A 72,089-nucleotide genomic window follows, 5' to 3' on the forward strand; every position below is an offset into this window, starting at 1 on the left:
TTACATTCTAATTGGAGTTTCAAAAAAAATTCCCTTCCTTTTCTAGTTCAATAAAATGGAAATATGTAAAAATAGTGAAAATGATTTTTAATTTTTTTTAAATTAAATTTATATCATCCACATATTTTAGAACGATTTATATCCTTTTTAAGTACAATAATTGAATTTTTAACCAAATTTTAAAAATAAAAATATCTTTTTGAAAATTATTTTTTAATTTTCAAATTTTGGTTTGACTTTTTTAAATCATTGGTGAAAAGTAGATAATAAAAGAAAAATTTGAAGATAAAAATAATATTCATAGACTTAATTTTTAAAAATAAAATAGTTACGAACAACCCTAGCTAATGAATTTGAATAGATTGTGTTATAGTAATCAAGTAAGATGAGGCAACAAGTGGGAAATAAAAGACATAAGAAAAAATCATGTGAGAAAAATGTATTTTTGAAGAAAGTTAATTTATGGCTTGGTCTGTTTTTCAACCCATAAATTTTATCAACTTTGATTCAATAGTTGCAAATTTTTGATAGCTTTCTAAATTTAATTTATAAATATTACTTTCAACTTGTTTTATCATAATATTTGAGGCTTCATATTTTGAAGTTTTTTCAATTTTAGTTTATATATATTTTTAGATATCTAATTTTAGTCCATTTATTTTTATTAAATTTAAAATTTAGTCCGTATCGCTAGTTTATTGTCAATTCTTTTTTTAAAAAAATTGTTATTTATTAATATTTTTATTATAAATTTTGAAAATATATTCACACATTGTATCTTTTACTTGAAAAGTATTATTATTATTATGATATAGCTAATTTCAATAAAAAAAATTAATTTGAAAGATTAATTTAAGATTTATTAAAAATGTTGCGACTAAAATTGAATCAACTTCAAATTATCAAAATAATATTTTAATAAAAAACCAGACAATCACATACTCTTAAAAAAAAAGAGAGAAAAAACTACTCTTGTTTCCCACATCCAGTCCAAACCATCCCATTGAAACAAAACAATAATAAAATGCCCTAAAAATTGTGGGTAGTAAAAGATTTTGAAATCATTCCCTATGGCTTTTTTTTTTTTTATTAAAAAAAATGGTTATCTATTAACATTTTCACCATAAATTTTGAAAACCATATTCATATATGGTACATTTTTGCATGAAAATATTATAACTATTTAGTCAAATTGAATAAAAAAAAATTTCAAAAGACTAAATTTAAGATTTATTAAAAAGAACATTAAACTTGAACCAACTCAAAATTATAGAGATCAAAATAAAATTTAAAATAGACAATCATATCCAAAAATAAAAGAGCAATGAATGTTGCACCTAATCTCATGCTTCCATTTTCCTTACATATAAAATATATAAAAATATATATATATGACATATGACGATTTTTTATTGGATAATTATTTAGATTGTACAAAGATAGATGTAATTCAATCGCTGTCTAATATAGGTTTTTTCTAAAAATAAAAAATAAAAACTTTTATTTCCCCCAATCAGTCCCTCTTAAGGCGAAACTATCCCATAAACATAAAAACAAAACAAAAATAAAAACCTCAAAAAAGTAGAGCTAAGACAAAGCATGAAGTTAGTATATAAAGAAGGTTATGTGGTTTGGTGTAGTATTTTCCAAACCCCAAAAAACCACTCTCTCCTCCTCCTCCTTTTCCTTCTTTGTTGCTTCCATTACCATACGACTGAAAAGAACAAAGAACAAAGAACAAAACCCCAAACTCCCCATTGAACTTGCCTTGTTCAAATACCCTCAAAACCTTGTGTTTGTATAGTAATATAGAACATTGGGGGGTTGGGTTGGGTTGGGTTTTAAGGCAAGTGATGCGATCAGGAACTTGTGTTTCTTCTCAGCAGACCCTCACCCCGGAGGCTGCTTCGGTTCTGAAGCATTCCCTTTCGCTAGCCGCTCGCCGTGGCCATTCCCATGTTACTCCGCTCCATGTAGCTTCAACTCTTTTATCCTCCAAACCCTCTACTCTCAGCCTCTTTCGTCGCGCTTGCCTTAAATCCCATCCTCCTCATCCTCTCCAATCTCGCGCTCTTGAACTTTGTTTCAATGTCGCTCTCAACCGTCTCCCTACTTCCTCCCCTCCTCTCCTCCATTCCCCCTCTCTCTCCAACGCTCTCATCGCCGCTCTCAAACGCGCTCAAGCTCATCAACGACGCGGTACCTCCCTCGACCACCACCACCACCACCAACAACAACAACTACAACACCCTCTTCTCGCTATCAAAGTTGAGCTACAACATCTCGTTATCTCGATTCTCGATGACCCCAGTGTTAGTCGTGTCATGAGAGAAGCTGGTTTCTCAAGTACTGCTGTTAAAAACAACATTGAAGAGTATAATAACAATGGTAGTATTATTACTAATACTCAAACAACAACCCCACTTTTTTTCTTTCCTGGTTCTGCCTCTGCCTCTGCCTCTGGGAACGCCAGTAAGTTCGTGTTCGAGGTTTTCTTGGGAATGAGGAAGAGGAAGAATGTTGTTTTGGTTGGGGATTCTAATGAAAGACTTGTGTTGGAGGTTATGAACAAGTTCAAAATGGGGGAAGTGCCTCAAGAAATGAAAGGAGTTAAGTTTGTGGAATTTGTTCCATATAATAATAATAATAATACTAATGTGTCTGAGTTTTTGAGGAGGAAGTTAGGGGAAATTTATGATAGTGGGAATTTGGGAGGAGTTGTGCTTTATGTTGGGGATTTGAAATGGATTGTGGAGAGGGGTAGTAGTAGTAGTAATTATGAAGTTGATAGCTTAATTGGGGAAATTGAAAGATTATTGGTGGAGGGTTTTCATTATAATGATCATAATAATATTAATAACAAGATTAAGATTTGGGTTATGGGTGTGGCTACTTATCAAATTTACATGAGATGTCAAATGAGATTGCCTTCTCTTGAAACTCAATGGGATCTTCATGCTCTTCCTCTTCCTTCTTCTGGACTTGCCTTAACTCTCCATTCTTCAAGGTATCAAATTTTCTCTCTTTTAACTTCCTTGAATTTCTTATATTTTCCTTGACAATTTTGTACCGTTAGATGTACGAGAAAACAACTACAAAAGTATATTTAATTTAGTTCCTTCTAGCTACATTATTTCGATAATGATATTTCATCAAGATCAAATAAAAAGAGAACTGTTATTTAATGAATCTATCACAACATCACTCGATTTTGAATTTGAAAATTGTCTGTCTCATACCGAACAATTTAGTCTCTTCCTTCTTTTTTTCAAAATTCACACAAAAGGTACTACTTGGTTTGGAATTTTGCATGGAGGACCTCAATCATTTTTTTTTTTTTTTTTTTTTTTGAAGTTTAGGGGTTTTTGTACTTATGTTGTGGTGTAAGCTAAAGACATAATCTGAGAATAAGGACAGAAACATAAAAGAAAGGGGAAAAAAAAAAAAAGCATTGTTGGGAAAGGTCAGATGGGGTATTGTCCTTTGTGTTTCCTCCTTTTTTATGTCATGATTCAACCACGCATGTCTTCGTTTTTACAGAGTTTTACTCAGAAATTAAACACAAAATCATAACTCTCTCTCTCTTTAATTTGTTTTTTGGTTTTTCTTTCATGGCAGTGTTTATGATTCTTCAAGGCTAAGCTTCTTCTCTCAATCTATGGAAACAAAGCCATTCATTACCAAAGAAGAACATGAAAACCTCAATTGTTGTGAAGAATGCACTTCAAATTTCCATAATGAACTACATCATTTGAAATCTTTCCACTCCAAACAAGTTCCCTCTTGGCTTCAATCACATACAAAGGTATTGTTATATATAAATTATTTGTCCAGACACTGATACCATGTTAGAAGTAAAGGCTAAAAACCGTGTTTAACTCATTGTAAATGTAATCCATCCATTGTAATTTGAAAAGGTGGACCTATTTGATTACGTTGGTTTGTTTCTAAGACCAACCCTTTCGTTTTTTGTTACTAACTTTAATTTTTTCATAAAGTAAATAAGAACGATGAATTTTTTAGATTTCCTTTGCATGGAAGCTTATTACTATGTAAACTCATTTAGAAATGAATTTTTTACACAGGAGGAGTTGGTGGAACTGAAGAGAAAATGGAACAAATTATGCAGTAGTCTACACAGAGATGGCGCTGTTCAGACTCAGAGCTTAATGGGGAAAAGCTTTTCATATTCTCCATCGTATCCATGGTGGCCTAAGTCAAATATTTCCTTCACAGATCATCATCATCATCATCAAACATCAAAGCCATTACACAATTTTGTTCCTAGATTCAGAAGACAACAATCTTGCACAACGATTGAATTTGATTTTGGGAACACAAAAACAGAAGAAGAACAGAGTAGAGAATTGAGTTTGAATTCTCTCAAAAACATGGTGGGGAAAGAAGTGAAAATCACTCTGGCTTTAGGGAATTCTCTGTTTTGTGATTCATCAGCAGAATCCATGGAAATGGAAAGTGAAAGAAAGATTGAAAGAGGAGAGATTTTGAAGGTTTTGGAAGAGAATGTACCATGGCAATCAGAATTGATCCCTTGTATAGCAGAGGCAGTGATTTCAATGAAGAAAGATGAGAAATTGATTCAATGGGTTTTGATGGAAGGGAATGATTTCATTGGAAAAAGAAAAATGGGTCTTGTAATTGCAGAATTATTATTTGGATCTGTGGATTTTTTGTTGGATTTGAATGTTAAAAGTGAAGAAATGGGGATTTCTAAATGTGAAATGCTGGAAAAGGCATTGAAATTGAACAGAGAGCTTGTGGTTTTTGTTGAAGATGTGGAAATGGTGGATTCCCAGTTGATGAAATTTCTTGAAAATGGATTTCAGAGTGGGAAATTTGAAGAAATGAAAGAAGAAAGCATTAAAAAAGTGATATTCATTTTAACAAAAGACGATTCTTCTGGTAAAATGATGAACAGAGGTTCTTCTTCTTCGTCGTCGTCTGTGATCGAAATGACACTAAAAATCGAAGAACCCAAATCTGATCACAAGCGAAAAGCCGAATGGGAATTCGAAAACAAATCGAAAAACCGAAGAATCAACAGCAGCCTGGATCTAAACATGGAAGCAGAGGATGAGGAAGAAGAAGAAGAAGATGAATCAGGAAATGGGCAAATTATAAGTCCAATAACAAGTGATCTAACAGGGGAAACAAAAATTCCAAATGGGTTTGTCGAATCGATTTCGAAGCGATTCGTTATGAATAAAAAACCAAAGCAAGAATCAGAAATAAGAGAAGAATTGAAGGGGAAAATGAGAGAGGCATACAAGGAGAAATGTAAATGGGATAGTAGATTTAGAGTGGAAGAGGGGGTTATAGAGGGAATTTTAGAAGGATTTGGTTCATTTTCTAAGAGAATGTTTGAAAAATGGGTGAAAGAGATTTTTCAAACAAGCTTAGAAAATGGTAGATATGGTGGGAAAGGGGAAGGGGGTATAGATATAAAATTGTGTTTGGATCATAAACACATTTTGGAAGAAGAAGAAGAAGAAGAAGAAGATGGGTATATGGGTTCTTGTCTCCCTAAAAAAATTAAACTTTCTATGGATTGAAAGTGGTCTTTTTGTAAAATCCTTTGTTTAAAAAAAAAAAAAAAAAAAAAAAGCCCACAATGTCCTTAACTCTTGTATTTCCTCACTTTTCTTAATAGGATTGCCACTTTCTTCCTTTCATATATTGCTTCTTTCTTTTCTTTTACTATATTATATCGGAAACGTCTTCGATAGTTTGAACATATAATTTCATTAATATGCTCGTATGATACAAGAAATGAGAATATATTTACTTGAAGGATAGAAAAAAGCGATTGGAATTAGAATATGTGAACGTATGAAATTGAAATGACATGTAAAGAGTGGGAAGATCCAAACATTTTACTTCTTGATCAATATTAAATCCCTTAACTCAATGAGTTATGTAAAAATTGAAATATTTGTTTGAGATAATGTTTTTATAATACTTGGTTATGTATGCCTTCCTAAGGATATTTTGCAGCCAATATTGGCATATGTTGAAATTATTGATTTGTGGTTGCCTTTTTCCAAAGTAATAACAAAAAAAGATACTCCTTTGATTTATAATTTATTGGTGGACCCACGACGATTTTGTAGTTTTTTTCTTTTGACTTTTTGGGTTTGTTGAGGCATATACTAACTACCCATTATAGTGAGAGTAAATATAGCCTAACTTACATATAATATGAATAAATTACCAAGAGATTTATGGTTCTAATTTTTCTATCCCTATAGTTAAATTACTGTTTTAGTCATTCTCCTCCAACTTTAATTTCAATGCTTTTGGAAATTTGAACTCGACTTTTATCTATTAGTTAAAACTTACTGATATGACTTTTCAAATATTTACATCATTACAAAAAATGACATGTATAGTACAAAATTTTTTATACTTTCCACACACACAGTGAAGTTAACAAGTATATATGGTTAACAAAGAAAACCACTGTTAAGGCTATATTAAAATATAGACACTAACTCACAAAAAAATAAAAATATTGTTTAAATAACAACTTTTTTTTTTTTTTTTTTGAGAAAGAGGGAAAGGGTAATTGGGTAAAATAGCCAATAGCAACAATGTATGGGGCATTGTAAGACTTAGCCATGATTCCCCTATGATCATAGACCAAAGCAAATCTTGTACACATGAAATGAATTTTATTGAGAGAATTGCTAGTGTCATATCTCTATCAAATGTTTTAATTAATTAATAATAATAGTAATAATAAATATTAAAAATACACAAAGTGTGAAGGCCCCACATCCGCCGTTGGATGCAATCATTTGGTCTCTTATCATTAACCCTTTTTTGAAAATGGAATTGGAAGAAAAAGAATTTAATTTTTAAAAAAAGTAAAAAAATAAAAAGGTGTGCTATAATTGAATTTGAGTGGGATAGAATTTTAATTATCTTATTTATTGTGATAAAGAGAAGCCCAATGAAACATTCATCATTGTTCTTTTTTTTTTTAATTTTTTTTTGTTATTTTCATTTATAAGAATTGTGACCTAACAATATTTATGATATGATATGAATGAATGTAAACTGATTGTTGTAGTCAAACGTGCGTATAAAAGTGGAATCTCATAATCATCCTTTCATAATCATTCTATGCCGTTTTGTTTTTGTAATTTTCGTAATTTTTATATACTCAAAATGTTTATTTTAATTTTACTTAATTATAAAAGAAACTTCCATATATTGAAAAATATTAAACTATTTATAGAAATAGTACATTGATATACACTGATAAATTTCTATCAACTTCTATCAATAACAGACTTCTATTAGTTTCTATTACTAATAGACACTAATAGACTTCTATCATCGTCTATCAATGATAAACTTGTATCAATTTCTATCACTAATAGATACTAATATACTTCTATCAACATTTATCTGTTCACAACTATAATTAAATTTCGCTATTTGTATACATATTTTTCCTTATTTTTTATTTTTTGAAAATTCCCTTAATTAAAACTTTGGTTTCTTTATCGATTCGAGCTTAACTTAGTTGATAATTTGTAGTTAGAAGAAAAAAATCAGACGTCATATGGTTGCAACAAGCGGAATGAAGAAGCCATCTATTACCTGGGGAGATTGCAAGTGCTGAGGAATTGGATGAAATCACCTATTTAAGCAAGTCTTGTACGTCACTCATTTGAAAAGTAGACGAGGAAGGTTCAAAGGCAGTAGTAACAGCAAAAGCAGAGCTAGGATTAGGTGTAAAAGATCGAGGCTTGTATGTATGTCCAGGTGGTCGCGGTGGTCTTGTAGGACCGTTGTCTATAATATGACCTCTTTTGTGACAGTATTTGCACTCGACTTTTGGACAGTCAGCAAACTTATGGCTAGTAAGGTTACAGTTTTTACGAAAGGAAGCTCCAGAAGTACCAGGCATATGAGTGTTGGTGAGTACAACCTCCGATTGTTGGGAAGAAATGATGCCATGACGTTTTTCTTCAAACAGAATTTCCTGAATTGTTGCATCTAGAGACGGAAGAAGACTACAGTAGAACAAAGCAGCATGGATCGACTCATATTTTGGAAGAAGCCTCATAAGAACCTTAATAAGGCTAAGGTGATCAATACTAATTTTAGCTTGACCCAATTGTGTCTAGACTAGCTGAAGTGTTCCTGTCTATCTGGTTTCAGTTTGTTAGCTTAGCTCACTACTATCAACTGCACAATACCCTGACTAATCTTACTCAAGAGACGGGGCAATCTGTTAATGACTACTTGGCTCCCACAAACTCTTAGCATCATCAAACACATCAAACTGAATGTGAATGGTCGGTATATATGTATTTCCGAACCAAGTGATGATTTGATGGTTTTTGTTGTCTCAATCCTCTAATCATTCAACAAATTTAGTATCGTCCTCAGTGGATATCTTGACTGGTTGGGGAATATCACCAGTGACAATTTGCCATAATTTACGCTCGATTAGGAAATTCTTCATTTGATGGGCCCAAGTAATGTAATTTGTCCCATCAAGAATAATACTAATGGGATGAAATACATGATCTTTTTTCCATGTGGCTTGGCGACTTGGAAGGAGAAGAAACTGTCTCAAATGCTTGCATGGACGCACGAACCGGCTACACAGAGTTGATTTGAGTGCGAATCAGGTTGTATTTGTTAGGATTGGTGTCCTAATTCTCCCGGTGGTCTCGTAGTTTGTAAACATTTTGTACACATTGTTATTAATAAAATAAATGTTATTTTATTTGCATTTACTCATATCCAATAAACTTAGATCCGTGGTTATTTTACATAACTTAAGAATGTATGTGAGATATACAAGTGGATCGTGCCTTAAGTAATAACCTAAATGGTCTGTAGTATAAGGATAAAAGAGGGATACCTTATCCTTGCAACACTACGGATACGGCCCGCTTTGTAGATGTTTACATTTATCAGGTATCTCGACATGAGCAATTGATATTCATTTTGTCTATGAAAGATATGATATTTTAGTTGCATTAACCACAAACCAAGAAACTAACATCCAAGGTTATCGTTGTAACTTAAACATTTACGTGGAGACATAAAGGTGGGTCATGTTTAAATGATAACTTAAATGGTCTGTAGTATATGGATAAGGCTAGATATCTTATCCTAGTGACACTTCAAGTATGGCCCACTTTGTAGATGTTACAAATGTTGTAAAATACTACAAATGATCTAATCCTGATCATTCATGTATTAGACATACAAGCGAGGATATTCTATACAAAGGAGTTTGTATACGACTGGAGCACAAAATGTTTAGTCTCATTATATAAAATCGTTCATAATAGAGACTTTCATTTCACTAGGGTGACCATAGATAACATGACCTTTATCCTGAATGAGTTGTAACTCCTGCCCATAAGGGCGGTCATTTGATTTGTATGGGTAAGAGTGGCCAAATCGCCGATAAAACCTACCATTTTGGGGATTTGTCTTATTGGGAAGCTGGGAACTCAGCTACACAAGATGAAATTTATTCCTTCCCCGAAGCAAAGGTAAGTAGATAAATTGCTCCCTTAAAGGCTGATTCCAGGTCTTGAACAATGTGGCGCCACACTCTCTCCTGGTTCGAGAAGGGTTTAGTCATAGCGGAACTATGATCTATTGTTCATTAGAGGAATTAGTTGTACTTAAGGAGTTAGATGTAATTACAGGGGTAAAATGGTAATTTAGCCCAGCTGTACTTACTAGCAATTTATAAAAGGTCATCGTACTGTTGATTGGTTATATCCAATGGACACAGAAATATATCTATTGCGAAGAGTGTAGCTGTCGGTCTTTAGTGAAGTGCTCGACAATTAACGGATGGTGGATAATGTAATTAAATAGTTTAATTAATTATTCATGTATCGTTGGAGCTTCAAGCTACAAGTCCATAAGGTCCCCTAGGTAGCTCAAAAGAATTTAATTGAGAATCAGTTTTTGGGTTAATTTGAATTGTTTAAATTAATAAGAGAAAAATTAATTATATATGAAATAATTAAATTGATTCAATTATATATGATATAATTGTTATAATGTATTTGATATATTATAGTTTATTTGGAGGAATCATATTTGAATATGATTCAAATATATTTTCAATGAATAAGATTCATAGTTGTTAAATTTAATATAAATAAAAGAACTATAGTTTATATTGTATATGATGCAATATTAAAAATATAGGTTATAAATATAATATGATAAGTTGGTTACCATATTTATTTATATTATTAATTATTTGGATAGTTAATCCCTTTTCTCTCTAACCACCTTAGTGAGAGGTTGGTTAGTTGGTTTTTTATGGCAAAGTGGAATAAATAAAATAAGAATTTATTTTTCCATTACAAGATTACACGTTTTCAACAGAGCCTATACGATAGACTTTGAGATCTACACGATTGAAGCAATACCTATATGATAGTGTGTTCTTCTTCAATCTTCTTCCTCCTCCAAACTCTAGAACTCCCTCCTAACCAAAATAGTCAGAGTCCACCACTTTTGGGTTCTCACCCTGAGAATACTAAGGAAACCAAATGGTAATATCTTTATCACTTTTGGTTCGAGTTCTATTGTTGTCTGTTTGAGAAGTTTGTGACTGTTAAAAGAGTTCGTGACAGTTCGGGGATTTATGTGAAGAAGTGTTCTTCAAAGATATAATCACTTGAACCCTGTTTGTTATTTAAAAGCATGTTATAATCTTTATTAAGATGCATAATCTGTATGTTTTACTGTAAATGTTTGTTTTCAATCAAAATGGAATTTGGACGATCCGCTTGCGCTCAAGAATCTCTGTAAATCGAGTTCCTTTAATTGGTATTAGAGCCAGGTTATAGTTCTGATTCCAAATTTCATTTTTGTATTGAAATCATTTACAACTTTGGTGGGTTTTAATTTCTGCATTGTATTTAATCGTTAAATGTATGTGGATGGTTCGTTGATGGATAATTTCGAGGTAGTAATCTCTGTTTTGGCTTTCTGTTTAAATTACAAAAGTTAATTTGTAAAGACCTCTGTTTTTTAGCATTAATTCTTGCTATCAAGTCTGTATTCATTTAGTTTTGAGTTGTTTATGAAGCCTCAGATGTTAAGGTTGTAGTGCATTTTCGATGGAGAAGACGAAATGGTGGTCGTATCGTGTAGCTATAGCTAAACGATCGTTGAGATTTGGATATGCGTTCGTGTAGAGTTTTCTGCACGATCGTGTATCTTTTGCTAAACGATCACATAGCTAAATGCTATGCGATCATGTAAAGTTGTTAGACAATCATGTTGCGTTGGCTGCATGATCGCATAGGCGCTCGAGGAGTAGATCGTGCGATATATGATACTCGACACAAGGCTTGCATGCTAAACGATCGTGTAGACTACCATGCTCATCGCATAGTCAGTAGCTACACGATCACATAGTATACGATACTCGATGCATGCTACTCGATCGTGTAGACTATCATGCTCGTCGCATAGTCTTTAGCTCCATGACTACATGGTATGCGCTACTCACGCGGCACGATCGCGTGAACTTTCATGCTCATTGCATAGTCCAAAGCTACACGATCGTTGTTACACAATTGTTTATACTCGACGCTTGTTGCTCCACGATCAGGAGATTTGCTACATGATCAAGCAGCAAGGCTTCAAGGCGAGCGATTCAAGACCTGGTTCACTTGTTCCAAATCGGAGTACTCAAACTTTTGTAATAGATTAGCCTTTTCTTTTCCAGTTGAGATTTACTATCCCGGTCCATAACTTTATTTAAACATGCATATGATGTATGTTTATTATATATGTCATAATGTATGTCATATAGTTTTAACACCCACCATAGGTTCTACATTTTTTTTTTCATACATCATTTTATATTATAAATATTATAATATATTAGTATACATGATTTAAATTACATAACCTACGTTCATGTATCATATAATATAAGAGTTATAATATATGCATGCGTTATAGCATATCCATGCATCATTTATATTATAAATGTTATAATATAAGGTTGAATGTTTGTATGGAATGTATGTTATAGCTTAATTCATTACTTGTTTACATAAAAGTTATATATTAGTATTGAATAAACATTGCATGAAGCATGACACTACCTTAGGTTAATTTATAATTGTTATAAATAACTTATGTATGTCTAACTTGCAATGTAAATTGGTTTTAATTGTTTCATTTCTTATAAGTGTTATAATTAATAAAATTAGAATTAAAATCATTAATAAAGAGATGCATGTAAACCTTAGGCTTTAGTCATCTTTTAAAAGTGTTTTAAAATTTGATTAAGATAGACCTAAGATCACGTTTGTAATAAGATTAGAAATATAAGTTTAATCTTTTAAATCGGTTTAATAAGATTAAATTGATTCCTAATGAAAGATTAAATATATAAAAAATGTACCTATAAGGGACCTTTTGGCTAAGGTTGGTTCTGGCTAGGCTAGGGTACTTAAGTCGATGGAAACGTCACACTCCTATCTAGGAACTTACCTGGAAAGGTGAATTAAATAGATTTTTTTTACATGCATGCAAATTTGATGAAAGTCTATTAAAGAGTTTAATAAGACTTAAATCAAAGTTGTTTAATCATCAAAAGCAAGTGTTGTTTTTTAAAAAATTAAACAAATCACTTAGATAAAATCAGTAATCGGATTTTCTAAGTTAATGAACCCTAGGTAGAACATTCATTAGGAGGAAAATGGGGTATATGATACTTCACTTTTACCTCCACACATTTCTCCCTAAAAGTTCACACCGTGAGATCTATCCTCGGCCTCAAGGCACCATGGATGTCCCCCAACGGGTGACATTTAGGTAGGTCAATATCAAGGTGAATGGAGAGAATGTTTATAGTAAGTGGGAGCGAGATGTGTGACAACATATCCCTCGGTCTCTCACATCAGGTTGAATAAAGTTTTATGTATCGCCTCATGGCATCGTGGGTGTCCCCTTAAAGGATGGCAATTTTGCATAACTCTTTATTCGATCTTCGAAAATGGATAGGGTTGCTTTAGTCTCTTGTCTTAATCGGCTTTTTTCTAAAGTTGGCTCATTAGGATGAGACTCTAGGACCTAAAATGAGAGGTTACACTTACACAAAATTGTTAAGGATGTTAACAAATTTTGGACCAGACAATGATGACCATTAGATTCATTTACAATGAGTTGTTTCTATTTAATGGTTGAGAATGTCTCGTTTCAATGAAGGGGCACTTGATCACCCTATGGTGACTTTTGTCTTGCCTCACTGAAGCATCATTGCAAAATAGATGTCACTTATGGTACACTAGACTATTTTGCTAAAACTTGATTGGTTTTCTAAAACTGGTTTAATGCAAGTAGACTTAATTAAGTTTGTTCATTTTTCAACAATTTAAATATGGCTACCGCAACATTAAGCTTGCTTGCTGCTGATAAACTAACTAGCGAAAATTACACTAGTTGGAAAAACACCATTAATACGATTTTGATCATTGATGATCTTCAGTTCGTTCTTACGGGGGAGTTTCCTCTTATTCCACCTCTTACTGCTGCTCGAAATATTCGAGAAGCATATGAGCGATGGACACGAACGAACGAAAAGGCCCGAGTATACATCTTGGCCAGCCTTGACGAAGTTTTGGCTAAGAAGCATGAACCTATGGTCACTACACGACTACACGCGAGATCATGGAGTCCCTATGGAGAATGTTCGGACAACCGTCTACACAGCTCAGGCACAACACTCTTAAGTACATCTTCAACTCATGGATGAAAGAGGGGTCATCTCTTCGGGAACATGTTCTCAATATGATGATCCACTTCAACGTGGTTGAGATGAATGGGTCGAGCATCGATGAGGCTAGCTAGGTTAGCATTATTCTGAAATCCTTACCAGATAGCTTCCTTCACTTTTTTAGCAATGTTGTTCTAAACAAGAATGACTACAACCTTACAACTATACTCAATGAGTTGGAAACTTTCCAGTCTTTGTTGAAAAGCAAGGAGAATAAGGGTGAAGCAAATGTTGCTTCATCATCTAAAAAGTTCCACAAAGATTCTACCTCTGGAACTAAGTTTGCACCTTCTTCTTCCAGCACCAAAAAGTTGAAGAAGAAGAAGAGTGCCAAGGGGAAGGCGCTTGCTAACCCACAACCTACTGCTCCAAGGGGTAGACAACTAATGAGGGTTGACAAGGGAAAATGTTTCCATTGCAACCAGGACAGGCACTGGAAGAGGAACTATCCCAGATATTTGGCAGAAAAGAATAAGGCTAAACAAGGTAAATATGATTTGATTGTTTTCGGAACTTGTTTAGTAGAGAATGATGATTCTGCCTGGATTATTGACTATGGGACCACTAACTATGTTTGTTCTTCATTTTAGGGAATTAGTTCCTAGCGGCAGCTTGGTGTTGGTGAGATGATGATGTCAGTTGGAACCAATCACGTCATCTCAGCTGTGGCAATGGTAGGTCTTTAGTTAACTTTATAGAACAAATTTCTCATTTTGAATGATGTATTTGTAGTTTCCAATTTAAGGAGGAACTTAGTTTCTGTAAAGTGTTTGCTAGAATGTAAATATCAACTACATTTTTCTTTTAATAAAGTGTTTATTACTAAGAATGGTGTTGATATATGTTCTGCTCAATTGGAAAGTAATTTGTATGTGCTAAGGCCGTTAGCAACAAATGCCCTCCATAACATAGAGATGTTTAAAACTATCATAACTCAAAATAAACGACTTAGAATTTCTCCTAAAGAACATGCCCAACTTTGGTACCTAAGATTAGGGCACATTAATCTCAATAGAATTGAGAGGTTGGTGAAGAATAGACATCTAAGCGAGCTAGAAGAAAATTCTTTACGTGTGTGTGTGTCATGCCTTGAAGGCAAAATGACTAAAAGGCCTTTTACTGGAAAAGGTCATATGGCCAAAGAGCCTCTAAAGCTAGTGCATTCAGACCTTTGTGGTCCGATGAATGTAAGAGCTAGGGGAGGTTATGAAGATTTCATCACTTTCACTAATGGTTATTCTAGATATGGGTACATTTATTTAATGTAAAAAAAAGTTTGAGTCTTTTGAAAAGTTCAAAGAATTCAAGGCTGAAGTTGAAAATGCATTAAATAGAACGATTAAAACACTTCGATCTGATCGAGGTGGAGATTTTTTGGATTCATCTTTTCATAACTATTTGACATGGAATAGTTTCCCAACTCTCAGCACCTGGTACACCTCAATAGAATGGTGTATCAGATAGGAGAAATTTAACCCTGTTGGATATAGTTCAATCTATGATGAGTTACACTTCCTTACTTGACTCGTTTTGCGGTTATGCATTAGAGACTACAGCTTATATCCTGAACTGTGTTCTTTCCAAGAGTGTTGCCAGAACACCTTTGGAGTTATGGAATGGTCGTAAAGCTTGTTTACATCATTTCAGAATCTGAGGTTGCCCAACACATGTGCTTGAGGCTAATCCTAAGAAACTGAAACCACGTTCAAGGTTATGCCTATTTGTAGGCTACCCCAAGGGAACGAGAGGTGGTTATTTCTATGATCCTAAAGAAAACAAAATGTTTATATCGAAAAATTCTACTTTTCTTGAGGAGGATCATATAAGGGAGCATGGACCTAGAAGTAAAATCGTGTTGAATGAACTTTCCGAAGAAACTACTGAATCTTCAACAAGAATTGTTGAAAAGCCTAGTACCTCAATAAGAGTTGTTGACGTAAGTTCATCTAGTAAGTCAAATCCACCTCAAGTGTTGAGGGAACCTCGACGTAGTAGGAGGGTTGCGAACCCACCTATTAACTGAAATCCTAGATATGATAGCTGAAGGCAAAATTGAGCATCCATTGTCTTACAAGAAGGCAATGGGGATATTGACAGAGATAAATGGATCAAAGTCATGGATCTTGAAATGGAGTCTACGTATTTTAATTCAGTTTGGGATCTTGTAGATCAACCTAATGGGGTTAAATCAATAGGTTGTAAATGGATCTACAAGAGGAAATGGGGTGCTGATGGAAAGGTGCAAACCTTCAAGGCTAGACTGGTGGCAAAGGGTTATACCCAGGTAGAGAGAGTCGACTATGAGGAGACTTTCTCGCCTATTGCCATGCTGAAGTCTATCCAGATCCTCTTATCTATTGCTTCATATTATGACTATGAGATATGGCAAATGGATGTCAAGACTGCTTTTCTGAATGGAAATCTTGAGGAGACCATTTATATGGTGTAACCCGAGGGATTCATAGTCCACGATCAAGAGCAAAAGGTTTGTAAGTTTAATCGGTCCATTTATGGAATGAAACAAAACTGTACACATTATTATGAATAAAATAAGAGTTATTTTATTTTGTATTTACTCATATCTAATAAAAAAAAACTCCATGGTTATTGTATGTAAACTTAAGCATGTGATAACCTAAAAAGGTCTATGGTATAAGGATTAAAGAGGGATACTTGATCTTAGTGACACTACGGATACGGCCCGCTTTGTAGAGGTTTACAAGTGTTGTGAACTGCTATAAATGGTTGATCCTGACCATTCATGTGGAGACATGCGAGTGTAGGTGTCCTATACAAAGAGTTTGTATAAGACCGGACCACGAGATAATTCGTCTCTTTATATAACACCATTGATACTTGAGACTTACATCTCACCTAAACGACCATAAATGACATGACCTTAATCCTGAGTGTTTTGGGAACTCCTGCCTTTGAGGCCAGTCTTTTGATTAGTATGGGTAAGAGTTGCCTGATTTCCAACTCAACAAGCCTACCTTTTTGGGGATTTGTCTGATTTAGGAGCCGGAAACTCAGATACACAAAATGGAATTCACTTCTTCCCTGAAGCAGGTGTAAGTAGATAGATTGCTCCTTTAAGGGCTAATTCCGGGTCTTAAACATAGTGGCCACAACTTCTCTTTGGAAGAGATGACTTAGTCATAGTAGAACTATGACTTATGTTCATTAGAGGGATCAGTGGTTCTTAAGAAGTTAGATGTAACTACAGGGGAAAAATGGTTAATTGGCCCAGTTGTACTTACGAGCGATCTGTGAAGTGTTATCACACTATTGATTGGTTGATATGAACATAAAATACATCTATAGTAAGGAGAGTGTAGCTGTCGGTCTTTAGTGGAGTGTCTGGTAGTTAACGGATGGTGGATCTCGTGGCTAAAGAGTTTAGTCAGCTATTCACATATCGTTGGAGCTCCAAGTTACAAGTCCATAAGGTCCCCTTGGTAGCTCAATGGATTCAAGTTGAGAATCAGTTCCTAGAGTTGATTTGAAATGTTCAAATTGACAAGAGGAAATTCGATTATATATGATATAATCGATGTAATGTATGAAATACATCAAGTGGGGATTTAATGTAAATATGATTTACATTAAGTACCATGAAATAGAAAAAGAGTTATGGTTTATATGTTCATGAGATGAAATATTAAAACTATAGGTTATAAATATAATATGATAAGTTGGTTATCATATATATTTATAATAATATTAATTAATTATTAGATAATTATCTCTTTTCTCTAATAACCAGTTGAGTGGGAGGTTATTGGTGGTTTTATGGTAATCGTGAGATAAAAGAAAATATATTTTTCTAAATTTAGAAGAGTTGCTTGATTCGGAAAGAAACTCACGGATTGCTATCAACTGGAATCGTTTCACTAAACGATAGCTCATAGAGAGACTAAACGATCGTGGAGTGTTACTATATGATAGTTCACTCAGCTGGTCGTAGCTAAACGATCACAGGGCAATATCTATAAGATAGGATGTTTTCTTTTACACGATTGAGCACTTGTCTATATGATAGACTCTTCTCATCTCCCACTTGCTCAATTGTCTACACGATTGTTGTTCTTTCGGTCTCTTCCTCTAACCAAGTCCATACAGAACCCACACTTCTGGATTCTCACACCGAGAATACCAAGGTAACCATTGTGGTAGTGTCCTCACTCAACTCGATTGAGTTCGAGGTTTTAGAGGTCGTTTGTTGTATGTTCGTGTTGCTCGTGTGGTGTTCACTGTTGATCGTGTTGTGTTGCGGTTGTTGTGTTCGAGCGTTCATGTATTGCTGTCTTAGATGCTTGGAGTTCGTGATTGAGGGAATTTGAAGAATGAGTCTTCAAAGGTATGTATACTTTATCACATGATCTCATTGTAAAGCATGCTGTAAGTTCGTATTGTGCATGACCTGTTAGTTTTTGTTTTGTGACTATAATTGTTTATGTTCAATTTTGAATGAAATTTGGAACGATCATTCCGCTACTCATGAAAATCCTCATGCCAGATTTCCTTCACCTTTTGTCTACAAGAAGATCATCAACAGTTCAGTAATTTTCCTAGTGTTGTATGTAGATGATATTCTACTCATTGGAAATGATGTAGGCTTACTGATTACATTTAAGAACTGACTAGCGACCCAGTTCCAAATGAAAGATTTGGGAGAGGCTCAGTTCGCTCTTGGTATTCAAATCTTTCGAGATCGAATGAACAACATGCTAGCACTGTCTCAGGCATCGTATATTGACAAGATGTTGATCAAATATTCGATGCAGAACTCCAAAAGGAGCTTATTGCCTATAAGAAACGGAGTTACTTTGTCTAAGAAACGGTGTCCTAAGACACCTCAAGAGGTTGAGGAAATGAGACGGGGCCTCTATGCATCTGCCGTGGGCATTTGATGTATGCGATGTTATGTACTAGACCTGACATCTGTTATCCAATGGGGATAGTCAGTAGATATTTTAATCCAGGATATGATCACTGGATAACCGTTAAGAACATCCTCAAGTATCTGCGGAGAACGAGGGACTGCATGCTCGTGTATGGTTCTAAGGATTTGATCTGTAACACCCCGAATTTTGTTCTTAATGTAATTTCAATATTTTCTAGCATTAGAGGGAATTTTTTTGAATTTTGAAAATTCAAAATGTAATTATTGTGATTTAATTGCTAAGAAAGGGGTGTTTCAATTTAATGGTTTATTCGGAGGGAAGTTATGGAAATTAGACTTTTAATGTCACACAAATTAAATTTGAAATTAATGTCAAGAATTAGTTTCATTTTAGAAGGAAGGGGTTTTTCAATTTAATGGTTTAATCGGAGGGGAGTCATGGAAATTGGACTTTTAATGTCACACAAATTTAATTTGAAATTAATGTTAAGAATTAATTTCATTTTGGAAGGGGGTTATGTCACAAAAATTTAATTTAAAATTAATGTCAAGAATTAATTTCATTTTAAAAGGGGGTTATGTCACACAAATTTAATTTAAAATTAATGTCAAGAATTAATTTCATTGTGGAAGGGAGTTAGTAAAATTCTTTGTGAATTGAAAATTTTAAGTGAGAAAGGGACTAAAAGTTGGAAGTAGGGTCTGATTGAAGGAAGATTTTGGAGATTGGAATCTTGAGGATGGTTGTTGCTCAGGCTTCATTGGGGAATTGAATTCAAAGATTGATTATTGAAGACTGTCGCTTAGATCGATATCTGGATCTAGTATCGAGGTAAGTAATCTTACTACTGGAACTGCCCACGTGGCAGGCAATGTAGTTATGATTTACTAAGGATTTCATGATGGTTTAATGTTTATATATGCCTTATTGATATGAGGGTTTAAAAGACTAGATGCGTATAGAGATATTCGAATGCTAGCATGATTTGAGTATATTATTATTCTATGAGTTTCTATTTGATCTAAGGATGATGAGATGTATATGCATATTATGGTACTAGGATGACGAGATGTAAATGTATGTTATAGAACCATGATGATGAGATGTATATGTATGTTATAGAACCATGTTGTGATACTTGTGATGTTGAGATTGTGATAGTGTCCTCACTAATTAGTTAGATGCTCACTAGAGGTGATGGTTTCCTTCAGGATCCACCAGAGGTGTGTTTCCTTTAGGATTCACTAGAGGTGGCGTTATCCTTCGAGATTCACCAGAGGTTGTGTTTCCTTCGGGATTCACCAGAGGTTGTGTTTCCTTTGGGATTCACTATAGATGGAGGTTTCCTTCGGGATCCACCAAAGGTTATGTTTCTTTCGGGATTCACTAGAGGTGGTGTTTTCCTTTGGTATTCACCAGAGGTTGTGGGTCCTACAGGGCTTACTAGAGGTATTGGGTATACTTAACTATAGTTGGATAAAAATCAGTTTTTTATGTATGTATGTGTCCCATGAGGACTAGAGAAGTTTATATGTTTCCACCAAAGGTAGGCATCTAGAGGACATAGATGTCTAGCCTGACCCCAGTAGTAGGGTTACTTACTGAGTATTTTATACTCATCCTTTCTCATGTTGTTGTTTCAAGTACAGGTAGAGATGCGCCAGTGATTGATAAGCGGAATCCGTGATCGAGCCACTGTGACTAGTTTTATGCTTCTACTCATGATATTTAGATTTCTTTTCATATTTTTCAACTTTCAATTTTGATGTTTGAAACTTACTATTGAGATTTTTTTTTCAGACCTATTTATTATCATTTATGATTTATGGGTACCCTATCGTCTGTTTTTAATATTTGAATTTAATGAAGGTCTTTTGAATTTACCTTATTTATTCAACATTTATTTCACTATAAAAGGGTGTTGTTTTAAGTTCCATGCATGCATGTGTTTAGTAACGGCCTAGCTTTAGTCCTAGGAAGTCGGGTCATTACATGATCCTTACAGGATACGCGGACTCTGATTTTCAGACTGATATAGATTCTCAGAAATCCACTTTAGGATCAGTGTTCACTCTTAACGGATGGGCTGTAGTGTGGCGAAGCACCAAGCAAGGGTGCATTGTGGGAACTTCCATCATGGAGGTAAGTATGTAACGGTTTGTGAAGTTGCTAAGGAGGCCATTTGGCTCAGGAAATTCCTGACCCAGACATGTATATGACCATCACACTTTATTATGATAATAATGGTGTTGTGGCTAATCTCGTGAGCCTAGAAGTCATAAGTGTGGCAAGCACATAGAGCGGAAGTATCATCTCATCCGAGAGATTGTGAATCGAGGGGACGTGATTGTCACGAAGATAGCTTATAAGCACAACGTTGTTGATGTTTATGAAGGCCCTCAGGACTATAGTATTTTAGGGTCACTTGCAAAATATAGGTCTATGGGACAAATCACGGCTGGACTAGACAAGTGGGAGATCTTGTATTGGGCATATTATGCCCTAGTTTATTGATTTTCTTATCTTGTACCCACTAGCTTTAAAACAAGTGGAAGATTGTTGGGGTTGATGCCCTAAATCTTGTAAGGTCCTATAGTTTGTAAACCTTGTATGGACAAACTTGTATGTGATTAATAATATTTGATATTTTATTCACTTTGTCTATGAAATATATGATATTTTAGTTGTATTAACCACAAACCAATAAACTAATATCCAAGGTTATCGTTATAACTTAAACATGTATGTGGAGACATATAAGTGGATCATGTTTAAATGATAACCTAAATAGTTTATAGTATATGGATAAGGTTGGAGGGCGATTCTTTGATTTGTATGGGTGAAAGTGCTAGATCGCTGACTCAACAAGCCTACCATTTTGGGGATTCGTCTGATTGAGAAGCTGGAAACTCAGCTACACAAGATGGAATTCACTCCTTCCCCAAAGCAGTGGTACGTAGATAAATTGCTCCCTTAAGGACTGACTCCGGATCTTGAACAAGTTGGCACCACATCCTCTCCTGGCTCGAGAGGGGTTTAGTCATAGTGGGATTATGATCTATTTTTCATTAGAGGAATCAGTGGTACTTAAGGAGTTAGATGTAACTACAGGGCAAAACGATGATTTGGTCTAGCTGTACTTACGAGCAATTTGTGAAGGTTCATCGTACTATTGATTGGTTATATCCAATGGATACAAAAATATATCTATGGTGTGAAGAGTGCAGCTGTCGGTCTTTAGTAGAGTGTCTGATAGTTAACGAATGATGGATAATGTAATTAAAGAGTTTAATTAATTATTCACGTACTGTTGGAGCTTCAAGCTACAGGTCCATAAAGTCCCCTTGGTAGCTCAAAAAGATTTAGTTGAGAATTAGTTTTTAGGTTAATTTGAATTGTTCAAATTAATAAGAGGGAATTTGATTATATATGACATAATTAAATTAGTTCAATTATATATGATATATTTTTATAATGTATTTGATACATTATAGTTTATTTGGAGGAATAATTATTTGAATATGATTCAAATATATTTTCTATGAATAAGATTCATAGTTGTTAAATTTAATATAAATATGATTTATATTAAATGCCATAAAGTAGAGAAAAAAAAAACTATAATTTATATTGTATATGATGCAATATTAAAACTATAGGTTATAAATATGATATAATAAGTTGGTTATCATATTTATTTATAATATTAATTATTTGGATAATTAATCCTTTTTTCTCTCTAACCACCTTAGTGGGAGGTTAGTTGGCTTTTTATGGCAAAATGGAACAAATAAAATAAGATTTTATTTTTCTATTACAAGATTACACGTTTTCAACAGAGCCTATACGATAGACTTTGAGATCTACACGATTGAAGCAATTCCTATACGATAATGTGTTCTTCTTCAATCGTCTTCCTCCTCCAAACTCTAAAACTCCCTCCTAACCAAAATAGTCACAGCCCACCACTCCTGGGTTCTCACCCTGAGAATACTAAGGATACCGAGTGGTAGTGTCTTCATCACTTTTGGTTCGAATTCTATTTTCGTTTGTTCGAGGAGTTCGTGACTGTATGAAGAGTTTATGACAGTTCGAGGGATTTACGTGAAGAGGTGTTCTTCAAAGGTATAATCACTTGAACCCTATTTGCTATTTAAAAGCATGCTGTAATTTTTATTAAGATGCATAATCTGTATGTTTTACTATAAATGTTTGTTTTCAATCAAAATGGAATTTGGACGATCCATTTCCACTCAAGAATCTCTGTAAATCGAGTTCCTTCAGGTTGATGTTAGGGTTTGAGTTATAGACCAGGGATCGAGGGTTGAGTTCTGGTTCAGGAGTTGGGGATCGAAGATCGAGTTTTAGACCAGGGATCGAGGATTGAGTTCTGGACCGGGGATTAGGGGTTGAGTTCTAGACCAAGAATCGAGGATCGCGTTCTGGACCGGGGATCAGGGGGTAGAGTTCTGCACAGTGGGGATCGAGGATCGAGTTTTTCACAGTGGCTACAGGATCAAGGATTGAGTTTTTCACAGTGGGAATCGAGGGTCAAGTTTTTCACAATAGTTTCGGATAGGGGATCTGGGTGGTTCTTCTTCACACCGGACAAGGGTTCGTGGTCAGCACTAGTACGATGACCGAACGGCAGTGATGACAAAGAACAAGAGGAAGAAGAAACCAGCTAGCAAGACTTTGATACCATGACGAAGATGTATTTATCGAGTGTATTCTACAAGGAACTATATAGGGTTATAAATACTATATTAACACCCTAAGAATAGAGCATAACCATATCCTAAAGACTTTCTAAATAAGACTCTCCAAAGGAGACCTAGTATACATTCACACTACTAATCATAATTCCAAAAATTGATGGTCAAATTCTCATGGTTAAACTAAAAATAGAAAGGGAAAAAAAAGGAAAAAGGAAAAAAAAAAAAAAAGTCTATTTTGATCCTTGGTACTTCTAAATGTCTAGACTTTTAGCTTTTGATTATTTTGATATACTTTGGTTTTTAAAACGTCACTTAAATATTGTCATTTCTGTTTATTTTCTATTTTTCTTAATCTCAATTCCTTTTAAATATCATTTTGATTGTTATAGCTTGAAGTTGGTTTAGTTTTTAGTCTTTGTATTTTTAGTTGTCCAATTTTCGTGTTTGTATTTTTAATAAATTTTAAATTTAGTACTTCAAAAGTTAATTTTTATTGAAATTGGTTAAATAATAATAATAGTTTTCATGTAACAAAATACAACATGTGATAGTTAAGATGTTGATAGAGAACAATTTTTTTACAAAAAGAAATCAACAATAAATTAGTTGTAATGACAAAATTTAAAATTTATTGAAAATATTGAGATGAAAATTAAATAATTAAAAATAGAATGACTAAGATTGGACTTCAAAGTAAACAAAATGATGATTTTTTTTAAAGTAAGAAGACTAATAATACAAATGTTTTTAAAAGTATAATGACAAAATTAGACAAATGACAAAAGAGCAACTTAGAGGAAGTTTAATAGATTTATGAGTTTTTGTTAATTTTGCTGATTGTATGAAGAAAAAAACAACTTAGAGGAAGCATCAAATATAAATCTCATTTTAAAATTTGATTTTATTTAGTTTATTATTAACTTTCTGAGAATGCAGTTGCCGATGCGGGCATCATCTCTAAGTCTAATTATCCACTTCTTTCTTCTCTATATCATGTCACTCATTAAATTAGTCCATTAACCAAGTTTAATTCAATTAATCCATTTCATTGGCGATTAAAAAATAAAATAAAATCATAATTTAAAGTTCAAAAATATAATTGACGTTTAAAAATCAATGTCAAGATGATGAGTCTAGCTCAATGGTAATTAACATTCGATCTTCCATTCTTACAATTCATTAATTTTTCACAAATTTTCGTATAGTTTCGAACGGATCCAACACTAATTCAGAGTATTAATAGTTTCTTCCTATTCAAATTATAGATCAATTTAAAGAAACTTAAAAACTATAGTTGAAATTAAATCTATGTTTTAATCTCCATAGTTGTTATTTCAATTTAGTTATATTGTTTATAAGGTTCAATTTAACAGAATAAGCTAAAGTCTCATAACTCAACAATAATTAACACGTATTCTTTTTCTAAATGTTGAAGGTTTGAATTCACATACTCCACTTATCGTATTAAAAAAAATTCAAAAAAATTTAAAAGAGAAATCATACCACCAAAATAGAAAGTTGTTCAATTACTCATCAAAACTTTTAACTTCGAATCTTTTATCTCTAGTGCCCAAATTAGTTTCTAAATTTCTATCAACTTGCTATATATATAAAATTTCACCTGTCTGAGAAAAAAAAATAAATATAAGAGACTACATAAAAATTTAAGAACTAAATCGAGAAAACAAGAGAAATTATTTTAAATGATAAAATTATTGAAAATATTTACAATTTATAGCAAAATATCTTAGTTTATCTATGATAGAGTGCAATAGAGCGTGATAGACTCTATCTGTGTCTATCATGACATAGATAGACACATATAATAGTCTATTGCGTTCTATTGTACTCTATCATAGATAAACTAAGATATTTTACTATTAATTATAAATATTTTGTTTTATTTTTTTATATTTGAAAACAACCCAAAAAAAAAAAAGATTCAAACACTATCATTCGAACAAATATTTAGCTAGGCAAGGTTAAATAACGAAAAAAAAAAAAAGAGCTAAATATTTTAACGTAATTGGAATATGTGACACCTAAATCTAGATCATTTATGCCAATTCCATTCAAAGTAAAAATAGTAAAGTTTGACAATTAGGGTAAGATTCTTTTTCCAAGGAAAAAAATAAAAGACTTGGCTAGTCTTGATAAAACAAAAATTATCGAATATGGAAGCTAAAACGTGTAATAAAAACGAAAACATGGTCATTCATTTATTTGATAAATAAAATAGTAAGTATAGTTTAACGATAAAATGTTTAAAAGATTTTTTTAAAAAAATCCCCTTATTCACGTTTTTATACTAAAAAAACAGTTCGTCCTTCTAAAAAGACATATTAGTTCGATTAATGGCAAGAATTAAGACAGCTCTTTTGAAGATTTGATTGCATTTTTCAAATATGATAAGATGAAGTTTCTTGATTTATTAAAAAAGAAAAAAAAAAAGAAAGATAATGAAAAATTTAAAATAAAAAAAATAATAAAAAGGATAGATGAACTCCTTTCATTTGAAATTTGAATATGTGAAAAATGGAATTATTCAAGGACAGAGTTGAATATTAATAATTAGAAGTAGAAAAAAGAAATAAAAAGAAAATTATTGCTTTAAGACTTATTTTTGTCCTCTCTTTCAATTATTTGTTACTTTTGTAGTATTTTGACCATCTATTGTCCATAAAGTCGAGCAAGTTAAGATTCCTTAAACATTAACTGATTTTTTATTTTTATTTTGGGTTGTTTTTAGATATTGGAAAATAAATTAAAATATTTATAAATATAGTAAAATTTTATTGTTTATCCGCGATAGGCTACAATAGATTACTATGTGTCATAATTTAATAATTCGATTTTAGATTCAAACTTCAAAATTAAAGGGGATAAAAATTTAAAACCACAATTTTTTCTAAATAAATAAATTCAGTTTTTCTTTAAATTGAATTAAAATTTTAATTTTTTACCAATATCTTTTAAATTAATTATTTTATCCCCAAATTCACTTTTTTTTAGTCTTCAATTAACGAAATAACGCCCAAATATTTTAAGATAAATTTAATAAAAATTATCGAAAAATTTGGGATGTTAAAATTGAGATTAGAGAATGCTTTGCCTAAGGGTAGAAAGTTTTTGTTCATCTAGCTCCTATAATCATCCCAATGCTTTTGTAATTAATTGTATTTATTTATACTTTATGATAGGCATTGAGTAGTCCTTTTTTTGGTCTTCATTTCAAATCAACTTTGAGTAACTTCTTTAGTGAAAATACACTTTTAACATAAGAAGTGAACTATAGAGTAAGGTGAGAGCATGATTAGCTTTAGATTTTTTTCCTTTTCTTTTTTTTTTTTTTTTTTGGTGCCTACTCTATTAGTGATGTGTGTATGTGAGAATTTAAAAGTAGAGTAGAAATCATGCTTTACATAATTGTCACCTTTGTTAGGAGTAGGCTCTATTTATTTATTTTAAACTAAGGTGTAGATATAAAAGCTTTAGAGGCGATTTGGGGTTTATAACTTTTTTTTAGTACAACAACTATAGGGTGTGGGATTGAGCCTCCAACCTCTAAGGATAGAAGTCATGTCAATACCATTAAGCCATGCATAGTCTCTCATGTTCTCAAAAGCATTTTTATAAACAAGTTTGTTTGGCTTGCTATACACTCAAAGTGCTAGATCGTTTCTAGAGGGGGAAATTTTTTTTTAAAAAAAAATGTTCAATAATAACAATCTTAAAAGTGGCCTAGAAAAAGGAAAAAAAATTTACACATATAGTCTGGATAAATAGGTCTAATTACACAATTGTCTAAATTTTTTTATTTTTACATGAATAGTCTAATAAGTTGTTATTTTAGACAAAAGTCTCACTCGATTTACTTTTTTAGTCCTCCTTACCATTTACATTTTTTAATTATATATATATATACATACATATAAAAGGAGTGTTGCGTCGTGAAGGATCTTCAGGAATAATATTAATACGAAAAGAAGCATATAAAGGAAGTTTTTTTGCTGTTATAAACTTTCCAAAACATTTTTTTCTCAAAAGCTACACAAGTAAGGAAAGTTTCTCCAAAAATCTGAAAAGTGTTGCTCTCATAAATGAAAGCAAGAATGAACAAGAAGCATCAAAGAAAAAAAACAAGGTATATTTGATATATACAACGCTATATATTTGAATTTTCTAGAAATAAACTAGGGTATCTTTGATAAGTGCATGAACAAGACAATTTATACAATATTTTGTCTTATATACCAAATAATATATCCAATATGTATTTACATTTTTAGTATATTACTAGTATATTTGACATATACATGAGATTTGTCGATTTTCCACTCTATATAGAAGAAAATAAGCAAAATTTCTTAAAATGAAGGAGATAATGATTTTGAAATATCGTACCTTAAATGAATATCAATCGAAAATTAATAAATAACAAAAACAAAGTTCAAAATTCGAAATGATGTTAATAGGTAAAGAATTATGCATTTCAAAAATTTACTAATAAACGATAACGTAATTTTTGATATTTCAAAAAATAAAATCCTTATATAATTAATAATAAGTCCATAAATGATATTTTTTTATTTTAAAATATTTTAAAATTAAAAGATGAAAGAGAACATCAAATAATTTTTTTCTTAAAATATTACTAAAATTTAGTTGTGGAATATACTGAATTTTGGGACATTTATAAATATTATTTATATAGTAGCCTTATTTTCTAAATATTTCAAAAAAAAAAAAAAAATCCTTAGGTATTTGTGAGAAATCATGACTTTGGCCCAAATTCTCGACCAAGTATACACAAAAGGTACGTACAAAGAGCTTAGACTCGAATATCAAAGTAATTGCTTTATCAATAACTTATATTGGATTGGTTAAAATATCTTTATTTATTTTCTAATTTTCCTAGCAAAGTATCTATGATTAACTACTTTTTTACGACTTTCTTTATACTGTAAAATTATTGATATAATTTTTTTGACATAATGTAAAGTGAGAAAATCGAGTCTCTAATCTTAAATTTGATAGTATAAATTTTATGTCGGTTGAGTTATACTCATTATTCTTTTTTTCTAACTTACAATTTTTTTTTAACATTTCTTTAGATGGTATCCAAATTAAAGAACTCATTTTGTGCAATGCACATAGTTTTTGACTTATTTAAATTCTCTACCTCCTCAGCCATCTGCTAAACTTGTAGTTCACTTTTTTCACTCTTACCAAGGGTGGAATTATCTTCTTTTGATTGAGGAAGAGGTAGAGGTAGTGTCACAATCTTTGAAAGTATATACTTTATAAATAAAATTGTGTTATATTATATACTTGGGTGAAGCATATCTAGATATGGTATACCTTAGACACTTCTAGGTTAAAACATGTTTGTGAGAATCAAAGTGTGATCTAAAAAGGTAAATAATGTGAAGATGGAGAATCAATTGTCAGCAAGAATAATATTTTCCAAAGATTTATAATTACCACATCTTTTATATTACAGTAATGTGAAGATGGAGAACAGAATCTTCAACCATTATTATGCCAATAATTACCTGTTTGTATCATAAGTTTTGAGACTAGTTTTTCATGGACGGTATTCACTTTTTAAAATCTACATAATAATATGATATCTCATAAACTATAAATATTTTATTATTATTATTATTGGACATGGGATTTTCTTTTTTCTTTGGAAATGACTTGGAGAGTGATTGGATAGAGAAACCACCCGTCAATTACTTGTTTTTTTAGTACAAGATTTAATGTGTAAATTAACTCTACTTGCTTTTATTCCTTACTAGTTAATTAATTAATTGTCTAATAAAATATTTTTAAATTATATCTAATAATTTAAAGAGTAATTGCTTTAGATGAAAAAACTATTAGAGATATTTGCAAATATAACCAATGTAATAAAATGTCACTGAATATCATTAATAGATAATAACATTTTACTATAATTTTACTATATTTATAAATCAATTGGTTCATTTACCTATATAAATATTTTAACTCCTAAATAATAATTATCCCACATAAATCCATGCACGGACTTTTATTAATATATTTAAATTTCAAACATATTAAATATGAATATTTAATATTTATACCCAAATATCGAAGAATATGAAACAAGTAACTTTGGTAAATCTCATTCCTTTAGTGGAAATACAGTGATGGCTCAACTTATGATTGAGAAACCTTAAAGATTTAATATCTTCATGTAATAATTAATATATGCCTAAAAGATCTGAAAATTATCCCCACATTCAATACTTGTAAATCACTTGTATTTAAAGACAAGGAAATGGTAAAATCTACAATAGTTCAATTAATATGTATAGAGAAGGCTTAAGGTTCAATCAATTATACACTAATGTTTATTTCTTACATAATGAGGAAGAAAGCACAAGAAGATGGTTAGATCAACAAAAGAATGAAGGGGGTGGTAAAACTTGTTGATGAATCAACAAATAAGAAGAAATACTATACAAAGAATGATACAAACTCTCAGATGCTAAAACTACTCTTCTTTGCTCCTCATTTCTGAGGTAAGGGGATGAACATATACAGAAGGGTGGTTACATAAATAATACATCACCCCATGATCAAGCAAATCTATTATTGGGGGGGGGGGGGGGGGGGGGGGGGGGGGGGCGGGGCGGGGGGGGGGGGCGCGGGGAAGCTTAGATGAATTAATACATTGATACTCACATTAGATTAGGACTTGTATTGGAAGTTAATGACTTAGTAGAACATAAAGATGCATCTGAAGAATCTACAGCTCTTTCGAGACCGACCAATGGTTTAAGTCTTCTCTCAACCTCCTTGCTTTGCAGATTAATCTCCTCTAAAACCATAGATAAAGCAGATTTGCAAGTATCGTCGTCCTGGAATGCTAGTATCCATCTCCCATCCACAAAAGGTTTGGCCTTTAACTTTAATGGGGTACCGTGTTTAGCAGGATCTAGAAAAGGTAAAGTTGATGGACGAATCCTCAAGTGCAGCCATCTTGAATGCTTTTCATCAACTCTAGGCTGGTAAAAACAAAAAGGAAAAAAAGAAAAGTGTTATAACCTGAGAGTTCAAATTCATCCAAGCAAGGATAAATTGAAGATTGACCATGGATCAGTTTTCCGAAACTGAAAGTTCTTTCCATACATCTCTGACGACTATTGTATAGTTTCAATTTTGACCGTATACACCAAGAATATTTAGATTACTGTTTGCCGTTAAATGGTTTCATATGAAAGTAATCTTACATTTGATCCAGCAAGAGGTGCAGCAACTCGAATAATTCCACAATTCAGTTTTGATGGCAGTTCTTCAGCAAGAATTATCCATCCGGAAGTTCCAATAGCAGCTCCAAGAAAGTAGAAATGGCGCTCTTTCCCCCTCTCAAATGCAATCCTACAAGGCACAGCACCATCTACATAGCAACAACTATGGAGGGTTATTCACAAACTCACTGCAGCCTACGAGAACAAATTAAACAGAAACTTTAATGGTAGAACCTAAAGTAAGCAACTCAAAGTTTAAGACTTACCAAGTCTCAACTCAGCACCCGGTTTAGGTCCTGAAGCATCTAGTCCAGCAACCTTTGCACGAGAGCATTCAGAAATTTCTGAGGGACCGTCAATACAGGGTTGTTCTGACAAAGCCTTGCCAAGGGAAAATGACTGAAGTTGGTGTAGAAGAACAAATACCTTGAATGGGAGGGGAAGATATTGTTAAAGAAGCTGCATACGAAATAGTAAATTGCAGAGGAAAAAAGAAAAGAAAGAGAATTCAAAAAAGGCAGCGATCATATCCCAAATCTTTTCACTCTCTTAACTTGAATCACTCCGTTCAAAGGAAAATAACAATTTAAGGAGGTGATATATTTTTATTAATTTAAGAAACAATTCAGATGTATTAACTGAAGCTCTATAAATTAAAGGTAGGTAATTTTTCTTGTCTTTTTCCTTATGTAATTTGTTAACTTCTAGTGAATTTTTTTTCATATTTTGCTGGCGAGAGGGAAAGGGGGAAGAGAGACACCTTTACCAACTCTGACATTTTTTGACCAGCAGCGAATGATGATTCAGGTGGAACAGCATCTGTATGGATAAGAAGTAGTTGCATTAAATTCTTAGGGCAGTAGCATCAATGTCACCATACGTTACATTAACCACACTTCTGAAAAAATATTAACTAAAATGATGAGAGCTAAGGAAATCAACCACAACTATGAATCTTATAGCTATTCATTATCCTTACCAACGAAAGAAGCCTTTGCAGAGTGCAAGAGCATGGACTTCGGTTCTTTCCTTGGTGATGGGGCTTCAATTGCTACAAAAAGTTTAGTGGTTCAAACCCAGAAAATTCTTAATACGCTTATCTACGAAGCACCAACAATTTAGTTCGGCTAGAGTGTCCATGTCCAACATGCATTGGATGACACTCTTGACACTTGTTAGACACATATCTAAAACTCGTAAACACAACAAATGTGTTGGAAACTAGCGGTACAAAATCAATATAGGCCCAATTCAACATTTGTTAAATACACCAAACAAACACAAACTAATATAGAACCAAAGTAATAATTTAGAGAATGAGATACATCAAACTCATTTTTAAACATATAAACGCACAAATTTATATGCTAAAAAGTTATATATTTTAAAACAGTCTATTAATCTATATATGCACGAAATTTCATTAATCTAATAACATTTCTCACGATAGGGACTAAACCATTACAATTTATAAAATGCATGGACTAGATCGATACTCATTAAGGTTCAAGGACTAAAATGTTACAATTTTGAAAGTAAATGAATTAAATCTTTACAAATTAATGTTCGGGGACTGAATTGTTACTTTCATTTCAGGAACCAAATGTGTTTTAATCAAAAAAATAATGTCATCATGTTCATGTTGTTTACATTAATGTCTTGTATTCGTATTTGTGCTTCTTAGCTTAATATTCATTAGATTATACTAAATACCTCTTTTGCACTTTTTCCACTCGTCAGAAAGAAGTATTATGAGGAAATCAGACCAAATCCCTCTAGCTTCCTGTAAGAGCTCAGTAGCCCAGTACTTATATGAATCCTATTAAATATAAAAGAGAGAAAGATCAGAAGAAATAAGGTTAAACCTTTTCTTGTACAGATACAAGTAATATACTAATAATCATGATGCATTTCCTTCAAGCAATCAACAACGGAATGTGCTTTCTCAGTACTCTTCCACATATAAAACTTACTTTCAGCAATTTTAGATGATAACTGTTAAACTCTGCCTCACTATAAGGTAACAGCTGCCGCAGAAGCCACCCACCATCCCACAAAATCTCTGCAGATATATTTGAACGACAAAAGAGACTGACCAATGCATCTAGTACCTAAAAAATGGCCAATAAAGCTGGATTAAACCACTCATATTCATGAACAAGAAAGATTTCTCATTGTTACATGAGTAAAATGATAACAATTCAGAAGGAACAATAACCATCTTGATTCATGTACCAATGGAATCATTTATTATTAATTGTAGCTTCAGTAGTCTGTTCTTTTTGGTTGGTTTTTGATTCAGCTTATGTGAAGCTTTTACAATCAGACCTTTGTAATACTAAAACATAAATATGCCGAACAATGTTTCTGATCCAAATGAAATTAATATCCATTAGATAAAGAGAAGTACCTCAAACCTATGGGCACGAGGGCTTGCACCTGCTTTAAGAAAATATGAAATCCCATAATCCTGATAGTTAGAGAGCAAGTCAGAAATCAGTCAGCTAGTGATAAAATGAGAATCAAGCAGCATGTTACATTAAAAAGAGGCATCAAATGGTGGTAATATACTGGGATAAGATTATATCCTTTTGTCCTCAATGTAAGATATCATGATAGCCAGAGTTTAATTTCAGAAAAGCAACTAAGATATTATCCGAGCAGGCCCTTGAAAGCAGTAATACAATTCTTTTATGTAACATATGTCTGAAGCCAAAGAAGATGAATTCCTTTCTTAAGATTAGCATCCTTCTTTTCCTTTTCTCCCCCTTTCTTTAGGAGGTGGAATAGCTAGGAGAAGGTTAACGGAAGCATGAGAAGACAAAAGTACCTTAAGCTTCTGTAGGTAACCATCAAGTTCAATATCGATGCCACCCTTCACTGAGGTATTATCTGAAGAAAAGAGTTGCTCTTCGCCAGAATCTTCACCGACTAAGGCTTCCTGTTAAATATAATTCACAATTTGAGATCTGTCCTGAATGGGTTTGTCAAAAAGCGAGCGCAAAGAAGGAAAAAAAACATTATCTTAGATTCTTAACAGGTAGTAAGTACTAAAGTCTGAAAACATGATCAAATGTGGCAGTAGACTGCATCAGGTAAAAACAGTTACAAATGCATCAGAAAGGAATAATACCCAGTACAAATTTACAGATCCAAAATTTTGAAACTTCATTCATACAAGTATTTACCACATATGGAGAAATTTTTATATGCAGCGTTATGGAAAGCAAAGAGTCCCAGGAAGATAAATATCCTTATATGGATTATTATGTTCAATGGAAGCCTTAATACGTCAGAGATCTTGCAAAAGGAGTTCCCCAAGTAGACCCTTTTGCTATTGGTTTGACCTTTATGTTTGAATGATGGATAATGACTTGATCATGTTTTCTTCCTATGCCCTTATGTTCAATGGTGCTAGTTTAATCCATTTCATTCATTCAGCTTCAAGTGGGTCTTTACAATCGGTTTAGATGTATTTCAGATTCAGAAGAGGGGGTGTTATTTAAGATTGAATTTGAAAAAACTTATAACGATGTGGATTGGGATTTTCTGGACAAGATGTTGGAGAAGAAGGGTTTTGATTATAAATGGAGAATGTGCATGTGAGGTTGTATGAGGAATGTGAGTTACTCTTTCCTCATAAATGGTAGTCCAAGGGGTAGAGTAGTGGCTACAAAGAGGCATTAGGCAAAGAGACCCCCTATCCCCCTTCATGTTTGTTCTTGTCATGGATGTTACGGGCAAAATTGTTAGGAAGTGTGTGGAAGGAAATATTTTTGTTCCCTTTGAAGTGCGGAGGACAAGGTGGCTCTTTCTCAACTTCAATTTGCTAATGACACGTTCTTTTGCTCTGAAAATGAGGACGCATTTCTTACTCTGAATCATATTCTTGTAGTTTTTTAAGAAGTTTCTGGTTTAAGGACAGAGGGAAGTGTAGTGTTATGGGTATTAATTGTGACGAAGAGAAGCTAAAAGATGGTCGGAGACGGTGGGTTGCGAGGTTGGGAGGCTTCCTTCTTCCTATCTTGATCTCCCTCTTGGAAGCAATTCTAAGGCGGTTGCCCTCTAGGACCCGGTGGTGGATAAAGTAAGGAGAAGGTTAGCTTCATGGAAAAAAAGGTTCTTTTCTGAGGCAAGAAGACTTGCTTTGATAAGATCCGTTTTGACGAGGATCTCAATATATTTATTGTCCCTTTTTAGAGGTTTGTGCAAGGTTTGTAAGAGCATGGAGAAATTGATGGGTGATTTCTTAGGAACGGGTCGATGAAGGGAAAGGCGAGGGTTCTCATTTGGTTAGGTGGGAGATCATTGAGAATCCTATTGATAAAGGGGTCTGGAGATCAGGAATCTTAGGTTACACAACGAGGCTTTATTAGCCAAATGGTTGTAGCGCTTCTCATTCAAGCCCAATTTCCTTTGGCGTAGGACTATGTTAGCAAATATGAGCCTCATCCTTTCGAGTGGTTGGCTAAGGGTTCTAAAGGCACCTATTGGAATTTGTGGAGGGATATTTCGAAAGAGCTCCGATCTTTCGTTGACTTAGTTCATTGAGTGGTGGGAGAGGGGGGGAGATACTTTTGGGAGGACCACTGGATGGGGGAGGGACCTCTTTGTACTTTACATCCTAGACTCTTTCATTTGTCATCTCTTAAAAATCATGTTGTTGCTGATTTCCTGATGTGGTCAAGGAGCTCCTTTTCCTTCTTGTTTGGGTCTCATCACCCCTTTCCAATAGGGAGGCGACTGACGTGGCTTCTCTTCTTGCTTTGCTTGAGGGTCACTCTTTTAGACATGGAAGAAGGGAAGTGAGGGTCTCGATGCCCAATCCCCTTTGGAGGGGTTCTCATGTAAATCCTTTCTTCATTGTCTCGTGGATCCCTCTCCCTTAGGAGAGATGGTCTTTTCGATTCTTTAGGGGATTAAGGTTCCTAGGCAGGTGAGATTCTTTACCTAGCAAGTTTTACATAGTCGTGGAAATACGATGGATCATCTTACTAGGAAGCTCCCCTCTCTTGTTGGGTCGTTCTGTTGTATCCATCGTCGAAAAGCGGAGAAAGATCTAGATCATATGCTTTGGCAGTGCAAATTTGCAAGCTCTGTTTGGGAGCGTTTTCTCCAAATATTTCGTTTTTCGTTTATTCGTCAAAGAGACGCTAGTGCTATGATCGAGGAGTTCCTCTTCAGTTTTCCTCGTAGGGAGAAAAGGCACTTTTTTGTGGTTAGCCGGGGCAAGCACGAACTTGCGGGTTTCTTAGGGTGGGTGGAATGGTAGAATTTTTAGAGGGGTGGATAAGGACCCCAGTGAAGCTGTCCCTTGTCCACTTTCAAGTTTCTTTGTTAATTTCAGTTGTAGAGACCTTTTGTAACTATTCTATAGGTGTTATTTTACATAGTTTGAGCCCATGATATATACCAAATGAGAGTTCTATTCAAATGATTAAAATCTAATCCAGACAAGAGAGAGGGGTTCTCTATTTATAAAATAGAGAATTAAGTATAGGATAGGATAACTAATTCTAAATTTACTAAATTACCCAAATCCTAATACATCATATTCTATCCCTAAAAAAAAAAACTCTTCATTGAGTTTTAAAACGAAAATGAAGTTAAAAATAAAAAAAAAGTAAGTCAATCGAACCGAAATATTTCAGAACATCCAACATCAATAATATCCAAATTTCATGATTCAAGCCAATGAACCCAAGAACTAATTTTTTCAAAAAATCCTTTGATTTGTCACAAAAAAAAAAAGTGCAGAATTCTCAGAAGATGAGGGAAAACGCATTTTGTAAGTGTGAAGAAAATCCAATTCGGGATGGGTTTTTTGCACTTCATTAAATTTGTGTATGGGCTGGCCAGTAAACTTCAATAAAGCGGAATGGCGTCCAAATTGGAAGGTAGGGGGTTGTTTTTAGGCTAGAATGTACGGGTTATTGGTTGAAAGGCCCAAATATTCAAAAGAAGGGTCCTCTGCCTTTTGGGTTGGGTCTGAAAGAAGATTCCACGTGCAAAGATAGGGCAAACATCTTTCTCTCAGAGTTATTTCTTCTTCTTCTTCTTGGATTTCATGTGAAATTGCAGATGGGTTGTGCCTCTTGCCGACGGCTGCAAGTGGGTTGCAAACAGGCTTCCTTTCTTTTTCTTTGTCAGCCACGAGGTCTCCTTCTTCCTCCTTCACCAGTTGTGCATCTTTCTCCTTCATCCGCTCTCTCAATTCAACCTCTTCTGCGTTGCCGTCGATTCCAACCAGAAACCCAATTTTTTCTGATTCATACGTTGCTTTGCAATCGACTACAGCTTAATTTTTAAACTCTTTCGAATCGGATTGCCAATGGGTTACATTTTCTTTTACCTCTGTTGCACCACCGTTCTCAATATCTCCACCATCGATTTCATAAATTGATTGTTCCTCTTTGTCTGATTCATGTTGTGCAATCTCTAAGTTAATCGCATTGATTTTTTCCTCTTCCAACGAAGTTCTTCCTTGCATGTTTTATCTTCTTTATTCAACTTATCGTCAACTGATTTTTCTTCCATGTCTTCTTTCCTTAGCTTGTCTTCCTCGCTGGAAACGTCACTGTATTGAAGATCTCATTGCTGGTGATCATGAAATTTTGGTTGTTCTCAAATTAATAAAGGTATCTTGGATGTTTCTTGGTGGAATTTGCTATTGCATATTCAAACTGTCTTTCTTGAGGATAATTGGTGATTCTTGGTTGATTTTCTCAGATTTGTGGCAGTGAACCAAGATTGTTATCTAATTGATAAAGTGTCAATAACATGTGTTCAAGTAAACAAAAGATACCATCGATAGAGCTTTCGACTGACTGCAAGCGTCGGGTCGATTTCTTCGGTGATAGCGGTGGTTTGTTCCTTCTCTTTGAGGGTTGTCACAGGGTCACTGTCGGTAGGCCTTCTTCCCACCATCAGGTCCCAAGTTTCTTGGAGCTCTGATACCACTCGGTGTATACCAAATGAGAGTTTTATTCAAATGATTAAAATCTAATCCATATAAGAGAGATTCTCTATTTATAGAGAATTAAGTGTGGGATAGGGTAACTAATTTTAAATTCACTAAATTACCCAAATCCTAACACATCAGCCCCTTTTTGTAGGGAAGTGGTGTTTTGTGGGCTGGATTTTTTTTGTATGCCCGTGTATTCTTTCATTTTTTTTCTCCATGAAAGATGTCGATTTTATCAATATATATATATATATATATATGAGCTTGAAAGATTATTTATTATGGATTGACGTAGTTAAGGGCCTCTTACATGAATTATAGAACGAAAGAAATCAATGTATTTTTCACAATTCCTCACATTCTTGTTTGGAGTGTTTTGCTGTTTTGGAGTGTTCTTTATCTGAAAGTTTCCAGAGTTATTCCATCCAAGATTTCAATAGCGACTGGGAGAGTTTTATTGTTTCAGTTTAGTTGATTCTATTGTTTTTTACTTGTCATGACTTGTATTTCAAAGCATTAGTCTCTTTTCATTTTCTTAATGAAAAGTTCAGTATCTTTTCAAAATATATGTATATATAAATTAAAAATGTTTAAAATATGAATAATTTTTTTAGAAAAAAATATCTTCTTGGTCCCTAAGTTTTGGGTCTAGTTTTTATTTAGTCCGTAGGTTTCAAAAATACACATTTAGTCCTTAAGTTTTGAGTTTGGTTTCAATTTAGTCCCTAAGTTTCAAAATGCTAGAATTCTACCCTTGATATTTGAGTTTTGGTTCAGTTTGGTTTTTAAGATTTATACTTTTAACAGTGATTTTTCACTAAATATTCAATTTCCGTCTTTAAAGTTAATTTATGTTAATTGATTAAAAATCGTTAGAAGAATTATAATTAATTAATTTCACTATTTTTATCACTTTTAAAACTAAGTTTAAAATTTCACTTAATAATTATTTTTAATTAATTAATCGAAATTGATGTCAATTATTGAAAATGAGTATTCAATGAAAAATCGAGGTTAAAAATGTAAAATCTTGAAACTCAGGGACCAAATTGAAACAAAATTCAAATCTCAAAGGATAAAATTGTAACATTTCAAAACTTAGAGACTAAATTGAAAACAAAACTCAAAACTTAAGGACTAAATGTGTAACATTTTAAAATTTTAAGGACCAAATAGAAACTAGAGCCAAAACCTAGGAACCAAAAAGATATTATTCCCATTTTTTTAACAACAGAGTCCATTGAATATGACCAAAATGTTAACATCGTGTTAGGGGATTTTATCCCTAGACTGGCTTAAAGTTTACTTCATTGAAGTTGACCAAAATGCCGTAATCAACTGAAATGGATTACAAACTGATATAATCTTCAAACGATAATACTTGCGATTACAAGAAAATAAATCATAAGTTCAGAAGCAAATGATTTCCAATTAAATTTAGAACAATGTCAATAATCAAGTTCAGTGTGATAAGATGTGGCACTCAAAAACCAATAAATTGCTATATAAATCTAAGTATCCAGAGATCAATTTAAATGTGGAATGCCAAGCAGACATACATTTTCTTTTACCATATTGTCAATTATGTTCGTTGATATGAGTCAAGTCAAGAAAACAAAATTAAGCCCGATAAGAAAGGACCAACACATGCTATCTATTGAAACAGAGGCCAAAATTGCAATATAGGGTATCATGGAAGAGTACCAATAACAATTTCTTATGTTGCTTTCTTTGAGGAAGAATTCCAAGCGCATCCAGCATTGACTCATCCAGCTCTACAGAAAAGTTGGGAAGCATGATAAGAACAATAAAATGGACTAAAGGAAGTTGAAAAGCTGTACTGATCTGACCTTTAGTTTGCAGAAGTGTAGCCAGAACACTTAATGCACCTAAGACTTGTACATCATCCCCAGTTGTAATATGAGAAAGCAAAGCTCCCCTGCCAAAGCATACATAATGGGATATTTAGGAACACACTACTGACACAACTAAGTATTATTTGGACCAATATTCATTTAAGATGAGTCTATATATTACAGAGTCAAACTGCCCCCCAATGAAGGGAAAGGAGAAAAGCAAATATATTGAATCAGATCAATAGCTGGATTAGGAGTTTCTAACATTTGCAAGAGCAACTTTAGGAAACTGAAGTTTCAGATTGGAACCTATCTGGTATGCACAAAAGAAAGAGAAAATATATAAAATCAGAAAATCTAATCAAGGGTCAAAAGCTGCTATTTATAAATAGCTCCTAAGAAAATTATTATGAAACCAAGTTACCGTGTAAGCCTTCAAGTATAATAAGCATAGTAGCCACTTAAAGTCTAACATACTGGCCATTCCATCTCGAATAAAACATTAATAAAAGACAAATAATATAGCAAATAAAATTGATCTCAGATATTTCCAACCAAATTCTTTCAACAAGTAAGATAAAACATTGTGATCTCGGATATCATATGTTGCAGAATTCATGAAGCCAATGCCATAATTTCTCATAACTAATCATTTAAAGTAATAAGTTCAGTCATCGAAAGCTCTTCTCCTGTTAAAAATTGAAATAGGTGTTTGAATATGACTAAAATGACAGAACTTAAGCAAGCTCAAATTGGCATACAACGTTACCTCAGTTCCACGCGGGAGCCTGGACAATCATTCTTCACAGTCACATCTTCTAACTCAGTTTTAGGAGCAGATGAATCCGATACTTCTTTTCTTACAGATTCAGCATCCAACGGCTGCCTTACAATGCTATCACTTCCTGATGACTTGCTTCTAGTTTCACAACATAACTGAGTCATATTTCCATCAAGTCTTCCTTCAGGGTGTGGGGAGAAAGCGTCCAGTGGACAGAAAAAGGCCGCAGAGATGGTGTTTGCGAGATCTTTTATTTTAACTATGCGCAAAATGCAACAAAGTAAATACAGAGAAGTGACAGCTCCAATTTGAAATCCCTGGATGTTCAAGCTACAATTGGTCAAATAAAAAAATGCTATGAAGTAGAAAAGATCTGTTTACTCATAAATAATACAGATACGTGACTGAACTTAGAACTATTACAATATATATAAAAAAAAGAACAATCCACTTATAAGGGCAGCAATATATAAAAAATGCTAGACCAACAAAGGTACCTTGAACGCCTAACCAGTAAGAATTTTGAGATATATATATTATATATCATACCTATGTTAATTTCTCTCTTTTAAAACAAATAAAACAAAATTTTTCATTCGTAAAATGAAAAGAGACTAATGCTCAAAGAATACAAACTCCACAAGGGAGTGAATAAAGAAAGCAATAAATAACAAAACAAGATTACAACAAAAAGCTAAAGGCATTCTAGATAAGGCATATATCTTGTAAAGGAAAACCTAAAAAGGATTTGGAAGAGAGTACAAGGATGAAGCCTTAAGACCAACTGAATCAAAACCGAACTCTTCATTAGAAAAACTGATGCACATCAATCCATTGTAGGACTGAAACAACCGATTCAAGGTTTGGAATTAAATGCCTCAAGATTAAAAAGTTGTGTGACCAACATAGTTAACCAGCAAAGGAAGAATTGCAAACAATTCCCAACGACTCAAGACTTTGCAAAAGCTAAAAAATCAAGACAACCACCATGCTAAGGAGAAGCCTTCACAAACAAAACTAGCAGGACAAAACCAAGCTACAAACCCCTCTGAATCTCTGCAAACAGCATCAACAACACCACAAATGCCAAAGCCAAACATGGTGACATTGACAAAAGAAGTCAAAGCAGATCTCCAAAATCGCCCATGACAAAATAAAACTCAATCCACAGAACTTGTTCTTTTGAATCACACCAATCTTCTTGTATGCTAGGACATTTACATTGGAATACTTAGAAATAATAATAATAAAAACAATTAAGCTTTCTGCCAACCCCATCAGGAACAAAGGTGGGAATCTCTTTAAATTTTAGACCATATGCCTTGATTAAAGAGGAAAACTTCTTCAATATCAAAACTTCACTACTTGATAATTGAATTTTATCTGAAACTGTAAAATTGGGGAAGTCAAACTTGACAGATGCCTAGAAAAGAGTTTTCATGTAACCTAAAACTGAATCTTAAGTTATATCTTCTTCTGCACAAAGCCTGATATGATGCTGAAAGTCAAGTTCCAAACTACTTACACTAACACAAGTTTGTTTAAAACCACCATTGAACCCAATATTCCAACGTTCCCTAATTAGGCTTAGTGATGAATCCTTTGGAAGAACTACTTTCGTTGGGTTGATTGTATGAACCAATAAATTTGTCATCTCATTAAGTACGGAAGCGTTTGGATTTTAGAGAATATAGAGGGGCATGGTCTTTTTCTCGGGTGTAAGAGAAGAGTTCATTATTGTTGTAATTTTAAAATCAAATTCAGGAAAATTTTGTATTTATTAAATTAGGTTTTTTCCGTTTCTTTTTTCCTTTATTTAAGTCTATTTTTACGTTTGTGTAGTTAGGGTAAATATTTTTTCCCTTCTCAGAATTCTCTTTATGTATTTATTCTGTAGTTGGCTTTAGTGTAGAATATGAAATAAAATATCAGAAAACCTCAGCAAAAACAAAACCCTATTTTGTTAAACCCAAGCCGTCGCCCTCATGGTATAAGAAACATTGATGGTACAAAGTGATAAAACCAATTGACAATTGGAATGTCTTCAAAAAAAAAGAGCAAGACAATGGTTTTTGTGGATTTTTGGAAGAATCAAAAAGGAGGTTCCTGATTTCAATCCAGCCACCATAAGAATGAACCATCTGGTTTTTAATAAATTTCCCACTCTCCATGGCTTGAAAGAGAGCCGAAAGTATTCAGCTATGCACCAATCCTTTTAATAACAAAAAACTGGGATTGATCCTAATCATTTTTTATATCAAGAGAGCCTTATTGGATGCAAAAGGGTTCAAGGAGAAGGGACATTAGTGAGTTCCCAAAGCTTAGAGTATTTTTTACCAACCATCATGGGAAGGATCTTTTTTTATCAGAAAACAGACGGCCCATTGCTTGGGGACCAATCAAACTCCTGAATGGTTGGCCAGTTGAACCAACAGGATCCCTTTCTTATAAGTCTCTTCGTCACTTCTTGGCTACAAAGAATCACTCCCTTCTCCACAGTTTTGTTAAGTCATTTGGAAAGATGACTTCAACAAGAAAAGATCTTTCTTTCGGAGGTGATCATGAGCAAGATAAACACTATTGGATTATATGCACACAAAAAAGGAAAAGAAAAAAAAAAAAAAAAAAAAAAAAGCAGCCCTCCTACTTTGGCGAGATGGGGATCTTCATTCCTGGGCTCCCGGTGTGATGGAGAGGTTTTCTTGCAAGTCTACATTCATTTTCTTGAGTGATCCCTCTGTTCTCCTTGGAAGGTGAAATTTCCAAGGTCCATTTTTTGTGTGGCAGATTTTACTTGGGAAGATTAACACAATGGACCCTATTCATAGGCACTCGTCTTTTTTGGAGGGACCGCACTAGTGCATCCTCTGTAGGCACATGACCAAGGATCTTGATCATATCCTTCGGAGATGCAGCAGTTTGCATCTTTGTATTGGGATCATGCTTTGAAGCAATTTGGGGTTTCTCTCGCTTGCAATAGCAATTATGTTTCCTTCATTCATTACATCCTTAAGTTTCTGCCGTTTTCAGATGAGGGGCAGTTCCTGGGGAAGGCTACCTATTTTCCAGTCCTGAGGGACATTTGGATTGAGCAAAATAACAGGATATTTAGGGATGGAGAGATCTAGTATATTTTACGCCCCAAGTGGTAAAGACATATTCTAGAGGGGCAAAAAGGGAAATACAAATGTTGGCAGTTGGCAGGAACTTTGTACGGAGGTAGAGTGTGTTGTTATAAGCGTAAAGAGACATGGTAATGAGGATTTTTCTGCAAAATGTTGGCAGGACGCTCAGGAGGAGGAGAGCAAGCTCTCTCCAGGCATATGAGTCTTATTTCTTGTTGTTAACGTTTTCCTTGTGCTCTTGTTTCTCTGTTGGCTAAGGCCTGTGTCATCAAAACTATCATATTTCACTAGCAAATCAAATATCATATTGTTGCCATGCTTGTGTTTGGATTAGATATTGTGTTTGTTCTACGTTGCATGTTATTGTTAGGAAGAGGAATCCTAACAGCTTAGTGTGTCTTTCTGAGTTTTGCTTGTCAGAGAGTTTTGTAAGTTACAACGATACGCTATCTCTTATTCCTTTTTATTGGAGCCCTTTCCTGTATAGCTAGTCTTTGTGACTCTCTTTCTTGGGCTGGTTTTTTTATATGCCCTTTTTGTTTTTATGTTTTCTTTAATGATTTCCAAAAAGCGGTATTTCTTGAAAAAGAATACATATACACACATAACAGTTCATAATGTTGATAATAGCACGATTTAGAAAGAAATTCATTAAAGGATAAGGAGATGGTAAGAAAATGTCATACATTAACAACCTCTATCCTCAAAGATGGAAGAAGCAAAGGAAAAATCAAGTGCCGCAAAATGTTGTCAGTTATCAACCTTCCCACGTCAGGAATCCCGGCAGAAATAACATCACTAATATAGTATAGGTTGTCTTCAATTTCATCTACAGCAGCAAGAATTGTAGAGGTTGAGGTCTCAGCGCTTCTGTCAAAGAAACCAAACAGACGTTTAAAGCAATAGTAATCTTCTATGCAACATGACAATAATAAATTATTTTTTTTTTTAAAGGTGATATTCTAGCTTTTTACCTCATTGTCTCAAAGACCAGCTCATTCAAGTTAATGCACTGCTTCCTGAAAAAGGTCACTAAATTTGAGAAATATTCTGCATGAGGAGGGCTGGTGATGAATCTATTGACATAATCATCTCCAACTGAAATCGAAATTAGCAAATTAGAAGCCTATGACATTGCCATGATATTCTTAATCAGAGAAATATATAAGAAAACAGCAGAAACGACAAACTAACCATGGTATACATTAAGCGTCAAAGCACGAACTGCTGTGCGGATCATATTTTCTTCATGAAAAGCAAATTGAATAGCCTCTACATACATTGGAAAAGATACTACTTTATCCTACATGGAAAGTTCGTGTTGTAAGAACAAAATCAGAAATACACATTTACCAACAATTTGTGAAAAAGAACTACATACTACAATTAATCTGTGCTTAATAGACCAATCCTAAATAAAATTGTAACTGGTAAAAATTAGGCAAATCCTCTCCTTCTAATTGTAAATGATTTTGTCAAATAAATGTGTTACTTAATCGTATCTTGCATGTGTAACTGCATAAATTCAAGATACAAGTTAGTGGTCCTGCTAGCTGCTAAAGACCTTTCCTTTTTAAGTTATAATACCACTATTCCTACAAAATTAAGAAAAGAGAAGTACGAAATCTCCGTAATGTTTCGCTTACAATGGAAACATTACCCTATACTTCACTCCAGAACAACTCCTTCCATTTAGTGACCCAAAGTCATTATATCAACCCTCAGAAAACAAATACATACTCGTTTGGTATCACTATTCAAGTAGTTTGGCTATTGTGAAAAGCATAATCAAATTGCACTAAAGACAGTAATGCATTGAGTAAGAGGTCCAATCTCCTTACAATCCTACATGCTCAGATAAATTTTTCTTTATTGAATTAGAGAATGATATGAAAATGGCAAAGATTGATATATGGCTTTTACGTTCATTAAATGAAGACAAAGATCCTTTTTTTTTTCTAAATGTAAACAGTAAACCTATTCCTTAGGGGCAACCAAAATGTACAAAAAGAAGGGATACCTTCAAATTAAGGAAGTGAGTGATAAGAAATATAAATGGAAGGAGAAATAGTAGAAAATGCTAGGGATAAGAAAGAAAAACTGAAGGTTCTACTCAATTCCCAATATGGCCAACTCCTTTTCGTTCTTCTTTTCTTTTTTCTTTTTTTTTTCTATTTTTTTCTTTTAACAAGATGCAAACTTTTCATTGATTAAAGGAAGGGAACAAAAATGTTAATGATACAAACTCTCATGAATGAAGCAGTGAAAAATAAAGCAGTAAAAAAACAGGAAGTCCCGAGACTGAGAGGGATTAATAAACACATCCCATTTAATCAAATGTCACTAAGAGAATAATGTTCATATGTCCGTTGGTTCCGCTTGAACCATAGTTCTGACAGGATAGGTTTGATAGCATTGACCTATAATAGCAGAGGTTGAGAAGATAAAACTGGAACGTATAGAAGCTGAAGCACATTACTGCTTGAATTTTTCCAGAAAATCCATTGGAGATTGAAGAGATGAAATAAGTAATACCAAATATCCAATGCATATGAACATTAGAAAAATATATATGCTGCTGATTTACATTATTGGAAGAACACAAAACACACTTAGAGGTCCCAGGGATACAAAACTGTTCCAGGAAGGTTCTTTTGGAGAGTTTCTACCGTGTTTAGACTCCCATAAAGCAAAATCCATATTGAATCACTGACTTCCCTTGGACTCTGGATTTCAAAACTGCTGAGGGCATTTGTTTAGGAAAGGAAGAGGAAGATGTTTGTAACTCGTTAATTATAACCATGCAACTATAACAACCTTGGTAGTTAATCACTGATATCCCTAATAATATAGGCTTTAAAGTCTAAACGACTACATAATTACAGCCTTGCATTGTGTCTTTTTGGTCTATAAAGTCTACACACTTTTGTACTTACAAGCTTACATGTTCGCTCAACAACTGGACGACATTTTTGTTACTTTACAATCCGCTATACATTCACTCTTTTAGTGAAATCTAGATTCTTATCCATATATATTTACGTCCTTAATAATATCTATATAATCACCTTTTTAGAAGCTTTCCTCCAATAGATATAGATCAAACTGTTTCCAAGATTATTCCCCAGAAGTTTGGTAGTTGTTTGATGAAGTTTCATTTATTAATCCAATTTGTCAGCGTTGTCATGATTGTTCCTAGAATATCCAATGATATCACTAACATGTTTCTCCTTCTGATGACCCGTGCACTTTTGGTCAATATACAAACACATCCATAACTAGGCTTACAGCAGTTTTAACATCTCCCTGAAATCATATGCAATTGCAAACCATTTTTTTCCTAGGATTCGGATCATCATATACATATTAAAAATGAGAAGAATAATACTTTTAAGAAAAGATTGAACACACAAATTTATAACAAGTAGGACTTACATTTTGAGTTTTCACAAGAAGAGAGATTGTGTTCTTGTTCAGCTTTCCACTAATTGCTCTTATAAAGACCATGAGAACATATTCATAGTTGTCAGATGATAGAAATATTATAGCAGATAATACCCCAAAAAAAATGTATATAAAGAAATTACTTCGTTGAAAGGAAAAGCAAAACAATTCAAAACAAACCTTAAGAAAGATATATAGTAAGACAATAACTCATCATTCCGGAAATCAAATGCATATGTTATTAGCTTGTTCATATGTTCAGTACTGAATAGGTAATCTGCAACAGACCCAAAATGGTCAATTCAATATACAGCAGTAGCAAGATTGAATTCATTTATGAAGTATATTCAGGAAATTACATATAGCATGTTCACTTTTAAGGTTCTGAATAATGATGCTCATTGTCTGCAACAACTGAAGTGAAACAGTTGCAGTCCTGCTAATCTTCAAAATACGTACAAATTCTCCCATGATTTGCTTCTCCATGAAAAACCTGAAAACAGCCAGAAGTACGTTAAAGTTCTGGAACATTATAAATTTACCAAGGAGAAAAGAAGAAGAATAAGAAGACTCACTCGAAGAAGGAAGCATCGTGCTGGTCACCATAAGTTATCAACTCTGATATTGATCGCAGCGCCTCAATAACAAAATCCTTCATCCAAGGTTATAATTAATTAGTGCCATTACATATCCATGAAAATTGTAATTTAACACAATACCACTGGAAGGAAAAAATCATGAAGCACCTTTTACCTTGTTAACCTCATTGACTATTTGAATCTTTTGCAGCTGATCTGTTAAATACCTGTATCCCAGTAAATTTTTTAAAAAAAATTATGAAACAGAATCAAGAAATAAGGATGCAAGTCTATCACGCCCTAAATAACAATGTTTAATGTAAAATATTTTTAACATAACATAAATATCGTTCCATGTGAAAGGGATTATCGTAGTTATGTTTTACAATACACATGAAGAATTTAAGACAATTTGAAAATGTATAAATAGGAGCTTTGGAATATTTTGTCCCTACTGGAGTAAAAATTTTGAATCTAAACATTACAATATATCTGAATGTTCACTAGAACCTCAAGTTTTCTTTTCTTTTAATTTTCTTCCAACTTTCTGGCTGTATAAGTTGGCTATCTGAGAAATACAAAATGTCAAAATAGACACTCCAGAATTGTATTTTAGATTTCTTAGAAGCTTGTAACTAAGATTTTGGATACATTTGCCTTTCATTGAGAAAACTCTAATTCATTTTTGCATTTCCTTTCTTCAATCTAGAAATTTTTATTTTAAGTTCATGAGTGGAGAAACTTAATTATGAAAATCTCAAACTATACCCAGTTCAGCATCACAACACTCTATCCCCTCTATCTCTTTCATTTCCATAGCCGTATCAAAGAATAATCTTGTTCCTCGAGGCCCAAAGAAAAACTGAGAATCTAACAAGGTCCCAAACAACCCTACAAAAACTCTCTCCCCTTGAAGAATCTATTATTTCTTTCACACCACAAACCCCACAAGAAAGCACACACCCCTAAGAATAGCCCCTTTCTCTTGGAAGGGTGGATGGAGAAGGAACTCCTCAAATGTTTTCCTCTAGCCCCGAGGACAGGCAAAGCTAAAGCCAAAGTCCTTAAAGAGACCATACCAAGCTCCTAAGCAAATTCAGAACTCAAAAAAATATGGTTGAGGACCGCAGTTGCCCTCCTGCAAAGGATACAACAATGCAGCCCAACCAAAGAAGACTCTCTGGCCGATAGCCTATAATAAGATGTAAAGCCTTCCAAGCAAAACCTACCACATAAAGAACTTAACCTTTTTGAAAAGGTTTACTCTCCACTCAGAAGCAAAAACATAATCATTTGCCGGCTAAGAAACACGAACACTTTTGTTTGGTTAGTGTGTCCGTGTCCAACATATATCTAATATTTGGACACTCTCACTTGTTGGACAAGTATCGGACACTTATTAGTGCAACAAATGTGTTAGACACGCATAAAACACTCGTTAAGTAGACTAAAAGGCAAACATGACAATAATAATAAATTTTGGGGGTGAAATACATCAAATTAATTTTTTAAGCATATAAATGCATCAACCCATTTACTTTGGATTTTCTTCTAGTATAAAAATGATATATAATTTTAAAAATGTATATTTTAATAAACGTGTCCTTGTCATGTCTATGTCCTAGATTTTTAAAACATGGTGTGTCACCATCTCCATGTCATGTTGTATCTATGTCTCATATCCATATTGTACTTCTTAGCTCGCCCAAAAAGACAAGACAAGTAATGGAAGAAAAAGCTACAAGAAAAGCCTTTCGACAGAGAAGGGCGCCAAAGATGAGTATCCCTCATATTGGGCTCAAAACAAAAATCACCAACCACGCTAACAACACCAAGGCATCTGTTATTTCACTATTGGTCAATGGATGATGGAAACCCAAAGAGGGAGACAGTCGAGACTCCAACAAGGAAAGGATAGACACAACCGAACAGTGCCTAAGAAAGGAAAACTAAAATAAATGGGGAAACACATACCTAAGGGGTCTATCACTCAATAACTTATCTTCCAAAAAATAAGTCTCTCTCTCATCCCCCACCACCGAGTGAACAAACTGGGAAAACAAAGGAAACTCAAACGAGATATCTTTCCACAGATTCTAGGAGGTGCCTTTGACTGACCATCGGTCCATTCCCAGGGTGAGGCCCATACTACCAATAACCTTTTGCCATAAGGTGTTGCCTTCATGATAGAATCACTAGAGCCATTTCACCAACAAGGTCTTATTTCTCACCTCCCACATTTCTAATGCCTAAACACCCCAGTCCAATGCCCTGGAAACCATCTCCTAGCCCACCAAATGTGATCCTTTCCCCTCCTCAACTACTCCCATAAAAAATTCCTCTATCTATTCAACAATGGTCGTTATAATTCAAATGATAGGAAAAATCATGGCTGAAGTTGGCTGTTTGGATGAAGGATGATTATTTTAAAGATGGTTTGATTTCTCTATTCAACAAGGTTGAAGATTGTCTGAAAGAAAATTCTTCTTGCTTGTCAAATCTTGATGAAATTCTATGCAAGAGTTATCCAATCATCCTCAAAGATCTCTAGTCCCTTTTATCTTGAAACATGCAACTAATAACATTATTTTGATCACATTAGCATTTCTTTTGTTCCTATCAAGCACAAAGACAAATCTAAACCTTCTAATTCCTAAAGGGCAAGAAGTGTTTAAATAGTGACTATAGAATAATTACTAAAGTTATTCGAAATTGAAGTCCAAAGGAAAACACGAAATCTAACAATGAATCAAACATCACTACGATCCCTCTCCAACTCTAAACACTTGGTTATCCCACTCACCCCAAAGATCCCACAATATAGCGCACACCCCAAGTTCCCAATAAGCCATAAAACAAGACTCTTCTCACGAAAGGGGGAATGGAGGAGGAACTTCCCGATCATATTACGAGTATCCATGTGTTGACCTAGCAAGAAGCCAAACGTCAAAAAGTAATGGGTCCACATGGGTATCACAAACTCACATCTCCAAAGAATGTGATCCAAGTCTTCCTCTGCCTTTCGACGGAGAATGCAATAAAACGGACAAAATAACAAGGAAACTTTCCTCACAATCCAATTCATAGTGATAGCTCTTCCATGTAGATCTTATCCAGGATAAAGAACTTAACTTTCCTTGAAATCGGAATCCTCCAACTAGCAGAAAAAACAAACTCAAGCAAGGGAAGTTCAGAGAATACACCAAGAAAGTTTGAAGAAAAGATTAATATTCTGTATTTAATCCATATGATTGCCATTGCAGTCATACAATAGAACAAACGCTCTAAGCAGTTTCAAAGTCCGAGTCATATCATTTGAAGCTAAATTTGTTCAATGAATAAAACATGTTAGATATTATAATTAAATTTATCTTCACCCATCAGCTTAAGTGTTTGGGTCAATCAATGATTTAAGATGGTATCAGAGCGGGTGGTCTAGGGAGGTCCTCATTGTTATTTCGTCCCTAATTAATATTCACTTCCACTTGTTGGATTTTCTTCATATATTTCAAAGCCCACAAGTGAAGGTGGGCGGGTGTTGGATATTATAATTACCTTCACCCATTCGCTTAAGCTTTTGGTCAAATCGAATAATTTACAACAAGTAGTCGAGATATAATCATGTTCAGTAGGTCTAATTTGAAGGCAAAAATACATCATAAGAGACAAAAACATGGTTGAAATTACGCAACATGGAGACCAATTTTTGCCACTTGAAACTTGAAGCAAGTACAGCGGAAACAGAGCAAAAATAAAACAAAATTACAAACTCTCCACCCTTATAACCCAGCAAGGTTGAAGAAATAGCATTGAGTAAGAAAATTTTCCAGTTGGGCAATTGTTGCAATGCCGAGTTGCTAACAGTCATACCGATGGTGCCCTAGTATAACACAAATAGTAAGAACAAATAGAAGTATCTGAAATTCAGTTCCAAACCTGAGTTCTTCTAACGAGAATCGATCCCTGGATCTCCAGAAGGAAAACCACATGGCTGAACAATCAGAGCCCCGAATTCAGAAACCCAGTAATCATTCTGTACCCTAAACCCAATCCATCTTAGAATTGAAGGTTTCAATATATTTTAGCGAAGTTGTTCTTCACCACAGTGAGTGGCTGGCCTGGAGAGGGCAATTGAAGAACAATTTTCAATCTGATCGAGAGTTGGTTCAATGGAGGAAGAACGAGGGAGATCTTGATCAGGCAAATACGGGTTCTTTGTTTCGAAGATAGTGCAAAGAAAACTGAAATTGCAAGTGTTGTGTTGAAGAAGAGAACGGAGAATTATTGAAATTCCGATAGCAAAACGGAAGATTTGACAGACAGAGGAACAAACGCTTGGAGCTGGCAAACCAGATTCTTCTCCGTCGGACTCAGTATTGTATTGATGGAGTCGGATTTAGTCGGTGGATTGGGCCTTAAATATCTAATTGGGTCATCCCTTGACTTTTATCGGCTCAACATCACGGCCCATTTAGGATGAAAATTGGGAAATTTTGACAAATATAGGCCCATTCTTTTTTAAATAATGTTATTTTATTAATTATTAACAAAAGTAGGGTCGGGTTGAAAGTATTAATAAAAATAAGGTTTATGTAATCATGGACCTAGTACATGATTATTCCTAAATTGTGGACCCGGTCCACGACTTCCATCTATGCACGTGAATCAGTAGTGACCTGGCACACGCAAAATGCCACTTTGTACCGGGCATGCAGCGTTGACCACAGGTAATCATGGACGGGGACCATGACTACCCTAAATCGTGTACATGGTCCATCGTCACTATCACCATCTGTCATCGTTTGTCGTTTACCGTCGACAATCGTCCGCCATCCATCGCCCATTGATCGTCACTGCTCTCTTTGCCGCCACCGATCGTAGGTAACATTTTGTCTCTTTTTCCCCAATATATGATATTATACTCCTATATCTATAATTTTATTTAAATGTATGCATAAAAAACTAGAGTTTTGATTTAGTTTAGTTGATCTATTGTGTAGGATTTGAATTTTTTTTATATATATAATTTTTCTTTTTTGTAGTTTAATATTATAAGTTTGACTGATCATTTACGTTGTAGTTGATCTTTTTATTTTAATATTATAAGTTTGGACTGTTTGGACTCAAAAAGTAATATTTGGACGGTTTGTAGTTGATCCATTGGGATTGTGTGGTTTGTTTATAATAATGTTTGGACTATTTAAAAAAAAACATTTTTTTTGGATTTGGCTGTTAGTATTAACGTATTTTTTATCAACTATAACAGTTGTAAGAATTTAAGTAAATATGTCGATGTGTCCTGAAAATTTAGTCATTCTTGAACCTAAAAATGATGGAGACAGTGATATTGACATAGAACTTGATGAATTATTTGGAAACAATAAAAGTACAAAACATGATCTTTAGTTGGTACCATCAAAGATGTTCATCCAAATAGATTGGTACTAATTCAACCTATGAACGAGGGTCAACATTGGAGGACGGGAGTAAATGTGCATATAATTATAGTTTAATACAAAAAGGAATGTGTAGATAATTGTATTTTTTTATAAAAAAAAAATAAAATAGATGGAGTGGTGTATTAGCTGCCTCTGAATAGTCAGCATGTTGTTAGTATACCGATAAATATTTGATCGACTAATGCACAATAAGGTAACAAATAAATATACAAATGAATCTTACAAACTTTTTGGGTGTCTAGTTATTTTTTTTTTAAAAAAAAAGCTTAACTAGACGTCATACACGCAAGACATTTGGTTATTACTCCCTGATTACTGTCCTGATGGTCAAGACATTTGATTGACCATTAGCCCTCTTATATACTTCCATATAGTAGAGTGACATCAACCAGATCGTGCGTTGAGACAGCTAGGTCAACGACAAACGATACCTTCGTTATGTTATAAATTCTCAACACTACACCAAATTGATTTAAGGGGTAAGCATGACCAAGACTAGTGTTGGATTCACACAGAATATATATCGTACTAGCGTGTACGTCATGATCGTTGTACACAGGGAGAAATAACAAATGGACCAGGTGTAATAGATGACTACTTTTCCTGGTACGATTTAATCACGAGATGATTTATCAAACCTGGCGGCGCTTACTATTACTGCATGGTAAAAGTTGGATCATCTTACATTTCCTAATTATATGATATGAATCTTATTTAGTATATTTTTTTCATTGTATAGAATAATGTTTTCCAAGATGTACAGCAGTATTCAGTTCAACACAATTTACCAAAGTTGGGTTCAATGTCTGACCAAACCTTGGTAAATGTAGAAAATATTATTCAACAGACAAGACAACTCAATGTTGCTGATACTGATTAAAGAGTATTCATCGTAGACGACAATGACAATAAGGTGAAGCTAATCTAGAGGCATACGAAGACGACCCCTGTGGAAAACTGAGCGACTTATAATTCAAACTTTTAACTTTAAACTTGTATTTTGAAATTAGAGATCTAACGAAATTACATTTTATCATGAGACAATATTTTTTATACTAAAAGCTAAATTGTTAATTAGAAATTAAAAAAAATCAAAATTGGAAAAAAAATAATAATAATAATCAAATCGTGGACCTCATCCACGAGTTTGGTTCTTTGACCAAGTCCACGTCATTAACATGGACGCTAATTGGAAAGGAAGGTAATCATATGCTAGGTATACAATTTTTCTTTTCCAACAACAACTACCATATTTTTGTCAATATTTTTGCCTTCAACATCACTTTTGAAATTTATTTCTTATGTACCTCATTTTTGTCATTACTTTTAAAAATAACATTATTCTTGAATTTAACATCCCATATTACACAGATATTTTTTACATCCCATTTTTAACACAAATGGGCTTCATTTTTCCACAAAATGTTAGTGACCTTTTACTATTTTAGCCTTGTCCACATTTAAAATAAATCATCATTTCTCTGTCATCATTAAATAATTATTTCTCTCTCATCATCAAAAAAACTATTTCACTTCTATCATTAAATATTCATTTATCTCCCGATATTGAAAAAAAATAAAAATATCATTCCTCTTCCATCATTAAATAACCTTAAAAATACCAAGACACATTGAAAAAAAATTAAAATCTCCAAAATTAATCACTTTTCGTTAACTACCAAGACACACTACTATAACTCAATAATTGCATTCTTCTCATTGTATATATATTTCTGTCCACTTAATTTAACCATAATCAGTAACTCGATCCTTCACAAGTAATTCGTATTTACAACTAGGTCAAAAATTACCATGTTACTCCTATAATACATCTGCTCTTTAAGTCTCCACTAATTCTCATTAAACAATTGGTTTATAGTACAATCAATAAACTGAGTCCCTCTCTACCACGAGAGGACGAGACCTCTTTGTTCAAGACTAGGAGTCAGTACTTAAGGGAACAACTTATCTGCTGACCCTAAGACGAGTAGGAGTGAATTCTATCTTGCAAGACTATGTTCCCAACTATCTATCCGGTCTTACCCCTAAAATGGGAGGCTTATTGAGCGATTATGTTGAACCACTCTCACCTATGTAAATTAAAGGATAATCTTGAATAAACGGGAGTTCATAGTTAGTTCAGGATTAAGATTGAGTTACCTTAGGTCATTGAATCGAATTGAAATAGTTAGTTTTAACATTAAACAGTCATTATAAAGAAAAAGGACTATTTCGTGGTCCGATCTTATGCAAACATCTTTTGCATAGGATGCCCATACTCGCATGTCTCCATATGAACGACTTTGGGATTACATCGTTTGTATCAATATACAAAGTGGGTTGCATCTATAGTGTCCCTAGGATAAAGTCTTCAACCTTTATCCATATACTTATAGACCTTTTTGGCTATATACTAAGACTTGATCCTTTATTTATGTCTCTACATAAAGTTTAAGTATTCATATTATAGTCATAAGTCAATTTATTGGATTTATGAATGAATGGAATTCAATAACAACTTTATTGAAAGAAGTCTCAATCATACCTTTATTGTGAATAAAATATATTTAATATTTACAAACTGCAAGTTTTAGGATATTCCCAACAATTGGTAGGACCATAAACCAATTGTTCATTAGTAGATCGGTGGAGACTTAAGATGGGGGTAAAATGGTAATTTAGATCCAGCTGTAAATACGAACAACCTGTGAATGATTGACTTACTGATCATGGTTAAATCAAGTGGACAGAAATATATCTACAGCTAGAAGAGTGCAACTACTGGAATTTAGTGAAGTAACCTGGTAGTTAACGAATATTAATTAATTCGGTTAAAGAAGTTTAGCTAATTAATCTCAAATCATTGGAGCTCATGATCTGAAGGTCCATTAAGTCCCTCTACTAGCTCGTAAATGGATAAAACTTTAGAATAGTGTGTTGAGAGAATTTGAAATATTCAAATTTGGATTAGGGTTTCGATATTATATATGATATAATTAAGGTTTAATTATTGAACTAACCAAATTTGGAGAGTTAAAAATATTTAAATTTGAGAAATATGAATATGGATTCATATTTGAATTAGGTATTTTATTAATGTAATACATGATATTAAATTAATTAAATTTGTTTATCTAATTAATTCTTTATTTATTAAAAAATTAATTAAATAAATTTNATAAGGTCCCATTGTGAGCTCGTTAAGGATGGTAAAAAGATTGATTTGAATGGTAAAAATTAATTAAATAAATTTTTGGAAACTTAATTTTAATTATTATTTAAATTAAATTGTTTTTATTTAGTTTAATTTAAATTAGAATAAATAAATAAAATAAAATAGAAAGTGGGATTATCCCACTTTTCTATTTTAGTAACACCTAATTTAAGTTTAATTTAATGAAAATTACGTATCAGATTAAGAATTAACCGATTTGCATGCTTTTCTATGAAACAGAAGTTTTAATACAGATTAAAGCTTAATGCAAAATTATGAAATTGAATGAATTTTTGTGGTTTTGAAATTCTGCATATTTTCCTCTCCAAATCCAAAATTCATCCAAATTCCATATAATTTGAGTTCTACCATCCAATCTAAAGCTAGAGAATAGTAGGGAAGTCTCTTGTGGTAGTCTGCAAGCAATTAAAGAGGAGAAAATCGCTGAATTTGGGCAAATTGAAGTTCTTCAAAAGTAGTGCTCTTGAAATCCTAAGTTTTACTCTTATGAACATGCATACTTAATTACTAAAATTGATGTAATTAGAGTGCTTAAAATCCTAATTGTTTCCGTATGTTGAATGTCAACTCTATCAACATATACATAAAAAACAACAAAATGAAGATTTGGAACCATAATTATGAAATAAATATAGTCCACCGAATTTTGTTCAACAAATGCATTAAAATGGAAAATGTATATTTACACCTTTTTTAAGAAACGAATACATGCACAGTGGAAGAAAAACAAATCTAAAGTATTTTAATTAGATTAATTACAAAGATAAGCATGCATGCAATAAAACAAGTAAAATGGGGAAAATAACACAACTTTTGTAGTCTTTGAATCTTCTCCCAATTAGCTTCAATCTCCTCATGAACGTTTTGTAGACCACAACGAGAGTGTTCCCGACTATTCTTCGGCCTTAAAACGGGATGGTGGAATCCGGTGAGTGACTACTTTGGAGAGGAAAAATGCTAAAGCTTTGAGAGAAAATATGGATGAGATTATCACATAATCTCATCAAAACCTACTATGGCCAAGAGTTCTTCAAAAACTATAAACACTCCCTTTTAAAGACCATTACATGCAAACAAACATGCAACTTTGAGTTTGATGAGAATTTGATACTAAAAAATTCACTAACTCAAAGTGGGATTTAGTGGGACAAGTGTCTTCAAATGAAAACAACACTAACCATGCAAAAGTTGACATTTCCCACTCACAAATGTTGGATCTTTTCATTAACTTGGTCAAAGTTTGACTCTCAAAGTCAATAGTCAACAAATTTAACTTTTTGACTTTCAAAAGTCAAAAGTCAACAATTTGACTTCCATTGCATTTTTTACCTAGTCAACAATTTGACTTTTAATACAATTTTGACCAATTCCATTTAATTTCAAAATCAATTCTAATAATCAATTTTAAAATTAAACTAATATTAAATAAATAAATAATTAATTAATTAAATATTAAATCTAACATTTATCCCAATTTATATGAATCACTATTCATAATCTTCATATTTAAATCTTATTTAAATATCTCATATTTTCTCTCTCTCTATGTTTAATTCACAATTAAACATTAGGTTAAGTATATCGTATATATTTAACGTTTTGCTCCTAAAACTGAATTTGAACACTTCAAATTCGTTCGTCACACTGTTCTAAGGTTTAGTCCGATATGAGCTAGTAGGGGGACCTCATAGACCTACAAATCTTGGGTTGCAACGATCTGCAATTAATTGGCTAAACTCTTTAACCTAATTAACCACCATTCGTTAACTACCAGATCACTCCACTAAAACCTAGTAGTTGTACTCCTCTCACTAAAGATATATTATGTCCACTTGATATAACCATGATTAGTAAGTTAACCCTTCACAAGTTGTTCGTAATAACGGCGGGATTAAAGGATGTTTTACCCCCGAGATTATATCTTACTCCTTAAGTCCCACTGATCCTCTAATGAACAATTGATTTGTGATCCAATCGCTAAACCGAGTCCCTCTCGAGCCAATGAGAGGTTGAGGCCCCTTGTTCAAGACCTGGAGTCAGCACTTAAGGGAACAATCTCTCTACTATCCCTAAAAGCGGGTAGGAGTGAATTCTGTCTTGCACCCTATGTCCCAGCTATCTACTTGGTCTTACCCCTGAAATGGGAGACTTATTGAGCCAGCACTGTTGAGCCAACCTTTACCTATGCAAATCTAAGGATAATCCCGAATAAACAGAAGTTCATAGTTAGCTTAGGATTAGGATCAAGTTACTGAAGTCATCGCTAGTCTGTCTTAAACAATAAACAACTTTATAAAGTAAGAGTGACCTAATTCTTGGTTCGATCTTATGCAAACTCATTGCATAGGACGTCCCCACTCCTCATGTCAATACATGAACAAATCATGATCACTTCATTTGTAGTATTTTACAACAAATTGTAACAACTACAGAGTGGGTCACATCCGATAGTGTTACCATAATAAGGTACCTAGCCTTATTCATATGCTATAGACCATTTTGGCTATTTACTGAACTTGATTCACTCTTATGTCTCCACATAAGTTCATGTATTCATACAATAGCCATGGATCTTTCGTTTATTGGATTTAGACTTTACAAATGCAATTCACATCTTCAATAACAGTTTTAATAAATAAACGTCAATAACATCTTTATTGATAATATACATTTAACATTATAAACTGCGAGTTTTAGGACATACAACCCAACATTTTTATGATGGGATTATGCAATAAATGTAGTAAAACAAATTTAATAAATGTTATTTTGGAAAAGAATATCTCATTAATCACATATAAAATAAAATAAAATAAAAATGTATATCTACACAACAAAAAAATATTTAAAAAAAAATGAAAACAAAAAAATCGGATAGATTAAATTAATTGAAAATGTTATAATTGTCCAAAATTATGTCTAAAAGCTTTCAATGAAATATTCAAAATTTAGGACATTTGTGAATTATATATCTATAATGAAGGCCTTTTAAGTAGAAATCCTAAAATTTGATGTGTATATGAAATTGACTTACTTTACCAGTAATATTTCGCAAATGACCTAAACTTTAATTATATTCCAAAACTAGATTTCTGCATAATTCTATGACAATTTTAACCTTTTGGTACACTCTCATATTTAATTTTTATATTACTTTATAAGACAAATATCAATTTATATTCTTAAACTTTGGAGCTTGTACCAATTTAAATCCTAAACTAATAATTGTATCAATTTAAATTCTAAACTTTGGAGTTATATCAATTTAAACCCCAAACTAATAATTGTATCAATCTAAACACTGAATTTTTATAAGCGTATCAATTTAAACCTTGAACGTTCATAATTGTATCAATTTAAACAATTTATTATGTTTTATTTGGATACACTTATGAAAATTTAGGGTTTAAATTGATATATTTATGAAGGTTTATGGTTTAAATTAAATTAATATACTTATGAAAGTTCAGGGTTTAAATTGATACAACTTATAAAGTTCAGAGTTTAAATTGATATAACTCTCAAAGTTCAGGGTTTAATTGATACAACCCCCAAAGTTTAGGGTTTAAATTATTCTTTTTTGGTCTGGTTCATGAGTCTTCCAGCCGATTTAGCCTATTCCTTCACATTAGTGGTCCAATTCGAGGGTTTTGGAGTTGGTTTGGGCCGGTTCAAGGCTCAAGTTGAATTGTTATTGTAATAATTTAGGTTGTTTGCTCGCTTAAGATGCCAAAACTAATCCATATCACTGTGTGTTTAATTATTTATGCATTATTGAATGTATGTTATAATTAAATTAAATCTTGTATGTGAATAATGTATCCCATGTAGATTTAAAATCCCACCATAGGAAGCATGTAGCATGCATTGAAAGTATGTTATAATTGGTTATAATATATAGTATGCATGTGTTAAGGTTTCATGTGTTTAATACAAATAGTTATATTAAATTATGAAATGTTTGATGAATGTTATAGATTGGATGCATGTTTTTTTTTTAATAAATTGTTATAAAATGAATTAGATATTAAAATCTATAACAAAGATAAAATGCATGCTCACCTAGGGTTAACAAATAACAACTTGCTTTAATTAGTTAAAATGGGTCATTATCTTATAAAACATTGGTTACAAACTCACTCCAGCTAAATCCTGTCTAAGGTTGGAGGTACTTATGTTGACGATTTATGGAACACCTACTACCTAGGGATTTTAGCCAGTTCTTGAGTGTCGTTAATCTGGTTTTATGAGCATACGTGAGCGTTGTTAGGTAATAAATTAGTTTATCACTTAGATATCGTAGGTTATATCCAAATATAAACGTTATACTTGAATAAACACCTAGACTTAGGTTGTATTTATCGGTCAAAATATACCTAAATAAAGATTTACCCAAAACAATTAGAACACTTTATTTGGAGATTAATAATATATATGATATATTGTTTATAGCTCTCATGTCCCTAAGAGTTCACACCATGAGATCCATGCTCGGCTTCATGTCACTTTTACCGTGACTACTCCATTCGAAAAGTGTTTGCATGGGTCGATAACAAGGTGAATAGGGGAAGTAGTTCATAGTAAATAGGTGAAGGAAATGTATCAACATATCCTGTGGTCTCTTCCATTAGGTTGCACCGTGAGATTCTCATGTTTTGTCTATGTGTAGTTTTTAGGTGACCACCCATTTGGAGGGCTGTTTCATGGGGATTGGAACATTGCAAACTTCAGAAATGAATAAGGCTTTATAGTTCTATCTTTAACATTTTCTTCCAATTTGGGAGCTTATTGATATCGTTCTACAAAATGTGAAAATTAAGGGTCATACTTATGTCGGGTTGTATGTCCTAAAACTCGCAGTTTGTAATGTTAAACACATTTTATTATCAATAAAGATGTTATTGACGTTTATTTAGTAAAATTGTTGTTGAATATGTGAATTGCACTTGTATGTCTAAATCCAATAAACTAAAGATCCATGGCTATTATTTGAATACATGAACTTTATGTGGAGACATAAAAGTGGATCAAGTTCAATAAATAGCCAAAATGGTCTATAGTATATGAATAAGGCTGAATACCTTATTCTGGTAACACTATCGAATGAGGCCCATTCTGTAGTTGTTACAATTTGTTGTAAAGTGCTACAAATAAAGTAATCCTGATTCGTTCATGTATTGACATGAGGAGCGAGGGCGTCCTATGCTATGAGTTTGCATAAGATCAAACCAAGAATTAAGTCACTCTGACTTTATAATGATGTTTACTATTTAAGACTGACTATTTCAAAGCGATGACCTAAGTAACTTGATCTTAATCCTGAGCTAACTATGAACTTCTGTTTATTTGGGATTATCCTTAGATTTGCATGGGTGAAGGTTGGCTTAATAGCCAACTCAATAAGCCCCCCATTTCAGGGGTAAGACTAGGTAGATAGTTGGGGACATTTCAGGTGAAAGACGAAATTCACTCCTACTTGCTTTTAGGGATAGTAGAGAGGTTGTTCCCTTAATTGCTGACTCCGGGGCTTGAATAAGGGGCCCCACCCGCTCATTGACCCAAGAGGAACTTGGCTTAGTGATTGGATCATAAACCAATTATTCATTAGAGGACCAGTGGGACTTAAGGAGTAAGATGTAATCTTGGGGGTAAAACAGCTTTTGACCTAACCATTATTATGAACAACCTGTGAAGAGTTAACTTACTAATAATGGTTATATCAAGTGGACATAATATATCTATAGTGATTGGAATGTAATTATTGGGCTTTAATGGAGTGACTCGATAGTTAAAGAATGATGGTTAATTAGGTTAAAGAGTTTAGCTAGTTAATCGCGGATCGTTGGAGCCCATAATTTGTAGTTCCATGAGGTTTCCCTACTAGCTCATATCGAACTAAACCATAGAACAGTGTGACAAACGAACTTGAAATGTTCAAATTTGGTTTTTGGAGCAAAACGGTAAATATATACGATATATTTAACCTAATGTTTAGTTATGAATTAAACATAAACAGAGAGAAAATAGGAGATATTTAAATAATATTTAAATATCGGGATTATGAATAAAAATTCATATTCATGGGGATTATTGTTGGATTTAATATTAAATTAAATTAAATTAATTAAATTGTTTAGTTAATTATTTAATATTTTATTTTTAAAATTGACTATTAGAATTAATTTTGAAATTAAATGGAATTGGTCAAAATTACATTAAAAGTCAAATTGTTGACTAGGTTAAAAATGCAATGAAAGTCAAATTGTTGACTTTTGACTTTTGAAAGTAAAAAAGTCAAATTTCTTGATTTTGGACTTAGAGAGTCAAACTTTGGCCAAGTTAGTGGAAAGATCCAACATTTATGAGTGGAAAATGCTAACTTTTGCATGGCTAAGTGTTGTCTTCATTTGAAGACACTTGTCCCACTAAATCCCACTTTGAGTTGGTGGATTTTTTAGTGTCAAATTCTCATCAAACTTAAAGTTGCATGTTTTGTATGTAATGATCTTTAAAAGAAAGAGTTTCTAGAATCTTAAAAACTCTTGGCCATAGTGGAATTTGATGAGATTATGTGATAATCTCATTACAATTTTCTCTGAAAGACTTAACTTTTTCCTCTCCAAATTAGTCACTCATCAGATCCCACCATTCCGTTTTAAGGTCGGAGAATAGTCGGGAAGACTCTTATGGTGGTCTACGAATCGTTCGTGAGGAGATTTGAGCTAATTTGGAGAAGATTCAAAGTCTACAAAGGTTGTATTTTTTCCATTTTATTTATTTCAATTGCATGCTTATCTTTGTAATTAACCTAATTAGAGTACTTTAGATCCATTTTTCTTCCGTTGCGCATGTGTTCGTTCCATCAATTAGTATCAGAGCATGCTTAAAGTTCTCAATTTTTGGTTAATTTTTGCATATGGTGGGTATTGATTCATTTGATGAATCATTGGTTGGATTAAAATGGATAATTTCGATTTTGGCATCTGTTTTTCCTCTTGGATTGTAATATTTATTGTAATTATCCGATGTTTTGGACTTTAATATATCGTGAAGGGTCTGTAAATTTGCTAGAATCATTAGAGTCAAAGTTAAGCTATAATTGCTCGATTTTGGCAAAGAGGACAACTCCAATTTAGTGAAATTTGTTCACAAATTCGGATCGACTCTACGACCCGGTTCACAACCCGCGACCCGACCCAGATGGATGATTCAACCTGGGGACTGAAGCCTAACGCATGTAGCAACCCAGACCCACTCCAACCCGACTCACTACAGCACCTGTCAGTTCGCTCTGATTGACGCCCTAGCACACGTGACCCAAGAACGTTTGTTCGACCTAGCCCACTTTGCTTCGACTCGCACCTAGTGATGACAAAAATTTAGCTACCAAGCCATCAAGGACTTGATGACTAGAATTTAGGTGAACTCAATATGCGATGCATATCTTAAAGTATACGTTGATTATCATGCGTCGATGGTCATGCGTTGGAATAAACTATGCGCTAACGAATGTATGCGATGACCATGCGTTCCTGTCACAAGTTTTCTTGCGCTCACGCCATGTATAACGCGAACGCAAGTTTCTTGGGTGATCCGAGGTCGAACTCAGGGACTTGTAGCTAGACATATGCGGTAATGTGTATGCGGCGGTTGAATAAAATAATGATGGAGGGGTTTTTATGCTAACATTACTCCCTGTCTCTTATACACATCTAGATGTGTATAACATACAACCACCATATTCTACTTCTTGGATGCATGCAATATCCTCTCCATAGAGTGCATATGTTGTGTGATCGCAAATAGAGCTTATTCCTAAGTTCCCTATTCTTACTTATGCGTTCCAATCCGCTCTCTCGAGTCTTAGATTTGGATTTTAGACTACTCTTCCAAGTATGCCTAAATGATGAATGATGCGCTCATAAGACAAGGTAACCGCATGAACTTAGCTGACGTAAGATTATTCCTATCTTTAGTGAATACATGCTTACATTGCTTAATGCGACCAACCACTTACCCTCCCGAGCAGTTGGTTGTTGCCGACTTTACTCATAGACAAGCATTGCGTCTGCCTATAGACAGGCGTTGCTATAGCTTCACACTAAGCAAATAAGGTTTTCTCACACACTCACGCAATGCACACCTCCCGGTGGTTTGCTACATGTTTCATATCTCTAATCCACATGACTAAGTATGTGATACTCTAGCAATCTCACTAAGTGATGCAATGAAAGTTAAGGATGCTAAGTAAAGAAAGATGGAGGTGGAATCAAAGGATACATAGAAATGCATTGAACACATAGTATATTAATTCCTTAATCCAAAATGTAATATAATACAATATAAGAAAAGAAGAGAAAATGAAAAGACCAGCTAGAAGCAATGTCTTGCTTCCAGCGAATGTGTGTCAAGGCAGCCGGTGGTGCCATGGATGGGTGGTGGAACTGACTCTTTTGAGATCTAGCTCCGGCGAAGACTCCGATCGTCACTCGAAATGGATGAAGGAGATGAGGAACTCTCAAGCTTTCTTCTAATGCATTCGTCTAGATCACAATGATCTTCCCAAGGCCGAAACTTGGACGATTTAAAATTATGCTCGTCTATTTATAGAGCTTGATCGCTGTCAGCATTAATGGACCTGCTCTGATTTTGACATTAGCGGCGCATTGGTTCTTTTCTGAGTCTCTTCTTCTAACAGCGTGGTAGGTGAAATGTCAACATCATCTTTTGATTTTCCCGAGATATGCGTTGATGCGTTCATTCCACCAACCTTGCGTTGATCCCTCTATTATGCGTTATCGTGTAGCCGCAATCGTGCAGTGACCGCATTCGCTTAATACTGCAACTTCTACACGATGACCGCAATCGCTTGATGATCGAAACTCCTATGCAATGGATGCATGCAGTTGATCACCGCAAGACCCATGCGTTGATCATATGCGTTTGCTTTTGCGATGGAAAGTTTCTCCGCATGCAGTCGTCTATGCGGTAGCCCGACTTCCGCGTTTACGTCCACTTCCTGCGTTAGCTACAAAAATAGACAATTGAATGCATAATAATGCATAATAATGGGTTAGCTGAGATTCTCAATGCTGAATGCCGCAAACTCATTTTCTCATGAATTCCTAACATAATTGCCACATATTCTGCTTAACAGTCTTCATAATTCTAAATAAAAGGCCTAAGATGACATGCATTTCTACATGTCATCACCCAGCCGACCTGGTGACCTGTGCCCTCGCCCAACTCATCGACCGACGCCTACTCCATTTGCTCCAACCATTGATCCGCGCGTCTGGTTTGGTGGCTCAGTCGGTCTAGATGGTCTGGACTGTCCAGTTCGACTGGTTTGACCAGTTTTGATCGGGTTTAGGCGGTTTTTGTTGTCTTTTGGGTTTTCGATGCCGATTCAAGCATTTTTCAAGTGGTTTGGGCTAGTTCAAAGTGTCGAGGCAATTTGGGGCTAGTTTCTGCTTATTATTGTAATAAGTGTAGCTTTTAGCTAGCTTAGGATGCCAAAATCGGTCCATTTTAGTGTGTTTATTTAATCATGCATTGTGAATGTATGAGTCAAATAATTTATCTATTGTGGGCATATTGTATGCCATGTCGATTTAAAACTCCACCATAGGATAAACATGTAGCATGCATTACAAGTATATTATAAGTGTTATAATGTATAGCATGCATGTGTAGGATTCCATGTTTTTCATATAAGTTGTTATATTAATGCATGGAATGAATGTTTATATGATTGTTATATAAAAGCTTGTTATGGATGCAAAGTATGTCTATTATTTTATAAGTTGTTATAAAATTAGATTAGACATTCAAATCCATAACAAAGATAAAAGCATGCTCACGTAGGTTAACCATCTATTTTAATAGTTAAAATAGGTCGACATCTTGTAAAATACGGTTACAAACTCAATCGGTATATAATTTTATCTAGGCTGGGGGTACTTAAGTTGACGGTCTATGAAACACCTCATACTTGGGGATTATGGCCGAATAATTGAGTGTTGTTAATAGGTTTCATGAGCACATGTGAGCGGTGTGAGGTGTTAAAATTGGTTTTTCACCTAGACATCATAGGTTAAATCCAAGTATATATTTGGATAAACCACATAGACTTCGGTTGTTTAATTAGCCGAAACATTTCTAAGTAAAGATTTACCCAAAAACAAATAGAATAGTTTAGGGGGAGATTAATAACATATGGGATATGATGTTCTTCGCTCTCACGTTAAGAGTTCACACCGTGAGATTCGTGCAATGCTTCGTATCACCTTGGAAGTGACCTCCATTTGGAAAGTGTTTGCATAGGTCAATAGTAAGGTGAATAAGGGAAGTAGTTCATAGTAAGTGGGTGAAGGATGTGTGTCAACGTGTCCTGCAGTCTCTTCCGTTAGTTTGAACTGTGAGATTCCTATGTTGCACCTGCTTGTTGTCTTTAAGTCGACATTAGCTAGTTGTTAACCACACGACTATCCCCTCGAAAGGTTGTAACATAGGATTTAGAACAACTCAAACTCCAAAAATGGATAAGATTTCTTAGGTCGTTTCCCAACTTTGACTCTCCAATTCGATAGCATCGATGGGGCCGCTAATGTCTGAGATCTGAAAATGGAGGGTTACACATATAGAATTACTAAGTGTTAGTAAGTTCTTGATAAAAAAACAGTAGCTAAATGACTATCGAAATATGAGTTATTCTAGAGATAGTATTTAGTTAAGAATGTCTTGCTTTAGTGAAGGAGTATTCGGCTGCCACTTGATAGGTTGTGGGTTAGCAGGTGCCTTACTCTTACGACTCTTCTTCTTCTTCTTCCACTTGCTGGTGCCGGAAGAAGAAGGTGCAAACTTAGTTCCTGAGGTCGAACCTGTATGGAACCTTTTGGGAGATGAAGCAACATTTGCCTTACCAACCTTCTTCTCTTTGCTTTTCAGCAAAGAATGGAAAGTCTGCAACTCATTGAGTAGAGTTATAAGGTTGTAATCAACCCTTTTCAGAACAACATTGCTTATGAAATGAAGGAAGTTTTTTGGTAACGACTCTAGAATAATGCTAGTCAGGCTGGCCTCATCGATGCTCGACTTGTTCATCGCTGCCACATTGAAGTGGACCATCATATTGAGAACATGTTCTCGAATAGATGTTCCCTCCTTCATGCATGAGTTGAAGATGTACTTAAGAGCGTCGTGCCTAAGTTGCGTAGACGATTGTCTGAACATTCCTCTTAAGGACTCAATGATCTCACATGTAGTGATAATGGCTCATGCTTCTTAGCCAAAAAGTTGTTAAGGCTGGCCAAGATATACGCTCGGGCCTTTTTGTTCGCTCGTGTTCAGTGCTTATACGCGTCTTAAACATTTCGAGCAGCATTAAGAGGTGGAATAGGAGGACACTTCTCCATTAGGATGAACCTTAACTCATCAATGATTAAAATCGTGTTAATCGTATTCTTCCAACTAGCGTAATTCTCGCCAATCAGTTTATCAGCGGCAAGTAATGATAAAGTAGCGGTAGCCATAATTTAAAAATGCTGAAAAATTGAACAAACTTAATGAGTTTACTTGCATTAAACCACTTTTAACACCAATTAAGTTTTAGCAAAAATAGTTCTATTGTACCCTAAGTGACATCTATTTTGCATTGATGCTTCAGTGAGGTAGGACAAAAGTCATCATAGGGTGATCAAGTGCCCCTTCACTGGAATGAGATAATCTCAACCATTAGAGAGAAACAACTCATTGTAACTGAATCTAACAGTCACCATTGTTCGATCCAAAATTTGTTAACATTCTTAATAATTATGTGTAAGTGTAACCCCTTATTTTAGGCCCTAGAATCCTGCCCTAATGAGCCAACCTTAGGAAAAAATTGATCAAGACAAGAGACTAAAGCAACCCTATCCATTGCTAGAGATCAAATAAAGAGTTGTGCAAAACAACCATCCTTTAGGGGGACACTCCCAGGGCGCCACGAGGCGATGCACTAAAACTTTATCTAACCTAATGAAAGAGACCGAGGGATATATTGTCACACGTCCCACTCCCACTTACTATGAACATTCTCTCCATTCACCATGGTATTGACCTACTCAAATGCCATCCGTAGGGGGACACTCCCAGGGTGCCTTGAGGCCGATGATAGATCTCACGGTGTGAACTTTTTAGGGAGAAACGTGTAGAGGTAAAGTGAAGTATCATATACCCTGATTACCTCCAACTGAATGTTCTACCTAGGGATCCATTAACTTAGAAAATCTGGCTACTGATTTTAACTAAGTGGTTTGTTTAATTTGCTAAAAAATGACACTTGCTTTTGATGATTAAATAAGTTTGATTCAAGTCTTATTGAACACTTCAACAGACTGTCATCAAATTTGCATGCATGTACCAAATCTATCTAATTCACCTTTCCAGGTAGGTTCCCAGGCAGGGGTGCGACGTTTCCATCGACTTAAGTACCCCAGCCTAGCCAGAACCAACCTTAGCCAAAAGGTCCCTCATAGATACATTTGTTATATATTTAATCTTTTATTAGTCAATTTAATCCTATTAAACCGAATTAAAAGATTAAACTTAAATTTCTAATCTTATTAGAAACGTGATCTTATGTCTATCTCAATCAAAATTTAAAACACTTTTAAAACATGATTAAAGCCTAAGGTGTGCATGCAACTCTTTATTATTGATTTTAATTCTAATTTCATTAATTATAACTCTTATAAAGAATGAACATTCATGGTATTTATAACTTTTATAAATAAACCTAAGTGTCATGCTTCATGCAATGTTTATTCATTATTAATATATATAACTTTTATATAACAAAGTAATAAACTAAGCATACATTCCATGCTAACATACAACCTTATATTATAACATTTATAATATAGATGATGTATGGATATGCTTTAATGTATGCATATATTATAACTCTTATATTATATGATGCATGAGCATGCTTTAAGGTAATTTAATCATGAAAACTTATGTATTATGACATTTATAATATAAAAATGATGTATGAAAAAAATGCATAACCTATGGTAGGTTTTAAAACTATATGACATACATCATGGTATATAATATAAATATACATCACATGCACATTTAATGAAAGTTGATGGACTGGGATAATTTATCTAAAAAACAGAAAATAAAAGCTAAACTATTACAAAAGATTTGAGTCAACCGGTTCAAACAGGTGAACTGGGTCTTGAACCACCCGTTTTGAAGCATCGTCACTTGATTGTGTAGCAAATCCATTTGATCATCGAGTAACGCATGTCGAATGTAAACGATTGTGTAGCAATGATTGCATGGCTAAGGACTATGCGATAAGCATGAAAGTCCACGTGATCGTGCAGCGTGTTTCGATTAACGCATGCCATGCGATCGTGTAGCTAACGACTATGCGATGAGCATGATAGTCTACACGATCGAGTAGCAAGCGCCGAGTATCGTATACCATGCGATCGTGTAGCTACTGACTATGTGATGAGCATGATAGCCTACAAGATCGTTTAACGCGCATGTCTTGTGTCGAGTATCAAATACTATGCGATTGTTTACCCCCAAGTTTCTACAGGATCATGTTGCTATGCTACATGATCGAGTAAACTTTTTACACGATCACGTAGCATTAGCTATGCAATTGTTTAGCAAATGCTACACGATCGAGTAGAACAGTTCTACATGAATTCATAGCCAAATCTAAACAATCGTCTAGCTTGAGCTACACGATGCGATCGTCATTTCATCTTCTCCATCGAAGCGAATAACAACTCTTTGCTTTTGAAGCTTCTTCACGAACGACTCAAAAACAAAAATGAATACAGACTCGATCGCAAGAAATTATGCCCAAAAACACAGAGGCCCTTACAAATTAACTTTTGTAAAAGTAAATGAAAGCATAAACAGAGACAATTATCCCGAAACATCCATCAACAACATCCACAAACATTTAACACTTAAACGCATTGCAGAAAGTTAAAACCCACCAAAACTGTAAACAAAATTCAATACAGCAATGGTATTTAGAAACCAGAACACAACCTGGCTCTGATATCAATTGAAGGAACTCTTATTATAGAGGACCTTTGAGCAGAATTGGATCGTCCAAATCCCATTGTGAATGAACTCATACAATTACAATCATACAGAACATATTATGCACAAAAACTTAAATAACAACATGCTTCTGAAATAAAAACAAAGGATAAGAGATTATACCTTTGAAGAACCCTTCTTCAAGTAAATCCCTCGATCAAAATTGTTCATGAATGTAGTGAACAACTCGAGCTCCCTCAATCAACAACTCGATCCTCGAACTAACCGAACACTTCCACTAGGTTAGCTTGGTATTCTCGGTGTGAGAATCCAGGAGTGGTGGACTCTGGCTTATTTTGGTTTGAAGGAAGGTTTAGAGTGGAGGAGGATGACGATCGAGTAAATGAAAACACAGTCGTGTAGAAGACGAAATCTATCACATAGACGATGCACTCGATCGTGTAATCTCCCAAGTGATCATATAGTAAGACTTTCTTACTCGATTACTTATCACGTCTATCTTGTTCACTTGTCTCGTGGAATAATAAAAATAATTTCATTTATCCCACTTTTTCCATAAAACTTAATAACTACCCACTAAGGGTGGTTATTGAGAAAAAGAATTTAATTATCAAATAATTAATAAATATAAATAAATATGATAACTAACTTATCATATTATATTTATAACCTATAGTTTTAATATTGCATCATATACAATATATAAACCATATTTCTTTTTCTTTATTTTATGGCATTTAATATAAATCATATTTATATTAAATTTAATAACTATGTATCTTATTCATAGAAAATATATTTGAATCATATTCAAATATTAGTTCATCCAATCATAAAAATAATGTATCAAATACATAATATCAATTGTATCATATATAATTGAATTAATTGAATTATATCATATATAATCAAATTCCCTCTTATTAATTTGAACATTTCAAATTAACCCAAAAAATAATTCTCAACTTAAATTCATTGAGCTACCAAGGGGACCTTATGGACTTGTAGCTTGAAGCTCCAACGGTACGTCAATAACTGATTAAACTCTTTAATCACATTATCCACCTTCCGTTAAAGGTTGGGCACTCCACTAAAGACCGACAGCTACACTATTCGCACTACAGATATATTTCTATGTCCATTGGATATAAACAATCAATAGTACGGTGACCCTTCACAAATTGCTCGTAAGTACAATTAGACCAATTTACCATTTTTCCCCTGTAGTTATATCTAACTTCTTAAGTACCACTGATTCCTCTAATGAACAATAGATCATAGTCCCACTATGAATGAACCCCTCTCGAGCCAAAGGAGGGTGTGGCACCACATTGTTCAAGACCCAAAATCAGCCCTTAAGGGAGAAATTTATCTACTTACCCCTGCTTCAGGGAAGGAGTGAATTCCATCTTTGTATAGAATATCCTCGCTCGTATGTCTAATACATGAATGATCAGGATCATATCATTTGTAGCACTTTACAACATTTGTAACACATACAAAGTGGACCATACTCATAGTATTACCAGGATAAGGTATCCAGCCCCATCCATATACTACTGACCATTTAGGTTATCACTTAAAACACGATCCACTTGTATGTCTCCACATACATGTTTAAGTTACAACGATAACCATGGATCTTAGTTTATTGGTTTGTGGTTAATGCAAATAAAATATCAAATATTTCATAGACAATGTGAATAAAATATTATATATTATAAATCACAAAATGTTTGTTCATACAAGTGTTTACAAACTACAGAACCATACGAGATTTAGGGCATCAACCCCATTAATCTCCCATTTGTCCTAAAGTTAGAAGGTGTACAACATAG

At 33.8% G+C, this 72,089-nt stretch overlaps 2 protein-coding genes across 3 annotated transcripts; one reads left to right on the top strand and one right to left on the bottom strand.

The window, feature by feature from the left end:
- Positions 1–1,636: 1,636 nt before the first annotated feature.
- LOC120079470 (protein SMAX1-LIKE 4-like) lies at positions 1,637–5,625 on the top strand. The gene is made up of 3 exons (XM_039033665.1): positions 1,637–3,007; positions 3,619–3,805; positions 4,086–5,625. The coding sequence occupies exons 1-3, from the start codon at positions 1,854–1,856 to the stop codon at positions 5,571–5,573; spliced, it is 2,829 nt and encodes a 942-aa protein (XP_038889593.1). The 5' UTR covers positions 1,637–1,853; the 3' UTR covers positions 5,574–5,625.
- A 24,169-nt stretch (positions 5,626–29,794) lies between these two features.
- LOC120079680 (protein TRANSPARENT TESTA 9) lies at positions 29,795–51,853 on the bottom strand. Of its 2 annotated transcripts, XM_039033981.1 has the most exons (22): positions 51,412–51,851; positions 47,651–47,702; positions 47,473–47,549; positions 47,257–47,390; positions 47,078–47,174; positions 46,889–46,946; positions 44,648–44,756; positions 44,428–44,551; positions 44,140–44,323; positions 40,317–40,645; positions 39,542–39,630; positions 39,396–39,466; positions 33,558–33,668; positions 33,138–33,197; positions 32,701–32,838; positions 32,441–32,546; positions 31,707–31,778; positions 31,488–31,546; positions 30,994–31,153; positions 30,710–30,876; positions 30,111–30,484; positions 29,795–30,075 (listed from the first exon to the last, which is right to left on the bottom strand). In XM_039033981.1, the coding sequence occupies exons 1-21, from the start codon at positions 51,462–51,464 to the stop codon at positions 30,158–30,160; spliced, it is 2,577 nt and encodes an 858-aa protein (XP_038889909.1). In that variant the 5' UTR covers positions 51,465–51,851; the 3' UTR covers positions 29,795–30,075; positions 30,111–30,157. The 2 variants fall into 2 exon arrangements, with proteins under 2 accessions (XP_038889909.1, XP_038889910.1); XM_039033982.1 differs by lacking the exons at positions 29,795–30,075; positions 30,111–30,484 and having other exon boundaries at positions 30,761–30,890; positions 51,412–51,853.
- Positions 51,854–72,089: the final 20,236 nt, after the last annotated feature.

The sequence above is a fragment of the Benincasa hispida genome, chromosome 6 (genome assembly GCF_009727055.1).
Source record: "Benincasa hispida cultivar B227 chromosome 6, ASM972705v1, whole genome shotgun sequence".
Taxonomy (NCBI): Eukaryota; Viridiplantae; Streptophyta; class Magnoliopsida; order Cucurbitales; family Cucurbitaceae; genus Benincasa; species Benincasa hispida.

Coding starts and splice junctions, on each gene's coding strand:
- LOC120079680 (XM_039033981.1), bottom strand. CDS start 51,464: ATGTGGTTTTCCTTCTGGAGATCCAGGGATCGATTCTCGTTAGAAGAA. Junction 33,669..39,395: donor AACATAAGAAATTGTTATTG/GTACTCTTCCAT, acceptor TATATTTAACAG/GAAGCCTTAGTCGGTGAAGA. Junction 33,198..33,557: donor GTTACCTACAGAAGCTTAAG/GTACTTTTGTCT, acceptor TCTAACTATCAG/GATTATGGGATTTCATATTT.
- LOC120079470 (XM_039033665.1), top strand. CDS start 1,854: ATGCGATCAGGAACTTGTGTTTCTTCTCAGCAGACCCTCACCCCGGAG. Junction 3,008..3,618: donor TTAACTCTCCATTCTTCAAG/GTATCAAATTTT, acceptor CTTTCATGGCAG/TGTTTATGATTCTTCAAGGC. Junction 3,806..4,085: donor GGCTTCAATCACATACAAAG/GTATTGTTATAT, acceptor TTTTTTACACAG/GAGGAGTTGGTGGAACTGAA.